Genomic DNA, 71,172 nt, shown 5'->3' with positions numbered 1-71,172 from the left:
TTTGAACACTGATCAAGCTGCTTCTGAAGTGAGAACTGTCTCTGGGCTTTTTACTCACAAAACCAACAGATTACCTTTTCCTTTAACAGTTTAAATCAGTTCGAGTTAGATTTTCTGGCACTTGCAACCAAATCCTAATTGATAGAATGTCTTGGAGATCATATGTCATCACATTCTACAAAAACTGAATTTAAGTAACTTATTTAAGATTTTAGCCTGTTGGTGGCAGCACATGAACTGAGGTTTCATCTATCATGTACCCCCTTGAACTCACTCTTCCATTCTCTCTCCTTATTTTGTTTTTAAATGAAGCTATACGGCCTATTTCAAACAAATGTTTTTACTCTAGTGACTTCATAAGCCCTAGAAATGCCAGCCCTAAGCAAAAATGCCAGCCGCAGGCAATGTTTATCTTTGCTTAGCCCCTTCCCCTTTTCTTTGATGTCCTCTCTCTCCCTTTGTAGGCATGGAAACAGAAGAGGACTGATATTACTGATACTTTTATATGAACTTACAAAATAGAACCTTTACCTTCTAAAAGAGAACAGTAAAAAGATCCCAGTGGAATAAATTTCTAATGCAGGAATCCCAAATATTGTAGCATGTGGTTAGAGGACATACTTTGGAGTTGCTGGACCTCCTTAGAATTCTCTGACGTGTCAGTAAGTACTCGGTTCAATACTTAGAAGATCATAAGTGAAAAGTTACTGGAGAATCCTGAAAAATGTCTCCTATGTAACATATATTGAGAGCAGTGGTTCTCAAACTTCACTGTTCATCAGAATTACCAGAAAACTTATTAAAACAGCCTGCTGAGACCCATTCCCAGAGCTACAGCTTCAGTGGGTCTGGGGTGGAGCCTGAGAATTTGCATTTCTAACAAGTTCTTAAGTGATGCTGACACTGTGAGTCTGGATGGCAGCACTTTTTGAAGATCACTTTCAGATTAAAAAAAACAACTCAGAGAGCTTTGTTGCCAGGCAGCGTAAACCCTCAACACTGCTTTGCCCTAGTCCTAGAAGTTAAGCCCACCACCCCCCATCACCACCAGCAGAGATGCCTGCTAGAGCTTGGAGTGCAGTTTCAGCGATGGTGGGAGGAGCCCCTGGTGTCCCACAGGAAAGCCCACTTGTAAATCAAATGTGGACTACGGCCAGGAGTCCATGAGTGCTAGAATCTGCTGATACTTGTTTGGTGGGAAAACATTAAAAAAAAAATGATTTCAAGGTTGTTTTTCTTTTTCCTTCTAATAATTCCTATTACTCCAGGAACTTACTCTACCTATGCTTCTGCCCCTACTCCATTCTGGGCAACAGCTAGAACTAGTATACTCTCATTGCACAAGGAAGAAATGATGTATGACAAGAAACAAGAGGTCTATTTCTTGGCTTTTTTGTTACCTAGGTACACATGTGCATGCAGCCAATGCAGTGACACAGGGCACTGCACCCAGAAAGGCCTGGCACTTGGGTATAATGCTCTGCTGTGGCTGTCTTTAAATTCTTAAAAGTTTTATCTTTAAATCTGTGATTTGTAAAGCAGAGTAGAGTACGATGGGACAATAGAGCGTGCACCAGAGGCTTGCAGTGCACTGTCTCTTGGGTTGGGTTCTCCACCACTTGCTCCCATCCCCTGGTACCACAGGCCGCACTTGGCCTCCCATACTTGGCATGGGCCTAGGCACAGTTGCAAGGGGTGAGGGTTTTCAAGGCCTAGTGCACACAACCCATAGTATCTGGGTTAGGATTCAAGGCAGCCTCTTTTGCCTTAGGCTGCAGGCTGAGGGTGTATAACTCAGTGGGGTCTCTCACTCCAAGGACTGAATGTGCACCTGTGTGAAGGTTGCACTCCCTTGGAGATCTCTGTGGGTTGGTGCTGTGGGCCTGTAGGAAGGAGAGATTGACTCCTCAACCCCTGGTCAGCTCTGCATTTTCATTTTGCATTGGGTCTGAAGAATGATGTAGCTGGCCTCACATACAAGCTTGAAATAGTTCCCAGTGCACTCTGCACCTCGGAATAGCAGAGATGTAACGAAGTGCCATAGACAGCCCCACAAGGTTTTCATTTTCTAGCATTATGTAGAAAGGGAAGACCCATCCTTTGCACCTCAAAACAGTAAAAAATTGAGCTGGGAGCAAGCTGAACTGGAGGAGCCGTGGGTCTGGGATGACTTAGCAGTGACCTGCACAGTCCAAAGGCCAGACAGGAATAGGCATACTTCAGGGGATGCCAGCGTGGAGAGACAGTGACCCAGGGGTGTGTGTGTGTGTGTGTGTGTGTGTGTGTGTGTGTGTGTGTGTGTAAATACCACATTGATACATTAAACTCCTGTCATCAGATGAAATGGAGGTTGAAGCAGAAAATAAGTTGGCTAACAGAAAAAAATATTAAATTTCTTGCATTCCTGAATTTGTGGATTGAGGTTGGTATCTGCTACATTTGCCTAAAAAATGGGAAAAAGAGTTTCAGAAGCATGGGGTTAAGAACATATAGGGAAAGGACTCCTCTCACAGGGCTGAGAGCTGGGAGAGACTGCTCTGGCCTGGCAAGGAACCACTGTTCCAAGGGTTTAAGAAGAGAATTCTGAAAGTCACCCACAAAACCTAAATTACCCAGGGGTCAAGAAACTTAAGGACTGAGGCTAATCAGAGGAAGCCAATCGAAGAAGCAACATCAAAGCATATTTCCTGTTAAAAAGTTGTTTAAATCATACACGAAAACATTTTGTTCTATTATGGATGCACGTCCCTTTTGTACTTTATTTAGGAGAATATTTTCCCTTAAGCAACTTAAATAAAATGGTTTGGGGGAAAAAAAATGTTGGTTGCTAGGGATCCCATCAGGATGCAGGGGAAGAACAATACTTGATAAAAGTTAGCAGGAACCGAGTCTCAAAAAGGCTGAAAAAATGAAGTGACTGAGAGACCTGATTTTTTCATTGGGAAAAATTGGGGGGCCATTTTTTCCTGTTTCTCTCTCTCTTCTAATTTTCTACGACAAACCTGTACACCTGTGCAGTTTTTACAAGGTGGACCACCTCTAAAATGAAAGAAAATTTGGGGACTCACAATACTTGTAGTGAAGATGCATTTATGATTCTAATCTGTCTTTCTCTACATTAGAGAGGAGAGAAGGTTAATAAAGAAAAAATTCCCCAACACAGGTAGTTTCATTCTCTTTCCCATTAGCTGAATGCAGATATAAATGAAAGAACAAACCTTCCCAGGGAGGAACCAGAAAGAAATGGAGGTAGGGAGGTCCTCCAAAGGGGCCCAGGTGTTTAGAGAACCAAAGTGCACCCACAAGAGCCTTCTTCAAATAGTTACCTCAGACTAAGTAACAGCTGATTGTGGGATGTACCACAGTAGGTTACTGGGTCTTCGGGATTATCCCACGCGAGTGGGGGCAGGGAGTAGATTTTGTGGTCAGACTAGTCCCATATCAATAAAAATTCTTGTAAAACCGAATACGTTCCAGGGTGTACTAAACAATACAAAGCTCAGATAAAACCCAAACTATTGTGTCCAAAGTGCGTGAATGGTTCCCTGGAGCTCCCTGGAACTGGATTTGACTTATAGAGGGTTTTAACTTGTCCCTTCAGTACCAAACCTGCCATAAGAGAGAACTCTTGATAGAAATGCAATTCATACCTGTGATAAACCAGGACAGAAAAAGCCACAGTACCCAGAGAGAATAAAAGGAAGCAGAGAAAAGCAGACTCAGAGAGAAATGGCATTCGATAGCTCAGCACTGATAGCTGACTTGTTCTTATGGAATCAGACAGAATAAAAAGGTCCTTCAGAAGGGAGTCAGGTCCCTGACCCATTCGAAAGAGTGCATATTACTTGCCTGGGTGCCCCATTCCACTGGTGTAGCCTCTGTGTTAAGAGAACTGGATCCTGGTTCTCAGAAGCTCGTGTTTCCTCTATGTCAGGGATCCTGTTCAGCACATGATGGGAATTTTGTCCTCATCAGCATCAGTTTTCGAAATTCCTCACATGGCTAGAAAACTAAAAGGGAAGCAGAGGCCCTTTGGGATGTTTTATATCATGAATCATCAGTCCCTTCTGGACTCTCCTGGGGATCCATCCACATAACAGAGGTCCCATTGACTCCTGTGGTCCCTGTCAAAGCCAAATTCAAGAATGGAAAAGATGAGCTGGAGTCGATTTCACGTTGGATTCTCAAGCTAAGTTCTGTCACAGGCAGGGGTCAGAGCAGTCTAGGATTAAAGAGGCAGAAATAAAATAGCCTGCTATTCAAATACTTGGGGGTTTCTAGTATTCTGATGGTAAATGAATCCAATAATTTATTTGCAGACTATTTAGAAGAGGAATGAACAACAGGCTTCGGCAGTGTTCTTTTTCAACATACAGTTCAGCCTGTTGAGGTGAAAACTAGACTGCAAATATGTGCAACTAAAGGAAGGGATTTGTTAGTTTCATTTTATTTTCATCCTAGCACTGGCAAGGGAGGAACAGAGTTTAAGAAAGTCCATTCAAGTCTATGCAATTCAAAGCATTTCCAGAGATATAGCAACTTTGGGTATTTAAAATTCTCATTTGATTTAAAAGAGTCAACAAGAAAAAAATTTTATTAACTTAGACTAGATCCTCTCTGTATAGTATCCCTCACTCTTTCAGGGAGAAAAGAGAGGAGAATTGAGCATGGCGTGGTTATCAGAAATTTGTTCTTTGAAAACATGACTATTGTAAATAAATCATACAACTTTGATTTGTTCACTCTTTCATTCATCCATTCACTTTGTTTAAGTTCCTTCCATGTACCAGGCACTGTGCTAGGCACAAAGTAAATAAACTGAAATAGGATAGATACAGGTTCCAAATAAGATGGAGTAAGTAACCTTGTTTCTCTCATTGACTGATGTTATAAAACCTGAAGAGGAAGGATAAACATGGAGGTAAATACATAGAGCCAGTATTTATCATGAAAAGTAAGTAGGCGTAGGTGGATTGGGGAAAAGACCCAAATTTAAGCATCATCAAACTGGTGGCGAGCCTACCACTTCTTTCCCCTCCATATTCCCTGGCCTGAACTCAAGGCAGCCAAAAACCTAGAAGTGAGCATTGACAAGAACAGAAAATGCTTCAGAAGAAGCCCTTTAGTTCTGACATGAGCAGTGAGAAAAGAGTCTCCGACAGCATTCAAAGAAAATGGGGAAAATTCCGCACTTTCCTTTTTCTTTCTTTTTCTTTTCCTTGATATGATGGCCCATGGGTACCAAAACTCTGAGGGAGAGGAAATTTCCTCTCTGATTGGAAGAACTGTGGTCCAAGAGAGTGGCACAAATGCCTGTTGTTTTTTCCCCTCTGTCTTCCTGCTACTTGGCCCTGTAACAAAGAATATGATTTTAATTTTGATGTTGGAGTGCTGACAGCTTTTAGACCTCACCACTCCCCCCTCTCTTTCTGCCCCACATCTGGGCAAAACTGATAAGAAAGCTCAGATACTCTTTTGTAACTTGCGGGAAGTTCAGCTCATAGAGCTGTGGCCCATATGTTGGAACTCTCACCCCCTAGCCATCACAGACACCAAGCCAGTCTCCTTTCCTCAACCCATTTTCAAACCAGCTTGGGAGCCCTCCATGCTCTCTCCAGAAAGTTTCCTCATGCAAGTAATAAAACTTTTCATAGCCTCTCGTTGCATGTGTGGCGTCATTCATCTTAATATCCAAACCAAACCAAAATTCTAGGTGGGTGGGGATCCATCCCATTTCAGCCCTAGACATGAGGGCACTTATGGGAAATGCACAACATGCAAATAGCAAAAAGGGATACTTCACGGAGCCGGAAATCACCGACGAGATCTCAGAGAGGAGGCAGCTGGGGTCATTGGTCGAATTATTTAAGAATTTAGGCTTATTCTAACTAAGCTGTGCATGCAGGAATCTGACCATAAAGAGAGTATCATAGACTTTGAGAAATGAATCATGGGAGAGATCACCGCCCATGTGTCAGACTGGCCACTAGGTGGCGTATATATCAGCTAGATCTGAATTGAACTGCAAAGGCTTTGAAAACAGAACTGGCATTGAAACCACAACCCACAGATAATTGGTCAGAATTTGCAGCCTGAAACCAACTGGATAGATTGCCTGCTAAAACAAAAATGTCAGCATTCCATTAGATTTAAGCAAGACCCAGAGTCTCAGAACATAATCTTAAAATGTCCAGAACACAATCCAAAATTATTCAGCATTGCAAGAACCAGAAAAATCTCAACTCTAATAAATATATACAATTGTTCAATTTTATTAACTGTACATAAGAAGTCAGACTTACTGTACATTAATTTAAAAAATTTAAATGATGTCCTTTGCTTGCAAGAAGTACACAATCAAGTATGAGAGACTGAATCATAAACAGATAATGACATAACCTTTAGTACCTATGATGTTAGAGATATGGATAAGATTTATGGGAACACAGAAGGATACTAACCCAATTTTGGGAGTGGAAAATGGAAATCAGGAAATTGAAACCGGCTTCCTAGAAGAACAGACGTTTTAGATAAGTCTGAAAGAATAGGTAGACAAGGAGGAGTTAGGTGAAGAAGTAGAAGAAGAAATTCACACTTAAGGGGAAGCAAGAACAAAGATGTTAGGCATAAACAGTTCGTTTTGTAAGGGAGGTAACTGCCAGGAGGGGAGTAGCAGAAAAAGGTGGCGGAATGCCCAGGCCATGAAAGACTTCAAATATCATCTGATATCACATTTAACCCTATAGGTCATCCTATCTGGAATCTGATCTTAGTTCTGTCAACATTAACACAATGTTCATAATGAGATCATGGCATCCCTTTGGGTTTTGATTTCTTGTGGCACAAACTATTGGTGTGTGCACTGATGCCTGTCTGGTCTCTTGTTTTTCAGCCTCCCTTGAAACTAGGTTGGCTATGTGATCAATTCTGCCTAATGAATGTGAGTGAAAGTGATTAATGAAACACTCAGGGGTTGGAAAGTCTAGAACATCCAGGTGCCTTTCCTGAATTCTCACCCCATTTCGCAATGACCTTAGAGGTCATGTGCTGAAAGGTCATGCAACGAGATGGAAGGGACTTAGATCACTGAGTCATCACTTGGAAGCAGTAGATCTTAGGTTGAGTAATACCAAGGAAGAGCCTTAGGCCAAGTCAAATTAAAAGACTGTATGAGTTTTGCCAATGGAGTTTTGATTACCCCATTGGTTTGTTTTATAAGACTGGAGGATAAGCACAGTGGAAATATTACAATATCAACTAGATCTTACAAACAAATTATAAAATTTATCCCATGAAATGAGTTCCCTGATCACTATGGAGCTCTTCAGGGATTCCTCAAGTGGGGAAGAGTATTTTCTAGGAGTATTTTACCTAAAGCTGAGGCTGTGGCTCTGTAGCATGGGAATGTTTCCACTCAAAGAGAAAACATACAAATCTTTACTAATACGAATTCTTATCCTTGAAAAGGGGACAACTGAAGGAAATCCATTTGCCAGACCTCAAAGGAACCTAAAGGCAGAGAGAAAGACCCCATAGAGGTATGCCTGGGCAAGCAGATCATAAAGCAAGCAGATCATAAAGACTCCCTTTTATTGAAGGTTTTCTGAGACTCTTCTGTCCGTATAAGGGGCCCTTTCTGGTCAGGTTAAGAAGAGAGTATAAAGGTTGAACCATAACAGAAAAATTAGAAATCCAGTATCTACAATATCTGACCAAATATAAGAATCCTGAGTTGTCTTTTAGTCTTGAGGATAAGAGATGTCAAAATGCACTGGATCCTATCAGGATCCAAGAGGAGATCTTTATCAGTAACTAAATGTCCCAGATATTTAACTTGAATTTTACTGGCTGAAGTTTCTCTTTAGATACGTTGTCCCTTTTTTGCTAGTTCTCAAAGGAGATGGAGGCTAGCTGCAAGGGATGTTTCTTCAGAAAGTGAGCAGAGGAGGAGGTCATCCACAAATTGTAAAAGGGTAGATAGTTAAAGAATTCTGTATTGGCAATACCTGCCTTTAAAATTTGGGAAAAGTAAGTCAGACTTAATATAGTGCTAAGGTGTTACTGTCCAAGTATACTGATGTCCTTCCTGTGTGAAATTGCATAAGAATTGGCTTTCAGGATCAATAGGGATGCTAAAGAAAGCACTACAAAGATCTGTAACCAACCAAAAAGAATTTACTTTCTGGTGGTATGACTGAAAGTAAGGTATGAGGGTTAGACATGACTGGGTGTTGAAGTATTACTCTGTTACTTATGGCTCTTAGATTTTGAACAAATTTCCATTCCCTCCCATGAGATTTTTTTAACAAGGAGGATAGGAGTATTACAAAGGCTCATTCAAGGAATAATGAGGCCTTGTTTGAGATATTCCTCAATGATAGATTTGATTCCTTCAATGGCTTCTGCATTTAAAGGGTATTGATGGATATTGGACAGCGGTTTATTTTTGTCAATTTGAGTTTTCATTGCTGGTGCAAAATAAGTGTGACTTATGTTGGTGGCATTTTTTTGACCAAAGTTAGAACGGAATCTAAAAGAGGGTTTGGATCAATTAAAGTGATTGAAAAAACTGGAATAGCTATGAACGAGTCCATGGATGAGTCCTCTTGAGGATCATTAGTTAAAAGTTCAAGATGAAAAAGAATATTTCCACCTTTTGCGAGAAGAAAATATGGACTGTGTGAGCTTTCAAGAAAGTCTTGTCCTAAGAGATGAAGAAGGTCAGAGGGAACCAAAAGAAATCAGTGGGTTCCTTGAATAGAACCAGATTGAAAAGGAATTAGAAGGGATTTAGAGACTGCCGAGGGTTGATTGGAAACTTCCACCATTTGTTTGGTTTTAGTACTCTGAGGAAGGAGAATGGTGAAGCTGGTGGGGTTAAGAACTGATAAGGTGGCTTAGGTATCTACCTGGGCCTTAGTTACCTCATTCCCAATATTTAGATCAATTTCTCTGAAAGAATTAGTTAGGAGCATGGGAAAATTCCCCTTTGATCCTTAGAGCAACCTTATTGCTGAGAAAACTTAGGTTGAAATCTTTGAGGAGGATTCACAAATTTTATGAGTTATTGGCCTTGTAATTGTCTTTGAAATTTTTTTCTTTTTTAAAATTAAGTTTATTAGGGTAACATTGGTTAATACAATTATATCATTTTCAGTTGTACATTATCATTTGACATCTGCATATTCTATTGTGTGTTTACCAAAGTCCAGTTTCCTTTAGCTACCATATATTTGATCCCCTTTACCCACTTCACCCTCCCCCTACCCTCCTATACTTGACCCCCTTTACCCCACCATTCTCCCCATCCTCACCCACCCCTTATCCTCAATAACCACTAGTCTATAGTCCATGACTATGAGTCTCTGTTTGTTTGTCTTGTTCATTTGTTGCTTTTAGGTTTATATTGTACGTATAAGTGATATCATGTGATTTTCAACTTTTTCTGTCTGGTTTATTTTGCTTAGCATGATTATCTTGAGGTCCATCCATGTTGTAGCAAATGGCAGTATTTTCTCTCTTCTTATGGCTGAGTAATAATGCATTGTATACATGTACCACAGCTTCTTTATCCAATCATCTATAGTAGGACACTTCAGTTGCTTCCATGTCCTGACCACTGTGAATAATGCTGCTATGAACATCGGTGTGCAAATATCTTTTTGGATATGGTTTTTTAAGTATTTGGGGTCTTTTGAGATTTAAACAATTTTTTTCCCAATGGCCATGCTTTTGAAATAATTGCAGACCCCTTTGAATGGTTGTTTGTCTTGGGGACCTTAAAAAGAAGGTTTAGTTATCAATTGCTGTAACTATAGGCTCAATTACTTGGGTTGCCTGAATTTGGCCATTTAGGTCTTGTGTAGCTTTCTTTTTGGTATCTTATTGAATAGCTTGGGTGAGCTGCTCAGCATAGCTCACGAAATCATGGGTTTGCATGGTGGCCCAAGTAAGTTGTAATTTTCACTCATTATTCAAGTTTGACTTGTAGACCTTCAACAAAGCTGAATTAAAAAGCATTGAGGTGTCATCACTGACTTCATCTATGCCAACATACTGTTTAAAAACTTTTTAAAATCTATCATATTAATAAAAAACAGTTAAGTCAGGTTTTTAAACACATTTTTGAATTGTCTTCCAAGCAATAACTCAAGGAAAAGCCTCAGGTATCTTTTCATGAAGCCATTTAGCCAATCTTGAGATTTTGTTCATGGCTTCCCATCCTCAAGAGAAAAAGTCTCTTATAGAGTTGTGGCTTCCTGCCTTGTTTAGTCATTCCCTGGCACGTTCTTCTCCTATGAGCATATGGATAAGTTGGTAGATGTCAGAAAATCCTGGCCCATATGTTGTACAGTGAGCCAAAATTATCTAGCAAATCCAATGGAATCTTCTTTGGGATTAGGGACATCTTTTGTAATGGCACAGAACTCAGCTTTAGGCCATGGGATATAAGAAATAAGGGGTTGTTGTCATGGGCCAGCCTCATCTGATGGTTTAACTTTAATTAGGGCAGTAAGAACAAGGGATTCTAATGGTGCCTCAGGTTCATCATTATAAAAAGGGAGTTAAATAAGTAAAGGGTAAAGAGTGGGAGGACAGATAGGAAGTATAGGAGCTGAAGGTGCAGCTAAAGAGACATCAGAACATTTAGAAGTCTCGAGTTTAGTAGGTCTCTGAAACAACTTAGAATTTGCTCTGGTTAACTCAGAACTTGTGTTTTGGAAGGAAGCAATTTGTGAATTGCTTATATATTTGAAGGCCTCAAAATGCCAATTAAAATATGCTTCTCATTTAGGTTGCTTGGTTTTGTAGCTTTTTCCAATTGACTGTGCAGATAGACTAACTTGAGAATTTCAAAAGAGCCCAAGTTGACCAGTTTAATTGTAAATCTTCTTAGGTAATCATGGTCCAGTGAGATAGAAATTTGCTGGATGAGGGCCTGTAATTTTTGTATGTAAATCTAGCAGCAGTTCCAGGGGGTGGCTGTTCAGCAGCCATTCCTTCGAAAGTAAACTTCTAATTTTCAAAAGAGTGATTACTCACCAGATGGGCATTTTAAATCTTATAGACAAAAAGCTGGCAGTAGAGAAAACCCAAACAGAGCCTAAACATCAACCAAGTTGGGAGCTTAGCATCTGAGAGGACTTACTACAATAATCTATAGAGTGCAATGGACTCTTGTAGGTACCTCACTCGAATCCATGAAGGTACTGGAGGAGGCGGCAAGTCACTCTGGATCCCACTTCTGACACCAAGTAATGTCAATTCATTTTTACCAAGAACTACAAGGCAAATAGAAGCTTCAAAGGAACTGTTGATACACGTGACACCAGATGAATCTCCAGAGCAATATGCTTTGTGAAAAAAGCTAATCCCCAAAGGTTACATACTGTATGATTCCACTTTTATAATATTCTTTAAATGACAAAATTATAGAAACAGAGAACAGATTAGTGATTGACAGAAGTTAATAAGGGGATTAGAGTAGGTGGGGGAGTGAATGTGATTATAAAAGACCAGCATGAGGAAGGGATCCCTGTGGTGATGGAAATATTCTGCATCTTGACTGTATCAATGTCCATATCCCAGTTGTGATATTGTATTACAGTTTTGGAAAATATTACCATGAGGAGAAACTGTGTAAAAGGTATAATGAATATCTTTGTATTATTTCCTAAGACATCATTTGAATCTATAATTATCTAAATATAATAAAATTAATTTTAAATACACTCCCTGTGTCTGAGTTTCAGCCCATACCAGGTAAATTATAATATCTATAGGTGGGATCCAAGCATTAGTAGTTTTTAAAGATGCCCAAGTGGTTCCAATGGGCAGCAAGTTTGGGAACCACTGAATTAGACATCTCAGAAGCCTCCAAAGAGATATTTAAGAAGAAGAAAGAAAAAATTTTTTCTTAAATCTCTGTCTATAAAGACATCTTTGCAAAAGAGAACTACACAAAAACATCCTATTACATTTTGGCCACAGGCCCAGTCAATGTGAAGGAGAGATCTTGGCCATTTCTTATTCATTTGGCAGGCTCCTAACCTTGAAGCTTCATTATTGAACCTAAACCTAAAAGCCAACATTCTTAACCACTTTATTAATTGGAATGATTTATCAAAAAAAATTTTTTAAAAGTCATTTCATAAATAAAACAATTCTTTCCTCTCCTTCTTCATTTCAATAATCTTTATTAAATCTAGCCTGAAAAGATGAGTTATACAAGTGCTGCTAGGTTTTCCCAAGCCTGCTCAAGTTATTAAAGGTGTGTTTTTCTGTTTTTAAAATCAACACTCCACTACACCTGACTTGAATTTCAGCTCCTTTAATATCCACTGCCCTTCTTTCCAAGAAATTTGTTAGAGATACTACTTAAACTTGCTATAACAATTAGCTTCAAACTGAACTGTAAGAAAGAAGGAGAGAAAAGGGACTGAATCTTCCCTCTCCTTAAATTTGGATGCAGTTTCACCTTTACAGTGAATCCCACTGCACTGTTGAGAGGATTTTTAAAATGTTCCTCAATTGCATGTTTTCAAGTATTACCATGACCAATTTTTCAGCCTACATCTTCTCTTGGAACTTCTTCTTTTAAATTAAAACCATTGTTTAAAATATGTTATCACAGCAACATTAACGTAATGAGAGGCAGTCTTATCAGACAAGATAACCTGCTTTTCCTCAAAGATGCTATTTTTATTGCATTAAGGGTAGTTTGCTCAAAGAAATCTGAGGAAATCACAGGGATTGACCCTGTATATCAAGTCCTCTTTCTCACCAAGCCAATTTTCTGTTTGATTTTTACACTCCGAGTATCACAAGTACAGTCAGTAGTGGTTCCATGGAGAATAATCGAATAGGAAAGATTCAGCTATCTTTAATATTTGTTTTGTTTCTTATTTCCAAGAAATCTATTTGGATAAGATGAAGTTAGACAAGTATACTAGTGAAGGTATGTAAATCCATTTTACCATAGAAAAAAAAAACATAATTCCTTTACTGTTAAGCAAAATAGAAGAGTGATGAGTCATTTCATTCAAAACAGAGGCTCTTCTGGATTTAAGTGTACACAGACACGTAGCTTGAAACTCAGTTAAGGACAACCAAAGAAAAACAAGCTGAGCACAAAGATTACCTCTCACCCCATGATGTAAAATTTCCATGCAGCAACATCTGGAGGTTGCACAGTCCAGATAATTTAAATAGGAGACTTGGAGGCAAGAAACTTTACTTAGCCCTGGCTCTCTGTGAACACAGTTTGTTGCTGAAGCAATTCACTCTGCTTCTAATTCACAACTCTCCAGCCTCAATCAAGTATCCCCATGTGGTTCTCACAAGGCATGAAGCCCTTTTCCCACCAAGAGCCTTTGCTCAGGCAGTCCTTGCTCTGCAATGTGGTCCCCCTGACTCCTTGCCTGCTGGCTCCCTCTCAGACTTCAGGTTTCCATTAAAATAATACCCCTTCCCGTCTTTCTCACTCCAGAGTTAATGTCTGCCTCGGCATCATGTTTATTTCTGAATCCTATTCCAGGGCTTGACATCTAACAGATACCTATTTGTGAAATTAATAAATGCTTCATCCAAAAAAAGATAGATATCACATCATTCCTTAGTGAATTTTAGTGACTAATAAAAATTGACTATGTTTTTTAGTTAAACACACACTCCCATACGATAATCAAACACAAAGAATGTAAAGATTAGCTGAAGCCATTTAGGATCAGAGGCTAATGCCAGTTACTCAGGTAGAATTTTAAGCAGGTGCCACACTGAGCATCCTGTGACCCAGACCTGACTACTCTGTTTCACAGCTGTTCCTGTCTCTGAAAATTTATATGCATCTGTTATCTGCCCCATTCATCCATTCAATGGGCACCTCTAATGCTTTATGTATCTTATCAACCTCTTAAAGGAAATTTTAAGCTCTTGAAGAGCAAGAACCATTCTTGTAATAATAATAGCAAATACCACCAAGTATTTCCTATGTGCCAGTCATATGTTATGTGCTTTCCTGTATATAATATACCCAATGGAGCCATGATTCAAACCCAGGTGGAATGACCTCAGAATCTGGCACACTCTTTTTATAAACCTGGATCTTACTCTTCTCAGCTGTTTGCATGGCCTTTGGCAAGTTGCCTCAGTTGCTTCCTCTGTAAAATGGGGATGACATAGTATCTACATCAGAGGGTTGTTGTGAAGATTAAAGAAACTTGACACCTGTAAATTGCTTAGAAGGTGGCTGGCACACAATGGGTACTCATTAAATGTTAGTTGTTGTTACTGTTTATGGGAAAGTCTCCAAACCTGGGAAACCCCTCAGTCCCAGTTTTAGCATGGAAAGTCCCATGTGTTTGGCAAAAGTTCAAAATAGGGCAAGCCTAGGACAGGAGGTTGGCTGTTGTCCTGTGGTCACTCTTCACTGCTCTGCCTCTTTCAGAGCCCATCTCAAAATTCCCCCTTATGTCCTGTAATTGACGCTTTCCCACAATGTCTCAGGAAACTTCCTTATCAACAGGTTGTAGTACAGCATTAACTTTTTCATATAAACAGCCTTCTACATAGACCATTGCCCTGTTTCCCCATTTACTGCTAAGTTTTTTAACCATCTCCATTTTCTAAGAGCAAACTATTTCGAGGTGCGAGAATAAGTGACAAGACTAAAACACATTGCCTACTTTGAATGAAACTAGAGCATCTAGTGCCCCCTGCTGCCTTTTCAGAGGAAGGGCAATCAAATGAGAATACCTTGATTCACTGACAGTGAATTTTTGCTTATCGAGGTCTTAAATAGAAATCGGTACGAATATTCTAAATTTGAAATTAGATTACGATTTGTCTTTTCTTAAATTCACCCCTTTGAATTTCAGTCGTTTGCTTTGCCTTTGCAAAAACTGACCTTTGCTTGATTATACTTTTCTCATTTATATTTGCTTCCCTAGAATTTGCTTTGGGCTGTCTTATTTGGAGATTTGGACAGGTTTTGTCTTATTTATGGCTCTTTTTCACTTCTGTAAAGCCCTGAGACCGGCGCTCGTGGGCGAGAGGCGGCGGCATCAACGGACGGAGAGGGACATACCCGCCTCTCCGCAGACTGGAGCAAGCAGTTACTTCGCGGGATCTCGGGGACCGTCGGCGGCGACCCGGCTCCGGGGCATTCCGAAAGGACAGAATCCCCCGAATTTAGAAAGCACGCCGTTGAGGCCAATGGGAGGCCGGCACACGGCTGAGAGTCAGGCGGACTCAGCCAATGAGCATGAGCTTTGGACGAGGGGGATCCGCCCCAACTTGGGTCTTACAAATTCGCCCTCCCCTGCTCCTGCGGAACCGAAATGGTGTGGGATGAGGCAGGTTAGGGAAGAGCGGGGCTCGGTGGCGTCCACCGCGGTGAGCACAGCGGCCGGGTCTGCCCAGTATGTCAGAAGCAGGTGAGGGCAAGCAGTCCACGGAGACGACGGGCGTCCCTGAGGGCGTACACGAGGCCGCCCTCGAAGGCGAGTCGCTGACCTGGACTGGGGGGATCAGGGGAGGGGGCCTTGACCGAGAGCCGGAAGGTCGCCAGGCAGACCAGAGGACCCGCGGCAGGAACGAGGAGGTTGCCAGGTAGGTGCAGTGGAGTCGTTGAGTGAACTTCAGCGCCGTCCCGGAGCCGCCTGGCCGAGCTGGCGGTGGCGGGGGGAGGAAGATGTGCGCTTGCTTGGACCTGGGTCGAGGCCAGTCGAAGACCCCAAGACCCCCAGCCTCTGCCTTCCCTCGTTCCATCCTTCATCCATCTGGGGATGGACCCACTGCCTGACCTAAGTCTCTACCCAAGGAAGGCCAGGTTCCTTGAGAGTGACCTTTGGGTTCAGGGGAAGACAGAAAGCACTTTGATAAGAGAGGGTTGTTTTGTTTATTTAAAAAACAAAACAAAACATTTCCAGTTGTGAATAGTGCCCAGAGCCTGGTGGATAAGGTTGCCAGTCTTTTCCCCCTCCCAACCTGTGGGTGCTGTGGGATTGTTTTGTTAGGATCCAAGTAGGGCTGAGATTTCAGTAAGGAGGTAGTGTAGATTTGTTAACGGCTTTCAAAGGTAGTCTTTAAAGACTAGAGTGGGTGGGTGGTTTTGGACTTTTGCTGTGGATGGCAGCTTTATTTGTAATCCTTCCAATGAAAGATTTGGGAGATCCAGTTCTTCCCTAACTCATGGGATTTCTTGTAAGATATTCCAAGCTCATGGTTTCCTTATAAGACTTCTTGTTGCCATGTGTCTCGTCCTACCATTTCAGAAAATTGTTTGTTGGTGGCTTGAGCTGGAATACCAGCAAAAAGAACCCAAAACACCATTTTACCAAATTTGGAGAGGTCGTTGACCATACTATAACAATGGATCCCAACATCAGAAGATTAAGAGAGTTGGGGTTTATCCTCTTTAAAGGTGCAGCCAGTGTGGAGAAGGTAAGCTGTGTACTCCATCAAGGGTCCTTTGGTACAGGATTTGATTTATGGGAACAGCATGATCACGATTAATTTGTCTGAGCTGCATGTGGCCAAGTGCACTGGGGGAAAGCAGAGTTTAGGGACTTGTTCCTGTAATATTTAAATGGGGAGTAAGAAGTGTATGGTTTGGGGTGTTCCAGGAAGAGGAAGTGGGTATTATGTGCCTGTTTTGGGCATTGCGCTAAATACTTCATGTGTGAGGATTAGAAAAGCATCCAAGATGCACTGAGATAGGTGTTATTTAAGTGTCATTTTACAGAGAAAGGAACTAAGGCTCACAGAAGATTCAGTAACTATAAGAGATCATACAGTAAGTAGGGGATAGGACAGTGAGGATTCCAACGCCAGCAGCCTGGTCAGCCTATGCTTAATCTCTGCTGCTTTGCTTCTGGAGGAAACAAGTTTTAGATTGGGACTGCCAGGACGGGAAGAAGGGCACACGGTATGGACAAAGGCTCTAAGGGAGTGAGGACTGATTTATGTGTGTAGGTAAACCAGCCCAATTTCAGATTTAGAGAAAATTGGGAAGTCAAACTCAGGTAGAGTATGTATTTGGAGGGGATGAAATATTTTGTGTACCTGCAATGGAGTCTTGTGGCTCAAAGAGAACAGCCTAGCTCTGGGTAATGCTGCTAGGAAATGTCAGTGAGAATTAGAGCCAGAGTCCACCTGACCCTTTTCTCAGAAGGAATTGTCCCAATTTTAGCACTTTAAAGTCACATACCCAGAAAACCTCACAGTCCCATGTTTAGTTCTGTTAAGTCCCTTGACCTGGGAAATTCCTTCGTTCTGGTTTTAGCACTGAAAGTCCTGCTTCCCAGGAAAACCTTCACTTCTGGTTTTACACTGAAACTCCCCAGACCCATTGGTCCTGAGCAAACTTGTATGATTAGTCAGCCTACTCTTCTGTTGGAACAGGTCCTAGACCAGAAGGAGCACAGGTTGGATGGCCATAGCATGAACCCCAAAAAGGCCATAGCTATGAAGAATGATCCTGTAAAAAAAATCTTTGTAGGGGGTCTGATCCCTGAAGCCACTGAGGAGAAAGATAAGGGAGTACTTTGGCAAGTTTGGGGAGGTGAGTGTCTCCCCAGGGTGTAGCTTATGCACCCCACGAGCCACCTGTGGCTGCTTTTTTCCTTCCTTCCTTGTTTCTGGCTGCAGTTCTTCTCAGCTGGGCATCTTTTCCTCCTCTTTGGCTCTGGGTGCCTCCCTTCTTGTGAATTCCCTTTAGGTCCGAGTAAGGGAAGCACCAGTCATGAGCTTTGCCTGTTTTTCCAGATTGAGGCCATTGAGTTTTCATTGGATCCAGAATCTAACAAAAGACAAGGTTCTGTTTTCATGACGTATACAGAAGAGGAACCTGTGAGAAATATCCTGGAGAAGTTCCACACCATCACTGGTAGCAAGGTAAGGAGTCTCTAGCTCCATGTGTCTATCTTCCTGGGTTAGTGGGGAACCTAGTATGGTAACCAGTGATCACAATATTAGCATTGAAAGTATCCAGGAAAATCCTTTCCTGAAATATGAAAAGTTCTGGTTTTTGGCAATGAGTATGGAAGTTTGGAAGAAAAGTACAAAGCCCATATAGTGGTCTAAAAAAGAGGGCCCAAAAGCCACACTGTCTTTAGTTTCAGATGAATGTGGCATAGATTATGCATCTTCTGTAGTTTCTGTTGCTTACTTTCCCCTTCACCATTGATGTTGGCAACCATAATTTGTGGTTGACAGTAATGGTTTGTCTGTTTATTGTTGTGTCACTCAGAGTGATGTGACTTAAGTGTATTGTAATTATATTAACAGATCATCTTTGATATTGCCTGTGAATTAACTGTTGTGCTCTATATTAGAATAGTGTTAGCTTAATTTTTTAACATCGTTAATATTTTGACCATGTTTTTTAAGAGGTCAGATAATGAAAACGAGAACGATTGTAATACCAATGCAAGCATGATCCCATCACCGAAAAAGAAGGCTAAACGACTGTGTTGTTTTAATGACAAATGGAAGGACACATACGACTGGATTAGGGAGGTAAATAATCAAAACAGAGCATTCTGCACAATATGCAGAAAAGAATTTGGTTTTGGGTGTGGTAGAGAAGGGGATGTGAAAGCACATATGGAGACTGTATCTCACAAGTCCAGGATGAGACAGGCAAGTGTCTCTAAACCAATCAAAAGTGTTTTCATGTCCCAAAAAGACACCAGTGTTCAGTCAAAAATAGCAGCTGCTGAATTAGCTTGGGCATACCACACAAACAAACATGTGTTATCATATCATTTTCTTGATTGTTATATGAAACTGAGTGAAGTTACATTTCCTGATTCAGAGGTTGCAACTAAAATATCCTGTGGGTGAACGAAAGGAGAAATTTTGGTAACAGATGTGTTGGCCCCTTACAACATAGAGCTGATTTTGTCATTTCTCATGTTTCTCATATTTTCTACAGTATATCAACAATCATGTTTTCTACAGTATATCAACTTCAAGTAGTGAGCTGAATCATGGCAACAAAAAATGTTTCCTCTAGCTCTTAGGTACTTTGACTTGAAAAATGGAATTTTGAATCATCTTCTTGATTTCTATGAGGATTTTAATGAAACTGCTGAAATCGTAAAACAAAAGATTGTTGATATTTTGTCCAAATACAAGCTAGACTTAGCTCACCTATCTGCATTTTCGTCAGGCAGTGCAAATGTAAATTTTGGAAAATTTCATTCAGTCTATAAACTTTTTAACAAAGAAAATGAAAGGATCTTACCTATTCAATGTCCTGCAGATCTTGTATACAACACTGCTAAAAAGGGTTGTGATTTTCTTAAATGTGATGTTGAGACTTTCATAATAAAAGTTTTTGGTCACTTTTCAGTTTCCTCAAAATGTGCAGAAGCACTTAATGAGATTTTCGACTTTATAGAAACACAAGGAGATAACCTCTTTAGACATGTGCCTACAAGATGGATGTCATTGCTCCCAGCCATAGAAAATATGCTAAAATGTTGGCCTGCTATAAAATCTTATTTTCAAAGTGTAGGACAAGAAGAATGTCCTTCTTTGATTTGGAAATATATTGAAGATGAGAATGGAGAAAAGGATTACAGTGAAATAGAAGTATATATGCTATTTCTCCAAAACTGTTTGATGATCTTTGAAGAAGCCATAAAGAGCCTAGAAAAAGATGAACTGACTGCACCTGAGCTGTTTGATACTATGTATAGTTTGAGACAGAAACTCATACTGCAGAAAAATGGTTCAGTTTTTGAAAATAAGCCTGCTTCAGAGCTAAAAAAAAAAAAAAAAGTCACCAGAAAAGGGCAGCCAAGTTACACAGGACTTTCTTAATTTCTTTACTAGAATCGTAACTTATTTGGAATGCTACTTTGATTTCACCAGTTCAAATTACCTCTGTGCTTTAAAACCATTTTCCCTGAGAAGGAAATGTTTAACTTACAATGACATCCGGTGTGCTTCAGAGTGTTTAAAAATGATTGATGTTTTAGATATGGATAGCCTATACGATGAATTTATAGATGCAAAGGACCTGATTGACAAATAGCTGGTCTATCAGAACAAGCCTGTGGATTCAAAGTGGGTTGACATTTTTGGAGAAATGAAAACTAATTCCTACGAATCTAAAAACTTACTATTACTAGTAAGTAAAATCCTAAGCATTCCATGCTCGAACACTTTTATTGAGAAGATATTTAACTTAATGTCATCACATTGGACCGATACTAGGAATCAGTGTAATGTGAGCTTAGAAGAGCAGAGCTGCAAATCAGAGTGAATTTTACATTTGACTGTGTTCAGTTTTACCACTACATAAAATAAAAGAATGATGTCCTAAAGGCTGCAAACATCTCAGAAAAGTATTATTGGAAAAGGAGACAGCAAGAATAAAAATATTCTACTATATCATGGGACAGAAAGAAATGTGTCATTAATTTTTATTAAATACAGGAAATATCTAGTCCTATTTTCATATTCTTCTTTTAAAGTCTTACATTATGTATCTTTATTTACATATTTGTATTCACAATATCCATAGCATATTAGTGCAGCAGTATATGTCTAATTTAGAATAAACATTATATATGTATAGGGATGCTTGTTCAAAATTTCTTTTACTGATGAACAGAAGCCTAAATGATAAGTCACCATATGGGATCTGGACGACAACAAGAATCGAGGACCCAAAGAAGGCTTTTTTGTTTGCCTGTTTAAAACTCAATAAATCTCCTGTGGCTTTGGTTTTTATGAATCCATCTCCCAAAGCCAGGGTGCCCCTGGAAGAACTGATAATAACTGAATTTCTGAACATTTGATGATGAGGACCAGGCCCAGGAACCACAGGGCACTCAATGAGTTGTAAACATCCTGTGAGTTCTTGCCTAAGTAGCCAGTCTTATCAGTCAGTCAGGCTCTCAATCTTGCTTTCCCTTTGTCTAATTCCACCTATAACAACTTATGAAAACCTGCATTACTATAGACTGGGAATTCTCCAAATCCAGAAGTACCTAAGAGTGAAAATCACAAGATCTGAGAACTTGAATAGGAAAAAGAAATTTCTGTTTACACTAACCTTTCAAATATAGCATTTATTTTCATTAGGAAAATAGGTAGCAAACCACAGCAGTATTAGTACCTGTGACTCCGTCATCACTAGAAATCATAGATATTCACATGTGACAGATACCTCTAATTATTGTTTATGTGCACCACTACTTAGAAATTAAGTAATTATTAAACCCACTCCTAGATCTTGTAATTTAATAAAGAGTATCTAACTATATCACAGATTTAAATGTTTAATATTTTGATAACTATTTTAATAAAATTGGCTTTCTTGGCAATCCTGTGTATTTCACCTGTGCATTTCTCCAGACTGTCAAAGGGGTTGATGAGACATTGGAATCTCTGCCGTGGATCATGAATAGAAAGTTTTACAAATAGGTAGAGGTGGGTAGGCTTTGCTGCACCCTCATATCATGCTCTAACCTTATCATTAGCTGAAGTAGGTGACAGCTAGTGGCATATGAGTTGAGAGGACAGTGGTTCCTTTGCTTAAAAACCTTACTGTTCCCTCATGTCCAAGAGTATGGAATTTCTACAATATACAAAGGAGTTCTAGGTAGGTGAAAATGCCTTATCAGGAATATCAAGAGGCCTTTTCTAGCTTCTAATACCTCAGTGACAAGGGTGGAAGGGATCTCAGCATCCAATTTGAGCATCTTATAAATCCTGGCACTGTGGTCCAGGGGAATTTATTTACCAGGGTTCACATCAGTTAAAGATACTGATGTGTTTCCAGTTTTATACTGAATAGGCAAAGTGTCCTGGAAGTCTGAAGAGAGGGAGCGGGGAGAGACTAGGGAAAGGATGGGAATAGAAGGGGTTGGAAGGGAGTGCTGGGAAAACTCAGAGCTAGACTTCAGGATACCATTTCCTCCAATCCACATTCCAGTGTCTGCCATCAGCTCTCCTCTGAATCTGCAGGAATCTTGTGTCCTTAGGACCAACATAGACTTCTCATAAGTAAGGCACAACGCTTCTCAGGAGCACTTTTAAGCATGTGGAATAGATTCAGCAAACAAACTTCATACAATTTAATATACTCGGGCTGTGTGTGTGTGCGTGCGTGTGTAAAGAAACTAATTATTCCCAGCCCCATAGCACCCCTGGAGCTGCTTGATTACTCCTAGATGATAACCTTCATATATCTGAAGGGTTATTATATAAGGAGGCGGCCCAGAAGGCTATACTGGCATGAGATAAGAAGTTGTTACTGGGAGGCATAATTCCACGTCAAGTTAAGGTTCTTTCTGAGAACTGATTATCCTGGGACTAGACAGATTTAAAGTACCTTGCAATTCTGGCATTCTATACCTTTCCCCTTCAGATAATTAAGCCCCACTAATCCTGGGCTTGGAATATAAAACCAGGATCCTGAGGATTTCCCCTTCACATCTAGATGATCCGGTAGATAGTGTGGTGTAATGAAGGGTACTCGGGCTTTGAAAACAGACAAACTTGGGCTCTAACCTTGCACCCCACAGAGACTTTATTTCCCTGCACTGAAAACGGGAACAGTCTGCTGGAGAGCATGCAAAAGACCTGGATTGCTGTAGATACAAATGTCCCTTGAATGATGGAGAGCGCTCCGCTGTTGAAAATCGTCCGCCCTCTAGGATTCCTGCTATACCCAGACCCGCTCCCTGCAAATTTTTGTTAGTTACTCTCAGTCAAGCAGGAGGCAGCAGACCCTAGCCCTCAGCTCAGGGCCAACACCGAAAGTGGGGCAGACAAAACAAGCCGGCAGATCCCGCGGCTGCCGGGGATCGTGCCGCTCCCGGGCTCCAGGCGGCCTGCGAACTGGACACCTCCCTCCGCGGGGCGGGCCCGGACTGCGCAACACTGAACCGAGGACGGAGGGATGTGGCGCATGCGCACAGCAGGGAAGGCGCCGCCCGGAACCTGCAGGCTCTGCGGACTGACTGCCAGAAGGTGCTCAATAGGGAATCGCTTCCGGTCTTCAGATACGAAGTTTTCCCGCAGCTGGCTGCCCACTTTTTTCTTTTCAATCGTGAGAAGGGCCCTGAGGTGCAGGTGAGTTTTATGTCTCCCAATCGAGAAATTCCTGCCCTGAATTTTCTTACAAAGCCTCACAAATAAGCAGACAACCGTACAGAGGACCTCGGAAGGTTTTTGCAAAAGATAGAGTCCACTGTACGAGGGATCGCTTCTCTAGTCCTCCCGGGAATTCCCCAAATTTCTTCTCTCACGGTTCTGAATCTCCCACTAGTCCTCCCTCCTACCTTCTTGGAGCTAGGGAGAGGTGAAGAGAGGGGTGGGGCTCTTGGGTCATAGCAAAAATGCTTGGCAAGGTCTTAACCTTCCTAGCACCACCCAGACTGCACTCGAACATGTGTCTTTGGAGCTGCAGGGAGTTCAGGCACAGATAATTGTTGATACTCGACAGGTGAAAATGCTTTTCATATAGTAGCTTTCGGAAAATCTCATAATGGGTTCCCCAAATTTTGGAGGATTAGGGTCAAGGCAGGGCCATGTCACCTGGTTTTGTACACGGTGCGATAAGTCATTCTGCTGCATTGCACCTAAGATGCTTTCTGTCTAAGCGCTAGGCATCTCTTTTGCACTGGGAGCAGTTGATGCGTCCCACATTGTCTCTCACCGTTCCCCACCCCCGTCTCATGTTAACACAGCCTCTGGCTTTTCTTGCGTGCTTCTGGGTAGGTCCAGTGGAAAAGGAGTAAGAGGGGTGATTGCTTTTTGTTGACTTTTCCTTCTGAGTACAGAAATTTCTTGCAAGGACTGGGAATAGATTGATTTTTGCCTCCTTAAAACAACAGTTCGCTAAGGAGATGAAGGGACTGGCTGTGTCCAGGCATTAGAGCTATATTGGGGGTAGGTCAATTACAGAGTGTCTTCAGAAAGAAATTGTTCCTCAGGATCACTCATTCATTCAGCAAGTATTTATTAAGCACCTGCCTTATGCATGGCAATGAGCTTGGTACTGTGAGAGGGGAAAAAAGATGAATTGAACGTGAATTTTGCCTTCAAGGAGCTTGATTGGCTGAGAGGAGAGATAAGCCCAACATAACTAACTCTTTGCCAGGTAGAAGGGAATAGGACTCCAAGAGAGCATCAGAGGAAGAGCTGGGGGGCTTGGAAGAGGGAGAAGAAACAGCCTTTCAAACCAGGTGGTTGGCTTAAGAAGAAAATTAGGTCCTCAATTTACTATCTCATGATGAGTGATCTCTCTTGTAAGCTTCAGATCTGTATATATGGGTGTTTTCTGACCATGTGTCAGGCATTTCAGACTAAATATGTATCAAACAGGTCTCATCATTCCTGGCCACCTCCTTTCTCCCGCCACACACCTACTTCTTTTTAGTGTTCCCTCTTTTAGGGAATAGCATCAAGGCTCCCCTGCTCCCTCCTCCTCTCCTAGTGGTCCAAACCAGAGACCTAAGCATGAGTCGTCTCTGATTTATCCCTTCCCCTCACTCCCCACATCCAGGCTTATCAATTCTACTTCCTGAACTTCTCTCAAATCTACCTCTTTCCACCCTCATTGCCATTTCTCCAGACCAGTCTACCATCATCTCTTGCTTAGTTTACTGCAACAGCCTCTTAGATTATCTCCCTGCCTTACTTCAAGGCATGTACCACTACTCAAGCCAGGAAGTGCTTGCTGCAATTTAAATCTGATTGTAAGGCTCCCTTGATTCATTTCTCACTACTCACTACTTGGGACAGAGACCAGGCCCCTTACATGGGTGGTCCTGCCCCATCTCTTTTCACAACCCCCTTACACTTCATTCCATTTTGAAAACATGTCACGCTTCGTCATGCCACTAGGCCTTTACACATATTCTCCCTCTGTCTACAACATACCCTTCCTTGCTACCCTCTTTACTTGTTTTATTCCTACTCTCCCTCACGGTCTCGGCTGGGAACCTGTTTCCTGTAGGAATCCTTTCTTAGGTTCCCAAGCCTCATTAGGTGTCCATGCCTCTCCTCTTAGGGCTCATTCATGTATCTGCCTCCTCTGCTGTGCTATACTGTAAGTCCTAGAAGACCAGAGCCATGTCCAAGGGCTTTTCATTGCTTTCTACTGCTTTGCACAAAGAAGATGCTCAATATATTGTTGTTAAATGGGATTCAGTATAAATACAAGTTGTAACATTATGGTTTTGTTTATTGAATGCCTGAATCTTAAATTCACCCCGTTTCATAACAAAGCCAGTGCCAGAACAAATGTCTAAAGTGAATCATTGGTTATATCAGTCAACTAATGTCCATGTTACCCCTTTTCTCTTCTTCAGTGTGAAGATGATGGGGAGACAAATACTGTAAAAATGTGAAAGAATTATAAGATGGAGTTGCTGAAGTTGAGGAATTTGGAGAAAGAAGAGCAGTTTGCTCCAGACCAGTTGGATGGTGCAGGCTCCAGTAGTTAAGGATGTTAGGAGGTAGTTAAGAAAGGGAAGAAAGTTCACACGGGGATAGGGTATAGAGGGTGATTGGGGTTTGTAGGTGGGAGAGAGAGGAGACATTCTAGGCATGAAGTGAAAAGGGAATACTGTGTTTTCTTCAGTGAAGAGATCTGGCTAACCATAGCAGAAATCTCACTTGGGAAGTGGAAGGAGGGTGTCCTAGTGTGTCCTTCAACCTAGGGTGTCCCTCTGAGTGTGCTTGAGAGTTATGAGCATGGGGGACAGTGGTAAAGATCTAGTGAAGATCTAGCTTCCCTTTTTTTTAGTAGACTGGAGAAATTAATTTCTTTAATTCTGTGTAATGCATATCACTTTTATATATATTTGTTCCCTCAAACTCTATTTTGTAAAATTTGTCCCTTCCCCTTTGCTTTAGCATTTCAGCCTTGCCAATGGACCTTGTTGGTTTTGGTTATGCAGCCCTTGTGACATTCGGAAGTATTTTGGGATATAAGCGAAGAGGTAAGCCTAAACCAGATTTTTTTTGAAAATGATTTGGTGTAGGGTTGGTGGTTGTACTAGGATTAACTGAGGGTCTGTGAGTAGGACAAGAAGCTAAAGATGTGTATTGCAGAAGGGATTTGTGGAAGGAAGAGGTTATGTAGGGCCAGGTCTAACAGCATTCCAACCTGAGAGTTATGGGTCTTCCTCCACTACAGAATTCTAATTTCACTTGTTATTATTAATTACATAATTGACTTAATCTTCTCAGGGCTACTCATTATTAAGTGAGGAAAATTTTTTGTTTACATAGTCATAGTGTCCAAAAACCGAATTATGTTGATGTTGTTTGTTACAAAGGAGAAATTGTTAAATACATAAATATCATATCTGAAATTGTCTCTCCATCTCCAAAAGAAGAAAAAAAGGCCCAGTTGATAAAGGGTTTTCATGGAGAACAATTGAAAGGTCAGGTTTCATATTTCACCTTGTTTTAAGGTGGAAGCATGTATAATCATGTCCAATATTTCTCTTTATTTTTATGAAATTTTAAAAATGAAGTATATTTCAAAGGATGTTATATTTGTGGCATCGGTGGACTTGAGCTTGAGTGAAAAAGCCAGGTCTATGTGATTATCAGAGTTACTTCCTTCTTTAGAGATTGCTAAGAAGTCCAAGGTCAGAAGCACAGTTCTTACCAGGGGCTGAGGGGCTGGTGGGGAAGACTAGGCTCTTCTATGATTCCTGAGAGCCTGTAATTTACCTTAGAGTTTCGCTTGTTGTTGTTATGTTCTCTCTAAATGTGTGTAACATTGAGGATACGTATATGTGGGAAAAAAAGTGGTGGCTCCAAAGTAGGACTTGTAAACAATGACTCAAAAGTAGATGTTTCATAATCTACTTTAAAGAGGACCCAATTTAAAATCCTAATAGGCTTGTTATTGAAAACTTTTTCATTGTCAAAGACGTGTCTAAATAACTTCTATTACAGAACAGGAAAGAACATCAGGACATTTTTGCATGTCTTTTAGAGGACTGGGAAGGAAGAGACAGAGAGAGTGTGTGTGTATGTGTGTGTGTGTGTGTGTGTGTGTCTGTGTGTGTGTGTCTGTGGTGTGAGCCGCTGAGGTGGGAAGGAGAGAAGGGGAGGGGATTACTTTATTATTCTAACCCTAATCTCTTCAAGAACAAATGAAATCACATTAAGTGTAAGGTCTTTGATTTCCAGGGCTTGTTGCCCAGCTGCACAATATAGTTTCTTGGCCTCTTGCAATAACCCCCCACTAAGTGATCCTGGAAGCACCTCGGGATATTAGGTGTTCATAAAGAAGCCCACTGTTGTAGCATAATGTGGGCTCAGAGCATAGGCCACAGAATTATGCATCCTAAATTCTCTTCTTGACACTACCTTACTAGCTTTGATGTTCATGTGAGTTGTTTAACTTCTGGACCCCAATTCCTTATTTGTAAATTAATCTGTTAGCATTAAGTAAAATAATCTATTTAACTATATCCTTATATGACTTCTACTTGATCGTGACTCATGACAGGGAGCATCCAGGCATGCATTTCTTCGGTATTTATCTAGTGCTACCTGCACTGTTTCAGGCCCCAGGAAAACAGCAGTGAACAAAAAGACATGGTGCCCACAGGTGGGGGCGGAGGGTAGGGGAGACTAACATTAAATACAGGAATATAAATATAAATATGTGATGACAAACAATGAGAGCTATAATAGGGACCTTCATTCAGAATGATGGGTCAGAGAAGGCATCTCTGAGGAATTAACACTTAAGGCAACATCTGTAGATGAGCTGCAGTTGACCAGGTGAACAGTGCAAGGAAGAGCAGTTGAGGCAAGGAAGAGCATATCTGGAAGCCATGAGGAACAGAGTTTGGCATATTCAGGAAACTGTAAGAAGACCAGGGCTCCCACAATAGAACAAACTTGGGATTTTCCTAAGTACAGTGAGAAGCACTGAAGGTTTTTAATTAGAGAAGTGGCCTGTCTAGATGTATGTTTTTAAAAGATGGTATTGCTGTGTTTGGAGAATGGATTTGGCAAGGAGTAGGACGGAGCAGTGAGGAATTTAATATTTCCAACGGTTAGTTCTAGCCTTTATGTATTTGACATGGATGATATTATTAACCCTGTTTTGCAACTGATAAAACTCAGAGAGGCCAAGTGACTTAGCCGAAGTCCTTCAGGCAATGAGTAAAGAATTAAGATTAGAACCTAAGGCATTTGCCTTCTCATTCAGTATGCTGCTCTATGTGTGCATGCATGTGTGTGTCCTGCACACGTGTGCGTGAGTGCACACGTGTGCGCTTGTATTGCTACAATCTGAATTCCTATGGACATTTTAAACGTCAAGTTACCTTGATCCTACTCCTAGGGATTCTAAACATATAGTTCTAAATAGAGTGAGTTCTATGAAGCGAGGATTGTATGCCTTATATAGTGTCACTAGTATGGAACCCACTGTACAGAAAGAGCTTGGTGTTTGTTACAGTGCCCTAAATCAATAGGTGGGCAGGGTTGGGGACTGGCTGGCTGTGTCAGTGCCCTGGTTCTTCCCATTTCTTAATATAGTCACCATTCATCCCCGAGTCCTGACATCTTGAAGCTGGAAGATTTGTTATTTAGGATAGAATCAGCGCTGGTTTTGCACAGCACTTCTCCCTCTACCTCTCTAAGCTATAAATACCTTTGCATCTTATTTTTATCATCACAGCCTCACAGTAAAAAGATGGAGGCAAAGAGAATAGAAAAAAAAGAGAGAGAGAAGTAGCAGGGCACATCAAGAAGTCAGTGGATTGCCCAAGGTCATGTAATCAATATCAAAACTGCTACTACAAGGCAAGCTTTCTTATTCCCTCAGATAATACCTAACCCCTGCACTGCTTTGCATTTGGGGTTCCTCTACCTTGCATTTAGGGTTCAGCATGAAACAGTTATTTTTTTGGAAGCTATCCATGACTAGGCCTATAATCAATTTGGCTTTATCCACTTACAGTGACCAAATAAAAATACATTCGAAGGTACATGTTCCTTTCATTTTGTGATTCTCTTTCTGAGCCCATACTTTTCTTTTTCCAGGTGGTGTTCCATCTTTGATTGCTGGCCTTTTTGTTGGATTTTTGGCTGGCTATGGAGCTTATCGTGTCTCCAATGACAAGCGAGATGTAAAACTGTCACTCTGTAAGTGAGGTGTTTTTCCCAGTTATGGAGAATCAAACCTTGGGGTAGTTTTTTGATGCCCTATATACTAGGTATACTAGGTATCCGAAAACATACATGGTTGGATGGGAAGTGGCCACATGCACGTGTCGAGACTAAACACACAGACCCGATCAAAAATAATGATATTGCTACCAGGCCTTCCAACTTAAAAGAATATTTCTGTAAAACTTGTTACTAGAAAAATGAGATAAAAATTAGAAAAAGCAAGAATTATACCCAGATTTTCTGCTCACTCTCCTAAATAAATGGATATTTAGCATAGTTTGTGTTGCTGGAAAAACATCTAAAAAGAGCCAGATTTGCATTATTTTATTTAATTCACAAAAAGCTTTTAGCTCCTGCTTTGTCTTAAGATTTAATCTAGAAAAGCAGAGTTGACTCTTTTTTAGTTTCTTCTCTTATTTGGCTTTGTAGGATAATGTCCACAGGAAAAATAGAGACCTGTGTGTGTTTAAAGCCCTCAAGATATTGGACTTTTTTTTTTTTTGTCTAGCTTGAAAGAGAAAAAGGCAGTGAAGGTTTGGAAAACTACTCGTAGGAAATTTTCTCTATTTAATTTGATTATTATTCCAAGTATATTGGTGGTGTATTGGAAAATACAAATGAAGAGAAATTGTGTAAGTTCTATATCTGAGGGAGAGAAAAAGATTTGGTGGGTTTCTGTTTTTTTTACTTAAGAGCTAGGGATATTTTTATTAATGAAATATGTCCGAAGATAAAGATATGTCAGCAAGACATAGATATATAGGGCTCTTTATTCATATACATTTAAATTTATTGTCAATCATTTGTTTTTTATGTTAGCAAATGATTTTTCTTCGAAAGCTGTTCTTAAATGATGACATCAGTGCCTTAATCTCTTATGCAAAACCTCTTCTCTCTTTATATTGTTTTAACTCATAAAATTCCGGTATGATGCTTCTGAATTTAATATTATTTCTTAGTCTGTAGTTATTTTGTCTCTAGGCATCAATTTTCCCAAAACGGAATGCTACAAAATAAAAAGTCAAACTTCTAAATAGTAAAACCGTATTATTTTATTAATCAGGTCTTACTTTTTAAAAAGATTCTTATTATTTTCCTCACATTCAGTTAATTAAACATTTATCGAGTGTCTCCTGTGGGTCCAGATATACTGCCCAGTGTTCCTGAGGAAATTTGAATAAGACACAGTCCTAGTCTTCAAGGAGTATTCTATAAATAGAAATTTATGATCGAAAGACTTTCTTTTGAAGATATTTCAGGAATAGATTCTAACATGCTTGTCTACACAAACTTTTTTGATGAGCTAGTTTATAAAGTGTTTTAATAGAGTACTTTTCTTTTTACAAAAGTGATTTGGGATCATTTCATGAACTATATAAATGTCTAACCAATGTACCATATACTTGAAACTAATAATAAAATAAAATGCTAAAAAAAAATAGCAACTCAGTACTTACACATAATAGTTGTTATATTAGAAAGCTGAAATGATATTTGTTTTTTTCACAAACAAGTGTTGACAACATGTTTGAAACTCTGGTTCATGCATTGGTTTATGTTTTAGTTACAGCTTTCTTTCTGGCCACCATAATGGGTGTGAGGTTTAAGAGATCCAAGAAAATAATGCCAGCTGGGCTGGTTGCAGGTTTAAGGTAAGAAAAACTATTTTGATCGATATTTTTTCTGACATTTTGAAGTGCCAACATTTTGGAAAAGTCAGTTTTAATTTGAAATGTCAGAGTAATTTTACAACAAGCGTGACTGTAAAGCCTTCAGCTATCATTCAGTCAGTGTTTAGTATTGATGTGCACATGGACATTTTTATTGACTACATTTAGTGTTGCCATGGTCACATGTGCATACTTAGCTTTTTCAGACTGAATGAAGAACTAAAGCCTCATTTTCCCTCAAGATTCACATTTCTGAGGCAGTAAATGTATTCATTTAAATCTGATACTCAGTCTCTCTTAGCTGAACAGAGCGACAGTCTGCTGCAGTTATTTTGAGTTTTTAAGGGAGAAAACAGTATTTTTTTAAAAAGGTAAATAGCCTCAAGTTTTTCTTAATTTGATTCCAGTAATGCTATCCATGAGATTAAGCATATAACCAAAAAAAATTGATAGATAATATTTTTAATTCTTCCTGGAAGCTACCTTATGTGTTAAAAGCCATAAATGTATTCATTTTCTTTGATATACATTTTCACTTTTTGGAATTTTCCAAAGAAATAATGAGATGTATACAAGTCTTTGTGTTTATTGCAACTTTCTCATGGTAAATGTGATAAATTGAAAAATTATAAACAACCTAAAAAATTCACCAGTAACAAAATGTTTCAATAAACATTTTGTCCCCTTAATGGAATATCGAACAGGCTTACACATCATGTTTTCAAAAACTGTTTAGTGGCATTGGAAAATCTTAATAACATAAAAAGAGATTTTTTAAAAAGGATAAATAAAACAACCATATATAGTGTGATCTCAATTAAAAATGTTTGTGTATATTAAAACAAGATAGGAAGAGAAATACCTCAAACCATTAGTGTTTATCTCTGTGTGGTAGTGTAATGAGTAATTTTCTTCTTTCTTCCATTCTGTAGAATTTTCTAGTGTGGCTCTGTATTGTATTTATGATTTGGGAAGGAAAAATATGATTATAAAGACTGCTTTCCAGTTAGAGGCCTGCCTAAAAATGATACTTGGTGATGGAAAGAATCAGAAGTAGGGTTTACACATTAGGAAGACAAGACCCTAAACAATGGAAAGTAGCTGAGATTGTAATAATAACCCCCCCAAAATTGCTCTTTCATTATTTTTTTCATGTTGCTTTACCTCACTAGCTTTTGAAAATTTTGTGTTTCTTTAAAACCTTTCATAAATCTTCATCCTAGATTTTAAGAACAGAGAGTTCTGATTTTTCTCCTTTATTCAGTGAACATTTTAAGTGGCTAATTCAGTCAACATTTTAAGTGACTAATTCAGTCATGTCTGGGAAGTTCAAATACAGAGATAATGTGATCACTCCTGCTCCAAGGAGTAGAAGTAAGAGAGAACCCTGGAAGCCAGAGTTTAGTCACACCACAAATGAAGGGAGCACACAGCCCTTTCTGTCTCAGGCCATGTAAGAATGACGCCCCCACCCCTTGCCTTTCTTTTACTTTAATCCAGCCTCATGATGATTCTAAGACTTGTCTTACTGCTGCTCTGAGAATCTGGAGGAACTGAAAATGAAATTCATGTCATTCTACACTAACGGGCAGAGCATAGTCTGAACTCAAAAGATAAATTTCAATATGGATTGTTAAAGTCTTACCTCTAATATGAACACTGGCGTGAGGTGTTGGTTTGATTGTTTTTTTTTAACAGAAACTTTGTTTTCTAATTGTCAGGAGTTTTTTCATTAAAGATATTTAATAAATTGTGATATGCTCTTTAATTTGCTGTGTTTAGTTTTATGTATGTAGTATTTTTCAACAATTGCAAATGCTTGTCGAAGTAAGTTTAAATTATACTACAGCTTATCAGATAATGCCCTAAGTGGACTTCACAGAATGCTAATTTATCTGTCACTTGTATTATACTAGAAATTATATTTTTTCCATTTTGTATTGTTGCCAACATTATATTTTTCTTTAACAAATTCCATTCTCAGCACGCTTTGTATACTAAAAGAATGTATTCAGTATTCAAATAAAGGACGTTGTTTTAAAACTGTTTCTTCCATTTTAGTGTCTTCTCTATATACTCAAATCATCTTTGACATTTAAATGTTCAATAATTAATGAAAAGATTGGAAAAGAGGGTCATTTAAGCCAGAACTCTTCTGCAGGAGCAGATATTCATTCACAATCTCTCTTTTTCTCTGAAACTGCAATAGTTCTGAAACAAAAATGGTTTCATTTCAAATCACCTCTTCATTTTTAGGTATAGCGATGATTCTTAGTGTCGTTGGCACTTAACTTCTAGGCCCCAAATTAGACATCAGGAGACCCAAGCCCCAGACCCGTTCTTCTGCTCTTTGGGAATCATTTCCTTTCACTGGGATTCAGTTTCTCATCCTTAAGAAATTCCTTAAGGAGGAATTTAGACTAAATGATCAACAAGACCCCTAAATGATCAACAAGCTCTAAACTTCTGCAATTTGAAACAAATGTGGAATTTCACAATTAAGTGCCATTCAGCCTGGAAGCATTTAGAACATGTTTTCTTCACAAAAGATGTATGTGCATGGAGCATATGTGCTTGTACTGCAAGCATTATTTCAAGACAGATTAGCATAAAAATATTAATTTATAAAACACAATAGAGGGGATTATTCCCACTATGACAGGGCTGCTTTTGGTTTTGAAATAATTTGGTAAGTTAAAGTAGGAAGCTCTCTACATATATTTAAATGATTCTGTTAATATGTTTTGATCCACCTTTACCTTCTCAGTGAGTTACACCCAGCAAATAGTAGTCGCAATTAAAGTTATTAACTGGTCCCTGTTCTTTGTATGTCATTAAATTATAATTCATTTATTTTACAAGTTTTACAAATTATACCAACATAATTATCCACTAAACTCCAGAAAGATAATTTACCATACACTGTGACTAGTTTTCAGGTATTTTGGTAAAGAAGCAGATGAGTTTTTTTTCTGTAATTCAAGTTATGGTTTCTAATAGCTATTATAGTGTGACACTACACCTCCCCAAACACTGTATCATCTGGGCAAAATCTTATGGAAGAAAGTCAGACATTGCATTCCTGTTTTCATCTAACATAAAATCTAGATGTCTTGATAGTACTCAAAGGAGTGTGTCATCTGCCACTCCTTTTCCATCCCCTACTCTCCCGCAAACTTCCTTTGGCTTGGGGTACACGAAGATACTGTGCACTTTCCCACTTCAAGGTTTGGAAGATCCTGGAAGATGCTGGTTCTTCAGTCTGGAAACTTCTTACCCATCTTTTGCACACCTGGTTTCTTCTCACTTTTTATGTCTCATCTTAAATGTCACCTCCCAGAGTGGCTTTCCTTCACCATCCATATAAAGCTCTTGTTGGTAAAAAGGTGCAAACTTTCAGCTATGAGTAAGGTCTGAAGACTAAAGTATAACATGGTGACTACAGGTGATAATATTGTAATATATAATTGAAACTTGCTAAGAGAGTAGAACTTAAGTGTTCTCACACACACAAAAAAGCATTAAATATGTGAGGTGGCGAATATGTTAATTAACTTGACAGGCAATCCTTTCACAATGTATACATATATCAAACATCTCATTGTACACTTTAAATATCTTACAATTGTATTTGTCAATTATACCTCCATAAAGCTGAGAAAAATAAAAAATAAAATAGAGCTCTCCCTTTTCTTCCCCCCTTCAATTACTCTGTATAATAGTTCCTATTTAATTTCTTCATATCCCTATCATAGTATGGAATTGTGATTTTTTTAAAAATTTGTGTTCTGTCTCCTCCCACTAAAGTGTAAATTCATTGAGGTTGAAGGCCTTTCTCCATCTCGTTCAGTACAGTATCTCTACCTAGGGCAATATTTTATGTTAGGACTGAAAAAATATTTCCTGAATCAATAAATAAATGTGATTCAAGACACCTGGCCTTTAGGCTGACCAGCCATGTGACTGTAGACAAATCCTAACCTCTATGGACCCCGTTATTCATCTAAAAGAATGAGGAAGATGAGATGTATTGAGATTAAGGTGACTGCCAAGTTTTGATGCTTGATTCTTCTTTCTTCATTTTCTCACAATGATACTGGAATGACCAGTATTTAGGGCAACCTCAGAAAAAGTATGGATAGGTCCCGAGGTAGAACGACAGGGTCAGATGGTATATTAACAGAATTTTAATCAGATTCGGTGCATCCCCATCACATGTGCGAGGCCCAGCCTTCACCTACATGCCTTACAGACAACTGCCTATGTAGGAGATGCTTCTCCACGACTACTGACTACTACTACCCTCTTCCACATCCCCCCCCCCCCCCGCGTTAGGGTGAGGAAACTAACAGAATGGAAAGAAACATCATATCTGGAAGGACCCTTTGCTGGAATGGCCATTGTTTGCTGAGTTAATCATTGGGGGGTTGTGATGGAGAAGACACTGACAGACTGGCAGAGAGTTTTGGGGAGAACATGTCAAGCAAGAAGAAAAGGAGTATAGAGACTGTGCCATGCCATTCTTGAGGCTCCTCCACGTTGCCTTGTCAAATGCTGCAGTCTCTGCGCAATATCAGACTCTGCAACCTTTTCATAGCATTCTTCACAAGCCTGAGCTTTGGAGGAGGGAGGGCTGTCACTGATCGCTTATTTATTTTGTGAAAATTCTGACCTTTTGAAATGAAGCAAATTGGATGGGATGAGTGTGACAGCATGTTGCCAAGAAAAGCATATAAATCACTAAACTAAGAAAAGAGCACCTCAGGATTATATGAGACGAGTTTGGTGGAAGATGGAAAAGGATGTTAGGCTTGGATTTACAACAAAGATGTCAAAAAAGATAGAACTGAGAAAACACATTTGAACTAACAGGAAGTAGAACCAGACTTTAGACTACTGGAGTATTGGAAGTGACAGGAAGAGGGAAAGAAAAAGCAAAAGAGAAAACCATCCAGAGATAAAGGACTGTTTTGATTTGTTTTGGAGTATTTGGAGTATTTGATTTGTTTTGGAGTATTTGGTTGTTGTTGTTTTTTTAAGGGGTGGGAATATAGGTGGCTAATGGGGCTAGGATAGGAGAGACCTAAGCCTGTTTGTAATTAGAAGGCAAATGCCACAGGAGAGAGAGGCAGGCAAGGCAGCATGGCAAGCAGAGGAATTGTCCAGAATGACTATCTATGGAATAGATTTGTGGGGTTTTATTTGCCACCATTAGTTTAATTGCCATATTTTGGCAGTATAATTGACATAATAAAGTGCACATAATTTAAATGTGCAATTAGATAAGTTTTGACATCCATATACCCCGTGAAAGCATCATCACGATTAATGTAGTGAACATTGCATGTCCTCATGACCTGTTGGAATCTCTCCCTCCTGCACCTCCCCAGACCACTGATCTGCTTCTTATCACTATAAATTAGTTCTAGAATTTTATATAAATAGAACCATACAGTAAGTGCTCTTTTTGTCTGGTTTCTTCCATTCAGCATAATTATTTTGAGATTCTTCTATGTTGTTAGGTGTATTTATTTTTGTTATTGCAAAATAGTTGTACTAGTTTCCTGTGGCCATTGTAACAGTTACCACAAAGCGGGTAGCTTAAACAACAGAAATTTATTTTCTCCCAGTTCTGGAGGCCTGATGCCTAAAATCAAGGTTATCAGGAAAGAAATCTAACTTCGGGTGGTAAACACACAATGTAATATATATATATATGTCTTACTGTTAAATAATACACCAGAAACTTACTAGATTTTGTTAACCAATGTCACCAGAAAAAAGAAATGTCAATTAGGTACCTATTTGTAAAAAATTAACCATTGCCAACTTATGTAAATATTAAAATGAAACTAAGCATTTCATTCCATTAAAACAAATTATGTTGAATTAAATGTCATCTTCCAATCCCTTTTGTAACATTTTTATATATAAACATATATGTATATGTATTTACATATATATGTATATATAAAAAACATTACATAATCGAAGACAAATGTGAACTTCAAGTGGCTGAATAAAATGAAAAACGAAGACGTTTCTAACCAATAGAGATAATTTGTTAATATGGATCAGTATAGACATTTTAAAAGAAAACACATTATTAGTCCCATTTTTTGTATCTGTCACTATATTTTCACTCTTCTTATTTTCTCTGTATTTTCTGACTTTTTAATGATCAATGCGTTTGGCCATGTAGAAAATTATTTTAAATATATTTTGCATAAAGCTTAATGTAACACAATTTTAAAAATCATCATTTTGTTATCACTATTTTTATAATATGCATTGTGCTGAACAATGAGTTTTTCTTACAGATAGGTAAATATGAGTAAACTAGGATTATTTAAGCAATTTAAAAAAAACAAATCAAATCAAATCAAGGCATCAGCAACATCGGTTCCTTCCAGAGGCTCTGAGGGAGAATCTGCTCCATGCCTCTGTCCTGACTTCTGATGGCAACCAGCAGTCCTTGATGTTCCCTGGCTTCTGGATGCATCACTCTAATTCATATCTTAGAAATGGACAATGAAAAAGGACACCGAAAAGAGGGACTGAGGGAGTAAGAAAGAAGTGGAATGAACTGGAAGGTGTGAGGAAAAGTGTGGAGAACTTTCCTCCTCAGCCTTTCATTCAGCAGTTTTTTAGTTATTCTTTTAACAGTTAACTCCAACATGGATTTAAGAGCTGAGAGAAAAAATTTCTCAGTGCTAGCAAAGGGATTGCTCTCATCGAAAGAGGTCTGACTCTGATGCATTGGCTGAGCACTAGATGGCGCACTTTCTGGAGCAGTGGAACCTCCCTGGTGACCAACAACTTAAGTGGCTGTAGGAGCCTCTGTCACTTAAGTGCACAGCCTCAGCCATTCTTAGGTAACTTCCCATAGTTGTAAATGAAACCGAGCCCAACCTACTTACCCATCCCTTTCTTTTCTAGATCTCAGATAAAACCTACTGCCCCAGTCTTCTTGTCCTTTTTTGCAGCAAAACTTTTCAAAAGGGTGGTCAGCAGCTGCTGTCTCTACTTCTCACTTCACATATTCTCATCCCACTCTAGTCAGGCTCTGTCCCAGCACAACACTGTAACTGATCTAATCAAGGTCGGCAGTGGCCTTCATGTTACCAAATTCAGTGTTCACACGGACCAGTGGAACAGAATTGAGAGGCCAGAAATAAACTCATATTTATATGGGCAAATAATTTTTGACAAAAACGCCAAAAACATACAGTGGAGAAAGGAAAGCCTCTTCAATAAGTGATACTGGGAAAACTGGAAAGCCACCTGCAAAAGCATAGATAGACCATTGTCTATCACCACACACCAAAATTAACTCAAAATGGATTAAGGACCTGATTTAAGACCTGAAACAATAAAATACATTAAAAAAAAATAAAACATAGGAACTAAGCTCAAGGACCTTGGACTTGGACTTAAAGAGGATTTTATGAATTTGACCTCAAAAGCAAGGAAAGTAAGAGCAAAAATAAGTGAATGGGATCACATCAAACTAAAAAGCTCTGCTCAGCAAAAGAAACCGTCAACAAAGTAAAGGGACAACCATCCAAATGGGAAAATATATTTGCAAGCAATACCTCTGATAAGGGCCTAATATCCAAAATATACAAAGAACTCATATGACTCAATAACAACAAAAAACCAAACAATCCAATCAAGAAATGGGCAGAGGACCTGAACAGACACTTCTCCCTAGAAGACATACAAATGGCCAACAAATATTTGAAAAGATGCTCAACATCGCTAGCTATTAGGGAAATGCAAATCAAAACCACAATGAGATACCATCTCACACCTGTTAGAATGGCTGTAATCAATAGGACAAGTAATAACAAATGCTGGAGAGGATGTGGAGAAATAGGAACCCTCATACACTGCTGGTGGGACTGCAAATTGGTACAGCCACTATGGAAAACAGTATGGAGGTTCCTCAAGAAACCAAGAATTAATTTACCATATGATCCAGCAATCCCTCTACTGGGTATTTACCCCCCAAAACTTGAAAACCCATATCCGAAAAGATATTTGCACACCTATGTTCATAGCAGTATTATTTACAGTAGCCAGGACATGGAAGCAACCAAAGTATCCTACAATAGATGATTGGCTAAAGAAGCTGTGGTACATGTATACAATGGAATATTACTCAGCCGTAAGAAGAGATGAAATACTGCCATTTGCAACAACATGGATGGACCGCGAGATAATCATGCTAAGCAAAATAAGCCAGACTGAAAAAGTTGAAAATCACATGGTATCACTTATATGTGGGATATAAATCTATAAGCAACAAATGAACAGGACAGAGACTCATGGACATGGACAATGGACTAGTGGTTACCAGAGGGTAGGGAGTGGGAGAGGAAGGAAAAGGTAGACAGAGTAATGGGGGTCAAATATAAATTGGGAGGGTGAAGTGAGTAAAGAGGATCAAATATATGGTAGCTGAAGGAAACTGGGCTTTGGGTGGTCATCACACAATAGAATATATAGATGTCAATTTATAAAGTACACCTGAAAATTATATAATTGTATTAACCAATGTTACCCCAATAAACTTAATTAAAAAAAGGTAACATCTTACAGTTCCACACTTATGAAGGCAGAATGACTCTACTGGCGTCCCCTTGAACACAGACAGAACAATGCTGTGACTGACATCAGGACCTGATGCAATGATCAACTCCCTCCTACCCTAGCCTGGACCAATCAATAGAGCCCATGACCCCAACTTCCTTAGCTACCACGACTAATGAGTTTTCTCTATATAACCTATACCCTAGAGGCCATCAGGGAGCCAGGTCTTTGAAAGCTAGCTCACCTGCATCTCCGGGTTTGGCGTCATTTCCTGAAATAAACCTCTACTTTCTCTGCTGCAAAATAAATAAATAAATAAAAATAAAAAATAAAATAAAATAATTTAAAAAATCAGTGTTCACTCTTCATCATGCTCCTTGATGCCGCACTTTCCTCTTTTTTTTTAAAAAAAAATATTTAAGTTAGTTCCAAGTATACAGTACATTGGTTAGACATCTATATAGTTCATAAAACAATCCCCCCAATCGTTCCCTCCCCTGGCCCTCCACCTAGCTATCATATTAATGCTAATTGATGCTATACTTTTCTGGTTCTCCCACTACTTTGCTAACAGGCACCTCTTCCTCAGATTTCTTGGCTGGCTTTCACTCCACTTCCCTTCTCTTTAACTGCTCTCCCATCCTGGGTGATCTTCTCAATCCATTACTGTCACCGGAAGAGTGACTTCCAATGCTAGGTCATAAAAGACATTCTGTTTCTGTCTTGCTCTTCTTTGGATTGCTTGCTCTAGGGGAAGTTAGCTGATCTGTCATGAGGACACTCGAGCAGCTCTATGCAGAAGCAGACATGACACGGAACAGACGCCTGTTGCCCACAGCCAGAGAAGAACCGAGGCCTTTGACAACAGCTATGTGAGTGACTCATCTTGAAAGTGGATCCCTGATCCAGTCAAGCTTTCAGATGAGTGCAGCCCCTACTGATGGCTTGACTGCAACTTCCTGGGAGATCCCAACCCAAAACAACCAAACTAAGTTTTTCCCAGACTCTTGACTCTCAGGAATTATGTTAGACAATAAATGTTTGTTGCTTGAAGTCGCTAAACTTTGGGGTGATTTGTTATGCAGCAATAGATAACTGATACATCCATGCCTACTTCTCTGACTTCATTTTTCTCATCATGCTCTCATTATATCTGCCTACCTATTTGCCCTTGAAATATATCAGATTTGACTATGGCCCTTGACCTCATTGGTCCCTCTGGATAAATTCCTGTTACCCTGGGTCTTCTCGTGCCTGGCTCCTTCCTGTCATTCAGGACTTAGTCTGTTTTGCCCACTCATTCTAAGTTAACCACTTTCCCATCATCACCCTAAAGAGTCTCCATCACACTACTCTATTTTATTTTCCTCAAAGCATTCATAGCTAACCATCGTTAATTATTTCATTGATTTATTTATTCATTATCTGAGCAGGAAAATGCTTTCATATGTACCATGGCAACCTCTGTGCCTAGAAAAATGTAGGGGAAAAATTGGTACTCAGTAAACATTTCTTGCTAAAACAATGAATAAAATCATTTTAACATTATTTATTGGAACCACAATCCTTAAGAAGATTTCATCAATTTAGAGGTCAGAGTCTAAATTTTTTTTCTACCGCATATGTTTACCTGACCTGTTGACCTAGCATATCACACCTATGTTGACCTAGAATGTCACAACTATGTTTCAAAGGAAAACTATATTTAAACATAGCTATGAGTGCAGAGGGGAGGTCAACAAAGGTTGTGGGGAGAAAGGTAGGTAATGAGATGGATCAAAGTTTACAGAGCTTATAGTTGCGCTGACTCATAGCTGCCTTAGTCCAAGCAGCTCAGGTTGGCAGAATGTTTCTAAAAATATTCTTCAAGAAGATTTTGGAAAATTGACAAGTTACCATATATAATGGCTCAAATCTTGACCCAATTTCCCCAATACAGTCAGAGAAATTAATATCTACTTTCACTTCAAATATATATACATACATATATATGCATGTATGTATATCTATTGTATATATATGTGTGTATATATATATATATATTGTGTGTGTGTGTGTGTATAAAATCTTTCCATAAAAATGGTGGATGGTGTAAAGATCAAACACCAAATGTAAACTATTTTATAAGAAACATTTTCATGTTTTTGTATCACAGATTACCCAAGATCGATATTCAAAATATTTCACATCTGGTATAATATAAGTTAAGATATAAATCAGTATATATACCAAAAATGTTTCCAATTATTTTCTAACCAAATTATGTATAGCATAAAAATGCATAACGCTGTAGTACAAACCAGTCACAATCATTGTAATCATTACCAGTCATTTACGATTTTTATAAACAGTCCATGTGTCCTGGGGCTGTTTGGATTGGCCTTAGGTGCCTTCCTCTGTGAAGGCCATCGACTCCTGTTGTGGTGGCCCTTTCCTGCCTCTATGATTCTTGGCGCATTCCTTGGTCTCTCTACTGCTTTCTGCCCTTGTCCCATGGGAAGGTAGAGGCCTCTTATGTACCATGGCCAACTCCAGAGTGGTTCACTGTCTTTTGTGGTATCTTAACCTTACCCCAAGGTTTGTAAATAGACATTTCATTAAACTCTCCTCAGGTACACTTTTTGAGTTAAGATGATATCTTCTTCTTATTATTATTCACAGCACCAGTGATGATAAGATAAATCTTACCAAGTTTACTTCAAGATAATAAAAAGGATTATAAAATATGTGTTATAAGCTGAGGAAGGCTGGGTGCGATGAAGTTGAGAACCTCTGCTCCAAAGCAAGGGTAATCGAAGATATTGTTGGAGGTGTGTATAAAAAAAGCCTCTCCTCGTAAATCTCTTGAGGGGTCTAGAGCTGCATAAAGTAGGTAAATGTGCAAAGGGAACTGGAAGTCTCCTGGGAGGGCAGGTTGGGACATCTTGGTTGGGCTCAGTTGGCCTAACGCTGAGTAGACATAAAGTAGATGAGCCATGTGTCCTGTGTCTCTGTCTGCCGCATCCCACTCAACTGTGGGGAAGTTCACACTGTGAAAATGGGTAGTCAAGACTAGGGCCCTGGGCTCAACCCCATGAATCCTAGATTTCCTGACAGAGCCCAAGTTATGAGCTCAGTATGTGGCTGAAGCTAGAAATCACTCAATCCCAGCCTCTTCTGCACAGAGACATGCCAGGGGGGAAATGTGTATCTCGATCTATAGTTTGAGAACACATTCCTGAGTGACAGTAGGGAGGGAGACTTTCTCTTTCTTCTCTCTGCAACTATAGAGGATGAGGCTGCTGCTACTTGGGTGGGCACAGGGTGGCCAGTGTTTCGACTGAACCTCTTCAGATCAAGAAGTCTATGGGACTAAAGGCACTCCGCATGGCAGGCAGGGCGACAAACAACAGGTATAGCAGCAGAGGACTGGCGGCATTTTCTGTTGGTGTCAGGTCTACTTGCCTCCTTGACTGGAGTAAGCCCCTGATGATTTGATTTAACATGGAAAAGAGACTCCGAGGGTGGGGGAAGAATGTTCTTGCTCTTCTGTGATGGATGCTTGAGTGACTTAAAATAAATATTTAAAAGATATGATATTATTATATATGTACATCAGGCTGGCGCGTGACTGTACTTCAATGGTTCCCTATTTTTCTTAAGACAAAATCCAAATTTTTTGCCATGGCCTTCGAAGACCTTAGGCCTCTGGGCCTTGCACCCGGATCTCACCTCATCGTCTCCCCTCCCCCCTGAGTAATGTTCTACTAGATCTAAGTCAAATACACCATGCTCAGTCTCTCTCTTTCTCTAGGTCATTGACCCTTCTGACCTTCTGTCTGAATTTCATCCCTGCTGCCCAACTGAAGTTTTACCCACTCACTTCACTAACAAGTTGTTTATCATTTAGATCTCATGTCAGATATGACTCCCTTCCTTGAGAAACCGTGACTGACCCACAGATTCTGGCAAGGATATCTGTATCACGTTCAGCAGTGTCACACCCCTAGCATGGTGTTGTACATTAAATTGTGTCCTCTAAAAAAGATACGTTAGAGTTCTAACCCTGGGTACCTGCGAATGTGACTTCATCTGGAAACAGGGTCTTTGCATATGGAATCAAGTAAAGATGAGGTCACGCTAAATTAGGGTGCACCCAAATCTCATTCCTGCGTATCTTTATAAGAAGAAGGAAATCTGGATAGAGAGAGACACACACAGGAAGGGTGCCATTTGGCAACAGAGGCATAGACTGGAATTACGCATCAGCAAGCCAAGAACTGCAAAGGATTGCCCACAACCATCAGAAACTAGGAAGAGGCAAGGAAAGATCCTTCTCAAATTCCTTCAGAGAAAGACCATCACCCTGCTCACACTTTAATTTCGCACTAAGAGCCTTCAGAACTGCAAGAGAATAAATTTTCATTGTTTTAAGCCACTATATTTGTGATATGGTGTTACAGCAATCCTAGGAAATTGATATACAAAGCATTGGATTGGAATTACCTATTCTTTTGTTTCTCTCACTAGAGTGAACCCCATGAGGACAGACTATATCTCACTTATTCGTCATTATTTACCTAGATCCTAGAACACTGAATATCATATATTAGACATAAAATAAATATTAGTTCCATAACTGAACAGGAAAAAACACTTTACCTGAAGGAAAATGGTCTAAAAAAACAGAGAAAAAAGTTTTTATGTTGTGGGTCAGAAAGGCATCAGAATACAAAAGGAAAAGATTCTTTTTGTGTAACTGAGTGTCAAATTAATATTTCTACTTAACTCTTTTTGACAAGGTGTATGATAGCTGTTACGTGAAAGTTTTTCAAATAGATCAAAGAGTCCACAAAACTTTTTCTCCCTTTATTTATTTTTAAGTCAAAGAGACAACTTAGGACTATATCATGATTTCACATTTGACCAAAACAAAATAGATTGCTTTGAAAGTAAATCTGCATAGTCGATTTATAATTAAATTAGCACTTACAGTTTGGAAATGCTTCTTAGTCTCACAACTGGCAGGATTTAAATCTAGGAAGACCAATTCATTGCTGAAAAACGTCAAAAGATTGGTCCTTGTGCTGGCTGTTCATTACTGCTCTATTTAATATCGAAAATCTTTTTGATTTCTTCTAGTGTTTTCGCATCCAGGGGAGGCTTCCTCTGGCTGCCAGGCTGCAGGAACTTCTTCACAGTAGGGAGGTTGCTGATTCTGGTTTTCAGGGCCTGCGACGCACAAGACACAGTCTCAGAGTGGAGACAAAACACACACACCATCGTTAGCACAAGCCAGGGATCTGAGACCTTCCTAGACCAGGACCAACAGAATCCCCTCCATCAGTACCAGCGTGAGGCTGGGAAACAGATGCCCAGTGAGACAGAAAAGAAGAGGAAGAAAATATAGCTCAGTAGCACTTTCCCTAGAGATGCCTTTGTTTAAAACTTTACTTGGTTCACAGTCTTCGCTACTTTCTTCCCATTCGGAAACCCTGTAGGTTCATCGCTCTCGTGCAGCACAAGGAAGAGGAATATGTCTGTCAGATCCCAACCCAGATAAAGTCTCCAAACCAGAAAATGAAGATATGGGAGAATTAGCCTGGAACTGAAGACAGAAAATATAAAAGCCAAACCAGGATGACAGTCAAAACCAACCTGCCCTGTGAGAGAGGCACAGAGCAAGAGGGGGCTGTGCGGAGAGAAACACAGTGTCTGAGAGAAGGAGCAAGAACTGAGGGAAGGAAGTTAGGGGAAGGAGAGCTTCCTGGAAGGACTCAGGTGATAACGAGAAGGACACACCTGGGAGAAAGGCCATCCCAGAGAAAAGGACAGAAATTGTAATGGAACAGGGGCTGAGGAAAGAGATGCCGAGTCCTGTGTCCTTCTCTTTGTAAAAGACAAACTATTCTTCATGGGGCAGCATCACCTCCAACTTCCTTGGGAAAACAAGATTCTTTTCATGCCTTGCACCAGGGCCTAGGATCAAATTTTGGAGACCCCAGGGCAGCGAAGGCCTGGACAGTGATGGGGAGCATCACATCACCAGGCCAAGATTCCCAATATTAGACTTCAAGGTGAAAATGTGCCCTGCCCCTCCTGAGGACAATGAAAGGAATCACCTTCAGCAGAGGGAAGTTGGCCAGAAGGCTGGGGTCAATCTCTTCCACATAGTAGAAAAGTTCAACCAGGTAAATGTCAGCCCTGCTCAACTTGTTGCCAACCAGGTAGTCTTGTCCGTGGCTCTTCAACACCTGGTGAATTTGAGGGATCAGATTAGGAACACAAGCACGCTCGGGCTGGGTCCCCCTGCCCCTGCCCAGCTCTCTCCAGCCCGACTTTCCCATCTCTACTGCGTCACTGGGCGGTGTGGAGCATTGGACCACATTCACCGCCCCTGATTCAGTGAGACAGACAGAAGTGGGTCTCTGCTGTCCTTTCCTCACTTCTGAGCTGAAGCCCAGGCTACCATATCCTTTTCCCATCCCCACACCACTGGGGCTCCCTTACATGCGTCTTCTGCTGGCCCGGGTCTCAGCACCAGCTGCACCGTGTTTCTGCTACGTGCCCTGAAGTCCCAGCAGCTCTGAGAATTCAGGACACGACTCTCCATGCTGCTGCAGTGCAATCGTGCATCCTTCCCCACCTCCCTGCCCCGTCTCTCTCTCATTTGGGCAAAGGCTCCATCTTCATGACATCCTCCTTCAATCCTGAGCAGACTATTTCAGAGTCTACATTTCTCTTCTGTCTGTTCTCTTCATTTCCTGGTCTAGCTCTCTGGGACCTGAAATAAATCTGTGTCAACTTGAACTCACCATCTCCTTTACAAAATCAGCTCTGACTCCTAACTTGCACTATGTTAAGATCTGCATGCTGAAGTGTCTAGGGGTGAACTGCACTGATGATTGACACTCATTTTGTAATACATTAGAAGGTAATATGTTTGACTGCTAGAGAGAGGGATCGAGAGAGAGAAATCTATATAATGCAAACAATGAAAGGCGAATTTTATGTCCTCCTGGTGGATGCATATGTGTTCATTGTATATTTATTTCAACTTTTTTGAGTGTATGAAATTTTTCATAATAAAATGTTGAAGAAATATGTAGTACTTATTAAAATATTCCAGCAATATGGAAATCGCAAAGTATAAAGAGAAAAAACACACATAGCACCACCAACTAATGATAATAACATTTTGGCAAATATCCTCTCAGATTATGTTTACATATAGAAGGTTAGGTAATTTTTGACAAAGAATATAATAACATCGACACCTATTTTGTAAAATACATTTTTTTAATTTATGTTATCATGGGGCCCTTTGATTTCAAAGTATAAGTATATCGAACTGAGACGAAAGAGTTTGTCATTATGTGAAGTTTCCCTAAACTGTCAGCACTACAAGGACCAGGAAGGTGTATTTTTTGGATTACATTAAATTCTTCACTCATTAATATGGATGGACACACAAGCAATGAATTAATATTTGTAGAATAAATAAAAAAAAGAATGCTTTATAATTCTTTGTAAAGATGAAGGTGTCAGCACTAAACCTTTTATTTATATGGAAGACTCCTGTATCTCTTACAATCATTATTTTGGTTTATAATTTTTATTTAGCATGCTTTCAGGTAGTTTTGATCTTGATATGTTCTCCTACCTTCAAAGAGAAACATTAACTAAGATATGCATTATGTACAGTGATAGAACTTTATTGCCTTAGTTTGGCACTACTTTCCTTAAAAGTCTGAGAGCCATGTCCATAAAACACGTAGACTCTTTGTTACTTAACATGTTTTCATCTGTCTCTTCCTCTCCAACCTGCTGCCACATCTCTGTTTAGATACATCTCACCCATCCCCGAAACACTACCATAATCTCTGGATGGGCAGCTGGCCTCCGGTCTCCCCCCACATGTCGCCAGAATATTTGCCGATGAATTGCTTTCATCGTATTCCCCGTGGATGAAAAGCACCTGCTCCATGTTCTGTAGGACCTACTCCAATTGCTAGTGTGCCTCTCAGCCTTCCACAGCTCACACTCTCTGACCACGAATTCCATCCAATGGAGAATTCTAATTGGGGCCTAGTAAACTGAAACTTTGCTGAAAGGTTGTAACTTGAGTATAACAGGTACATAGCCTCCTGACTGCTGATTTTTTAAAAGCCTAGAGAGTCAGGGTGCTACATTAGTACTCAGGAGTGCTCACGGGAAGGGAAGAGCAAAGCCTCAAGAACGCCCAGGAACGATTTTTCTTTGTGCGCTAATCTCAGTGCCCCCAAATGCTGAATAGCCCACTTACTTTTTCAAAGGCAGGGAAATAACGGGTGGTTACTTTCTCTTTGATCAAGGCGGTCTTGGCATCTATCTCGTTGGGCGGGCATAGTATCAAAGTCAGGATCATTTCATTCAAATCTGCCATGCCTTCTGTATACATATCAATCCTGAAAGACAAAAACGACCAAATCGTTGAACATCTCCTGCCTTAGATGTTATAGTTTAAAAATGTGAAAGAATGGGGTTCTTTTGTATCCTTCCTTTCCTCAGCCTTATCCTCGTAAAGGCCTGAGCACACGGAGTCATGATCCACCAGCCTCCTGGCTTCACAGTTCCTCAGGGTTTGGAAACCTCTGTCATTCTCTGTGCAATATCCGTGAGCTGCATCCTCTTCTACAATCCCACTTGCTTAACTCCACACCAAGTGGAACTCTCATCCTCATAGCTGTCTGCTGTACTGGACCTCAGTCTATACTTCGACGGCCCAGGTTGCTGCCAGCCGTTATCCCCCCGACACAGCCCTGCCCATTCATGGAAGGTTCTGTATGGTTCCTCAAAATTGTTGATGAAAGAACAGAAAAAGTATCGTACAGGGCTCTCTCCTTTATGTCTTTCCCATAGAGGTTGTATTTGGCGGCGATGTAGTTGAGAATGGCTCTGGACTGTACCAGCTTCATCCCATCAATTTCGACCATGGGCACTTGCTGGAATATCAAACCGCTATCTTTTGAAAGAAGAAAACAAAAAGTAGAGTGAAATGTCTTATGCAGCACACTATTAGGATTAAAAAATATTTGTTAAAATGACTGGAAATATACAATGAAACTAAAATGACTTGGTGACACTTTGGTAGAATGGCATTTGGTTTTTAGCTTTTTATAGTTCTTCCTTTTCCTATCAGTCTGCCTTTTACTTTTTGACCTATTATTTCATTTATCTTTTTATATCCCATCAGATACATGTAGGTCTCTTGTAATTTTGTGCCAACTTGCCTCATGGATAATACATAAGAAGTTGGGGAGAGTCTACAACAGGGCTGCCAGCCACCTGGCATTTAAATGGGAAGTTCCCAAAGGAACTTTCACAGTATTCCTGGCATACAAGCAAGTTTAGATGGAGATTTTTACATAGGGATCCCTTTCCCTGATCTTCACCATCTGCAATATTGCTAGTATATCATCTTGCAGTAAAGTAAGAGATAATTCAAGGCAACTGCTGGGCCTATTTCTGTTCTTGTTGCTCTGATGCATGTGTTTGAGTGTCCTTGGTAGGCAGGCTGTGGGGGTCCTGAAATGATATAGCTCACTCATGATGCAGAAAGTCAGGAGAGAGCAGGAGGTAGCATTCCGGGAGACCAGGGACGGTTCTCTTAGCAAGTACTCAGAGAGGTCAAGCCCATCCTAGCTCTGAGCAAGTTATAGATCTGCTCAGGGAGCCCCACCCCTTACAATGAACTTCATTCCTCCCTTTCCAGCCCCCACCTTCCCAACACACACACACACACACACACACACACACACACACACACACACTGCCTGGTGTCAAAACTCAACTGTGATGTCTACTAGATTAGTGGAACTTAAATATTTGGTCTTACCTTTTTTTAACTTTTCAAAGTCTTCTCGAGTTTCTATAAATTTCTCTTCAAACTGGAAAGCAGAAACAGTAAGGGAGTTCTTGTTATTTCATTCCATGGCATTATGGTACTTTTAATTTTGAGTGATCCTCTGATATATAATATGGAGGAGGTAAGATTTCTGACTTTCGCACACTACATACAAGAGTGTGATCATGGCCTTTTGGAAATTTGGATTAGAGCCTTCAAGGAAAGAACATGGGCTGTAGCCCATAACCACTCATATCTGGAGGTTCAGTTCATCCCACCTGCTTTCATATCTGACAATGATTAGATCACGATTTGGGAGGGGGTGTTATTGAAGGGAATGGACTGGAAAGTTCTTCTAGTTGTGGAGTTTTAGTATCTCATGAAAGCCCTCTCTCCACATGAGACAGAACAGGGCATTGTGTGTCCCCCAGCAAGGGGTATGCCATGAGGCCCATGACCATCTGAGATGCTGCCACCAGGGACCTCTGCTGTCATTGACATCGCTGCATTTCATTTTCCATTTTAAACTGGGTGCTTTATGGTAAAAGTTTTGGAATTTCGGGTTTCTAACTTGCTCAGTGGAATAGTCTGTTGTGTGGATTTACATGATTCCATAGGGTGAGACCATATAGACAGTGAATTGTGTGAGCAGCAGCAATTTATGAAACTCCCAGTTCAAGCCAAAGATAAGGGATGCTAGGTGGTCATCACGGGAGGGTAGCAAAGGTAGGATGGTTTTGGCTCATGTGCGGGAGGCCGATGGGATCGTGGGGATCGGCCTTTGGGCACAGAGAACCCAGAAGTTCTGTCCGAGAGCCTGACCAAGAGTCGACTAAGATGGCGTAATGGAAGCCCGGGATGCTCTCGGCATCGCCCCCTACTCACTCTCTCGTACTGAATCCATCTGACCTTCAAAACTGAAGTCTGGACTACAGTGGAAACTTTGAGTTATTGGTTTATAGAGAAAAAAACAACCTGGCATGGCATGATTTGTATTTTTTGTGTTCTTGTTGCTTCACGAAATTAAGAAAGGGCTGGGCTAAAGTCCCCATACCTTCATGTAGCAATCAAGAAAGTGTAACCCAAGCCTTAGGTAGGCATGTTATCATGAGGCTGAGAGGAGCGAACTAGAAGCTCCTGTCACATGACGCCACCTCACCTGAAACCCTCCCTTACCGCTCTAACCTGAGGGACCAGATCTCCTGAGTTTATCTATGACTCCCTCCCCTGAAAACTCTCACAGAGTTGCTGGGTTCTTGTTATCTGGACTGAGAAGTGTTTTTCTCATGGACACCTCTGGAGGGCAGCACTCAGCAGAGTCCCATGGATATCGACCATGGGGAATATAGTATTTCGACACTGTAAATGCTGGGGGGTCCTAGATACTCCCACCCTTCCTTTTATTCACCCTTTTACTTGTCTGCATCCTCACTAGAATGTTAACTTTCTCAGGGCAAGGACCTTGTCTGTCTAGTTCATTTGTGTATCCTCAAGACCCAGAACAGAACCTGGCCCTAAAATCATTGCTGAGTGGGTGCATTAAATCTTTAACAGGCAGTTTCTTCCAATCTGTCCCTCCCCATATTTCTGATTTATGTTCAACTTTAATTACATTTATTTTCTAATTTTTATATTTTGTCTTTTTATTATGGAAATTTCTAGCATGCATAAAAATAAGCAGAAAGTGGTCATCTTTACACTCATCACCCAACTTCATTAATTATCAGCTCTAGCTAATCTTGTGTCATCTATACACCCACCTACTCTTGCACTCATAATAATTTGAAGCAAATTCTAGATATCATATATTTCATCTTTAAATACTTCAATCTTTACCTCTAAAACATAAGAACTTTTTAAAATAACCACAATACATGATCACACCTAAAAAGTCAATAATAATTCTTTAATATTATCTAATAATCAGTGTTTATGTTTCTAATATTGCATAAATGTTACAAATGATATTATATGGTTCATTCAAATTCAAATAAGGCTCATACATTGTGATTAGTTTCTTCAAGTGATTTTAAATGTTTATGTTCTTTGATGAGAAGAATTTTAATAATATTTTACGTCTCTTAATAACTGATAGTTTTCATCTCTTAATAACTGATAGTTTTTGTTTTATCTCTTAATAACTGATAGTTTTTGTTTTAATGCGAAACTCTTGACTGGTCATTAGTAAGAAATGTTTCTTAGATTAGTGAGAAAATACTTAGATACAGTCAATTTTAGATCCAACTTAAGATGACAGAGCTCAGAACTGACCTCTACTCCTGCAGCAGCCAAGAGCCACCGGATGGACTCCATTCGTCCTCGTGCATTTAAGTAGTGAAGCTTGGGTTTCCACGCCATGATGTAGTCTCCTGGTTTCTCTAAACCTACAGAAAGGAAGAAACCACAAAAGCAAAAATGTACATATGACATGTGATCGAACAGCACCTAAATGCTCAAGTCTACCTTCTTGCGACAGAGTTGGAAGAGTTCCTAGCAGGCATTCCCTGGCTTAAATTCTTACCCATCAGCAGCTAACCCTGGAAAATTGCTTCAAACCACTAAAAAAGAGCAGGGTTGGAACTCACCCAGGTGCAAGTTTCTTCATGAAATTAAGAAAGGCCTGGGCTAAAATCCCTATGCATTCATGAAACAATCAAGAAAGTATACTCCCAGGCTTAGGTAAACACGTTATTATGGATCTGAAGAGAGCGAAAATGTTTTCGATATCCATGTTGTTGCTGTGAGATGCAGTAGTCTAAGCTTTAGAAAGTAAAGAATGTTTTGGAAACATACTTCATAAACTCACCTGTCTTGTAAATGGAGATTCTGTTTATTGTACTTACTTATCATGGGAAATGGAGAGGCTATGACTCAGCAGAATGAAAAGGAGGATGAAATCTGTACTAATATGTGAAATGTGTTTGTTATGGACTGGAATTCACAGAGCTTAGTGACTCAAACCCTCACGCGAAGCTCCCTTACCCATTCACTGAGGATCTAGTTACAAAGGGAAATACTTTTTATCATATATAATATTTCCTCATAACACTCCTCCTTATAAGCCACTTTTTTCACCTTCCAAATAGGAGGTACTCGATGTCCTGATTGAGAGCGGGGCAAAGGTTGCCACGAAACTTTGCCTCATCAACAGAGAATGAGAACTAGTGAGATTCAACAATTTGCCAGAGGTCACACACATTTGTTCTGATTTACACTCAAAATCTAACAAGTGTGTCTACCCCCTACAATGACCCTGGGAAAGAGCTTCTAACATCCTGTTTTAAAGATGAGAAAACTGAAGTTCAAAGAGACAAAGTACCTCTTCTATGCTCTTATGTTTTGCAAGTGTTAGATTTCAGGTCTGGGCCCTTTTCACTCCACCATGTAACACTTTGGCATGCTCTGTGCTTCTCTCTGAGAACTTAGTTTATTTTTCCCATTTGGAATCCATTAGCCAACTAATGGTTAAAGGGGAGGGATAGAGGGAAACACTGAGTTCACAGTTCCTTTCTGTTAGCTGATATTTAGGAGCTTGATAAGAAAAATTAATAAAAGCACGCTTTGCTTTACGCTGACATTCTTAAAAACTGTGAGTAACTTGAGAACTAGCACAGCTAGATTTTAGAAAGTAAGCTTATATTCCTTGAAAGGAATATATCCCATGATAATTCCAGTAGTAAACCAGAAGAGTGATGTCTCTGGGGCTGGTCCCATTACGGCGTTTCTTAGCAGAGAGTTGGGAGACAGATACAAACCCAACTCCTTTGCTTATGAGGCACGTAAACTTGGTCAGGTTGTTTAATCTCTGCATCCCAATTTTCTCTTCTAAACTTAAAGATAGGTGTATGTACTTTTGAGAGCTATTGAGAACGTTAACTGAGGTGATGTTTAAAACCCATAATGAGAATCAGCAATTGCAAGTCTCCTCCCGTTCCCAGTTCCTGGGAGATGGGTGAGTCTCTGAACACATCGAGTAGCACGTGTGTCTTCTTTCTTCTGTCTTTCTGTCAGTCTATCTGTCTTTCTGTCTACGTATCTATCATCTATCTCTTGACTCGGCACGAATAAAACTTTACATATGTATAGACTTTTTTTTACATAAATCATATAACAGCTCTTTTGACTTAGCGTGGGTGGCAAGAGTAGTTATATTCAGCTTGGTTCACCTGGATTGCAGAGGTTTTCCGTGAAGGTTCAGCAAGGTCAGGCACATCATTAAACACAGCCTTTTGAAGTCTCAAGACTACAGCAGTTCCTGGCTCTGCTCTGACCTTGCACTCCATGAGCCTTTCTCTTCAGCAACACTCCCCTACATACACACACCATTTGCTCCTTGACCCTTGCACTCTGGAATCTTCCCTTTCCAAGAGTCCTTTACCATGCAAATGAGAGATCCTCTGTTTCTGTCTCCTGCGATTCACTGCACTAGTGCAGTCTCATGTCAACACCGATGGAAGTGATCACTTCTCTCAACATCATGCTCCTTACCGTGAAATGCAAACATTTCACAGCTCCCTCTTCGACACCTTGTTTCTGGTTTACATGTAATATATTTCCTTCTATTAAAACTTTTCCGTCCAAGCTTCTCAACTAATACTCCTTGAGCAGTTTCATGTACTACGAAATGATAGCTGGCTGGGAACAGGATACAAGACTAATTTGGTCTCTGCTCTAAAGGGGTTTCGATCTAGTCAAAAAGACCGGTTTGTAGACAACTGACAGTGCACAAAGAGCCCAGCAGTGACTTTGTGTTAATTGGTTCCAACCCAAGAATTATGATTCTCTTAGTCAGCATTTGAGCAAGATGAGAAGGCTGGCAAGCCGAGAAGCTGAACAGGCAGTGTTGGCTCTTACATTCTGATTTGAATGACTTTTACATTCTAGCTAGGTGAATTTCTGTTCTTTTTAAAAACTAATTATATGTTCCCATGATCTAGTTTTCCCACCAAGACTTTCTGAGTTTGGGAGTTTTGAGAAGTTGTATAATCCAGTGGTTGTACCCCCCACCCCAGAAGACATTTGGTAATGTCTGGAGACATTTTTGATTGTCCAAGTAGGCGGAGGGTGCTACATCTGTTGGTAGAGACCAGAGATTCCTCTGACAAGGAGTGGGGCTATGCCTTCGATGTGCATCTGAATGCTATTTATCTGCCCTTAGTCATGCTGCATGTTATCCAGCTTTTTTCATCAACCATGGTATCCTAACAGACACAATTTTTTAAATATTTAGTTGGAAATACCTTATGGTTGATTGCAGTTGGCTATTAGATCTATGCAATCTTTCCAGGACAAAGTCGTTTTGAAAAATGCAGTAAATCTTCTCTATCTATTTGCATCTCTTATTCAACTCTAGACTGTAAATAGCACTAAAGTGGAACTTTACCTCACTCTGTGTTCTTTCTACAAGTGCAGACTGGAATGAAGAGAAAAAGTGAGAATATTAACCTCGACTGCATTAACAGTATTGATAAAGTGATGATTTCTTGTAAAACTTGTAAATGAACGATCACTGTAAATATCTTAAAGGTGTAAAGTTTGCAAATTTAGAGAAATACGTATGTTAACAGTACTGTCAAATACATTCCTTCAAAATGCATTAGATGTATATTTCTACAACATAACAGAAACTTTTTAACCAACAAAAAAGAACAATGAACAGGACAGCTCCCTACAACAAAGAATTACCCTGCCCAAAATGCCAATAGTACCAAGTAGAGAAATCTGCTCCAGCATTTACTAGACTTGCCTACCATGAGTTGGTTGAACCCTAGAGAGAGAGCAGGACTTGCCAGGTAGCTAATCGCAGCAAAGACTGAGTACAATCTAGTTCTGCTGACAGTCAGACTAATCTCATCCTGTTATAATAAATTTTTATTTTGAATTTTCACAACCTTACAGTATCACCATGCAACCTTACAGTATAACTGTTGTGTGTTGGCTACTTCAACAGAGAAAGTGACTTTAGTATAATCATCTATATGCTCTCCCTCTTGCACTGGTCATACTCTCAGATTGTCTAAAATGATATCATTCTTTTTTCTCCCATATTATTATTTTTTTCTCATATCTAAATGCTTATGCCCTAGTTTTCTAAAGTCTTCATTTTTACCTTTCTGTAAAGATGTATTCAATGGCCATTGAATAAACAACTCTTGAACTGTCCCTTAAGCACACCAAGAAGGCACTATGTGAGTATAAAGCAGACATTTTCTTGTGCTAAGGATACATTTTAAAATATTTTTTGGTGCCTTAGATGTGAGGCTTTGAGGCAATGTATAAAGGCTTATAAAATCAGTACTTACCTTTTTAAAGTCTGTCTCCCACTTGGCTCAGCAACTGAGTGGCAACCTCTTATGTGCGTATCGGCTGTTTTTACAGTGGAATAACTCCTGCTCTCTGAAAGGAGTGGCTTCCAGATAGAGAAAAGCCACTCCCCCAAAGATCAGAGTTCATGGATACCATGCTAGATTAGAAGGAAAATGAAAAGTCATCCTATCATGAAATAACTGGTTAATGTGTTCCTTTTCAAGGTCGATAAATAAAAGATTAAACAAAAAATTTTAGATTGTTGAACTCTCTCTACCAGTCAGTGAGATACGGCTTTTGAAAAAACTGTGAGGTTTTCATGAATTGGATGCAAAGATTAAAGCAGATGAGAAACCTGTACTGTGAGCAGAGCAGGGAGCTGATATTCAGTAAAAGGCAAGCTGATCTCTGGAATACCTTTTAGGACACACTTATGCTAAAAAATTGTTTATCGTTTATCTGAAATTCATATTTAATTGGGTGTCCTGTATTTCCACTAATAAATTTGGCAACTCAATCAGTATACTTCCTCCTCTCTGCCACATTCAAATCAGCCTTCCTAGCCTTTGGGCCTTAGCATGTGCTATTTGTTCTGTCTGGAATACTCTCCTTTAAGCTACTACTATATTTCCCCTATTATGTCTTTCCTTTCCTTACATTATTTTGACATTATATCCTTAATATCAGTTTCCCCACAGTCTGTGATATCCTGGGGGTAAGACCTTCATCTTGTTTTCGGTCACAGCTCCTACGATTGGCACATAGTAGGAGCTCAATAAATAACATAGTTTTTAAAAATTATTAAGCGGAAAATTTCTGGCAAATACAAATATAGAAAGAAGAATAGTAGAAAGTAAAGAAAACCCCCATGTACTTATCCCTGTGTTTCAGCGATCGCCAACCATCTTTTTTCATCTACACCCTAACATGGGTGGTATGGTGGCCTCCTAAAAATATAGGTCAACATCCAAAACCCTGGAACCCGTTAACGTGACCATATTTGGAAAAAGGGTCTTTGCAGAGATAAGTAAGCAAAGGAACTTGACATCATCCAGGATTATCCGGGTGGGCCCTAAAGCCAATGAGAAGTGTCTTTACATCAGAAGAGAAGACACAGACAAGCAGAGGGTGAGGTGATATGAAGATGGAGGCAGAGGGTGGAGTGATGTGACCATGAGCCAAGGAAAGCAAGGAATGTAAAAAGCCACCAAAAGCTGGAAGAGGCAAGAAAGAGTTCTCCCCTAGAGCTTCTGGAAGAAGTACAGCCCAGCCAACTCCTTGACTTTGAACTGGCCTTCAAAAGTGTGAGAGAAGACGCCCTGTTGTTTTAAGCCACTCAGTTTGTAGTAATTTGATATAGCAACCGCCAGAAACTAATATATGCTTCCACCTATGGCTCTCACAATCATGGGATTATTTGGAAGAAAATCCTAGATAACCTATCACTACAGCTATCAAAAAGTTAGCATAGTAATTTTTAACAGGTAAAGACTTTTTTGAAAAATAAATAGTAATATTCTCCAATCATACTAAAATTTAGAATTCCTTAATTTCATCACATACTCAGCATTCTAACTTCACCCATTGTCTCATGAAAGTTTCTTTGGGTTTTTTGCATCAGAATCCAAGCAAGGTCCATGCATTGCATTTGAGTAATGAATAAATATATTTTGTAGACATGGGTGAATTAATACAAATGCCAGGCAGATGAAAGTGTGTGTGGAATTCGGAAGAATTCCCGACCCCAGACTCGAACACATAAGTCATCACTAAGTTCATGGAGTTGTATATGGTGTTATTACCGTTTGTGATGAGGCAGTGGGGATGCAGCAGGACCACACCAGCACACCGAGAACTCACAGGATAGTGGAGGAGGCACAGTGGCTTTGAGCTTTACTAGTGGTTTACAGGGCTCTCTGGGAGGCACAGAAGAGAGTCCGACTCTCCCTGGGACGCAAGGAGGTGAGGAGCTGAGAGTGGCCAGGTGGGAAGGAACAGGCAGGCCTAGTCAATGTGCCCAAGAGGAAGGCAGGCGGCCCCAGGGGTGTGATTGGGCTGGAGCTCTGGACTGAGGAGGGCTGTGAGGAGGCATGCTGCAGGCATGTGAGTCGCTAAAGGAGTTAAAGAAGGTAGTGATACTTGGATTTGCACTTTAGGAAAACCACTCTGGTTGACAATAGAGAACAAACTAGAGCAAAGTGCAGCTGCAGTTAGGAAGACCCACTGGGAAGTTACTGGGGTGGTGGAGGCGAAGAATCATGAGGCCTGACCTCAGGCAGTGGAAGAGGATGGGATAAGAGAGACATGCATGGCAATTGGGACTTAAGCTGCCAAGGCTTGTGCCTCATTCAATGGAAAGGCAAAGAGAGACAGTCAAAAATGAGTCCTGAGTCTATAGCCACACCACCCTGAGGAAGCCCAATCCCGTCTGATCTCGGAAGCTAAGCAGGGTTGGGCCTGGTTGGTACTTGGATGGGAGACCACCTAGGAAGACTAGGTGCTGTAGGAGTAAAAAATAAAATAAAATAAAAAAGGGATTGTAAGCTGACAAGGTCCTTGCAATCTGTGAGGTCAACAAAGGGTTGCCTTGCCTGAAAATGAAAAAAGAAAGAAAAGAAGAAAGGAAGAAAGAGAATGAGTCCTAGTGGCTGTTTGGACACCCATTCTGCCCAGGTTGCCCTGCTCCAGGGGAGGAATGGAGAGAAGGAAGAAGAGGAACCTGAGAAAGAGGAGACACCAAGTTCGGTTTCTGAGAAGCTGCCTTGGAGGGAACTGAGGAACCAGAAGGTGGAGATGAGCTGTGGAGATGAGCTGTGGCCTGTCAGAGGCAAAAACCTGGAGATTCTGCGCTGATCTGGAATGAGGTAACCTGGTCAGGAAGAAGGAGAAACAGGGCCAAAGCTGTGTGCCCAGCTCTGAGCTGGTTTCTCTCAGTTCAGCCCCCTGAGAGAGGAAGCACTGAGGGTCTCCTGGAAGGAGAAGGGAAGATACTGCAATACGCTTCTATCTCACTCATGAGATGAGGCAAGTTCCCGTCAACTTGGCCAACTCTGGTCACTGAAGCCAGTCCCAGGGAAGGCAGCACACATCCTTGTTTCTTACGACATCATCCCTGCCCACTTCTCCCCAAGGCAGGCAAAGGGCCGGCACTCCCTTATGGCCAGCCTGAAGAATTTGATGAAATTGGCAACCAAACTCCAGGGGCCAGTGTCCAGGAAGAGTTCTCTACCCACACCTTTCTCTTGGGCACGTGACCCGGTTACATCTGCCTTCTGGATACGTTCACCTGGCTGCCCCTTGGGCAACTCAAACTGACCAAATCCCAAGCAGAAATCAGGTTTCGAATCTCAGATTGATGCTGCTGATCCATACTGTTGCCCAGGCTAGAAGACTGCCATCATCCTTGAGTCCACTCTCACCCTACGAATCTTCTATTTCCTTTCCACTCTCTCACCAATCTAGCTGCTTCTCTCTGCATAGTGGTCACACAGACCAGGGCTGGGTCAGAGCCTGGTTTTGTATCGGTGAGGTAGTTTACAAGCCCAGCCTTTAAAGCCAGGCTGTCTCTGGCACTTGATACTGTGTAGCTTGAGGTGAGCTACTTCCTTTTTTTGTGCTTTAGTTTCCCCACCTATAAAGTAGGACGATGATATCTACCTCATAAGTATGTTGTGAGGGTTGAATGTAAAGTGCTTAGGTCAAGGCCGGGAAGTAAGAAAACACTGTACGTACGTCTTGATCATTACATTTTTGCCCTTATCACAGGGCTTCCTAAATGTCACCTTTTTTACTCCATTCCATCGTAGGTTATATGTGGGAAAATATGAAAGTACGTACATTTTGATGATTAATAATGGTTATCTTTGGGTTGTGGAATTAGGGGTTGTGTGTGTGAGCGTGTGTGTGCACATTTTGTCTTTTTCACAAGTTAAGCCTATACTGTTTGAAATTTAGAAAAAGGTAATGCAATATTTTAGATAGGCAATCAATAAAAAGAATTAGAATACTCAATTATTTTTACACTATGATTATGGTTATGAGGGTTTATATGTACACAGGCAAAGATAGAAAGGAACACAACAAGAAAAATAATGTGCATTGGATTTGCAAGATTGTGGGTTAATAAGCTTTCTTTTAAAACATATCGAAATTTTAGCATAGTATCATTTCTTAATAAATTAGATTAATTAAAATCAGGAGAACAGACATAAAACAAAATAGAACTTCCTCTATAAAACAGAAGGAGGGAGAGATAAAAAGAAGAAAGGATGCAAGACTTACTTTAACTTGACACAGATTTGCATAGCCTAACAGTGCCCAGCATTAAGCGATAAGGGCACAGCATTGCTTTATATCTCACTGTTTAGTGCTTAGAAGAAGCTACATTAGCATGGCCTTGCCTGGCATAGGCTTTAACTTTGCTTTACCTTGTATTAGCTTTGTATCTACTTGTACCACATCAATTACTGTACCTGTACATGAAGTATGCGGGCCTTTGAGTTTAGGCTCAAAACCCAGGCTCAACCACTTATTAAGTATGTGAACTTGGAGATTTCCTTAACATCTCTGAGCCTAATTCTTCATTAGTAATTTGAAGATAGTAATACTTACCTCACTAGGTTACTGTAAGGTTAAAATGAGATGATACGGGTAAGACAGTTGACATATAATTACTGGAAATGGTCCTTATCATTATATCATCATCACCATCATCATCATTATCATCATCATCATATGGGTGCAGTTTGTATGGACAGAGAATCATATATAAACTAAATTTTCTGAACACCCAGGGTCTCACTCTCTCAGTCTCTCTTACTCTCTGTCTCTTAGAGGAGACCATACTCTGTCTATTGAGCATTATTCTTTTTCTAATAAAACTTTCCTTGTGTCTCTAACTCTGGCATGGCATGCACTTGAATTTTTTTCTGTGCTCAGTCAAGAACCCTCTCTCTCAGCACGAGACTTCAGCTTCCAATGCAAGGGGATTCACCCTGTCCTGCACCAGTGCCATCATCATCCTCACTCTCCAGATGAGAAATCTGGGGCTTAGAAAGTTTAAACAGTTTTCCCAAGGCCAGAGCTAGAAAAGATATTGGGAATTTGAGCCTGCTCTTGAATATATTAATATTTCTCCCTATTTTAGTAAAAGAAGATAAGAGATAGGCTCTAAATGGTCATCCATGGGCCACATCTCTCCCAGTCTTTCATTTGACTTCCCAATATTTTTAAAGCATTGAAGCCAACACTGAAAATGGAGACATTTCAAATAAACATCCAGATAGCTAGCTCCTTTAGTAAAACTTCAAGAAAACTAGGGAAATTGGGAATGACAAACTTTCTGAGTGAAGGCACTTCTAACCCCTGGCCCGCTTCATTCATTGGCCCATATGCCAATACTCTAGGTGTTTGGCTTTGCAATCCGGGATCTACCAGGGAGTTCTTAGAGTTCATTTATTATCATTTAATTATCCCTACACTTTTCCTTTATAAGCAGAGTAATCGATTTTTTTTTTCAGTCTCAGTTTTCTATGAACCCACCCTCCTTTATTTTAAAATGAATTAGACATCCACCTCATTATTCTATGTAGTCACACCTCATTTCTAACCAGCAGCAAAGTCAGTTCTTACCTGTAGGATCAGGGAAGCAAATCTAAGTTCCAGCCCGAGGTAGGCCATCACATCTCCTCTCCTGCAAATCCTTCAGAACAAGAATCACCAGGGGAGCCCATAAAAGCACAGATTCCGGAGCCCCTTTAAAGAAAGATTTTGAATTAGTCCTTCGAGGTGGAGCCCAAGAAGTTGCACTTTTATCCAGTCATTCCACTTTTCGGTATGTACTCAAAAGAATAGAAAACAGAATCTTGGAAGAGATACTGGTATACCCATGCTCATAGCAGCATTTATTCACAATAGCCAAAAGGTGGGAGCAAGTCAAGTGTTTGTCTATAGATAAATGGACAAAGTGGGTACATACATACAATGGAATATTATTCCGGAAGGAAAGAAACCCTAACACAAACTGCAGGATATTATGCCAATTTAAATAAGCCAGTCACAAAAAGAACAAGTACTGTATAATTTGACTACTTATATGAGGTACCAGGATCAGTCGAACTCATACAGATAGAAACTTCAAGGTGATTGCTGGGGGCCAGGGAAGAGGAAGGAACAGGTTGTTTTTAAATGGGGACAGAGTTTCAGTTGGGGAAAAATGGAAAGAGTTCTGGAGGTGGATGGTGGTGATGGTTGCATGACAATGTAAATGTGTCTAAACTCACTGCACTATGTACTGTAAAACTGTGAAAACTGTAAATTTTATGTTATGTGTATTTTACTACTATTAATAGTGATATTATTATTATTATTATATTTTACTACTATTAACAGTGATATTATCATTATTATTATTAATAATAATAATGAAGAATTTGCATCCTAACAAGCTTCCTGGGCACGCTGCTCTGTGGAATAGCCCTACTTTAAAGGATTCCACGAACCATAAAAACATTGGCGTTGTAGCCAAATTAGCTCTTAGGGATCCCAGTTTCCCTCTTGTCAACGAAGCGGGAAGTGGCCTTAGAATCACAGTGGTGCATGTTCCTGGGAATGTAGGAAGAAGTTGAGAGACCCAGGTTTTACTCCTGACTTTAACTCTTGGTAAAATGGGTTCTCAATTGCGCAGACCTCTTAACCTTCCTGAGTCTTCGTTTTCATGTTCATGAAGTGATAGTTTGGACTAGGTGATTCCTAAGTTTCCTTTGGGCTAGGTGAGCGTATAATTTGAATCTGAAAGTGATTCCAGGAGAAGACTAAGGTGGACTGATGGAACAACTATGTAGTATGACACAGTCCAGACCTTTCCCATTTAAGGAGGAAACAAATTCTTTTCTCTGGGAAAATTAGGTTCATTTGGGAAGGTTCTGAAAATTTGAGATCAATGTTTAGCAGGCCTGAAAACTGAAAGTGGTCACTGGAACCACTGATTCCAGTGTTTGGCAGTTTCTAGAAATGTAGAGAAGGAAAGATGCAAAATGACCGTGAAGGCTTTAAAATTACCATGAGGGAGACGTCTCTTAAGCAAACAATAGCCTGGTTTGATCACTTCTGCCTCAGTTTTAAAATCCAACTTGTGTTCTCATATTACAACAGGAACTAAAAATTCCAAGTTCATGTCAATAAACTGTTCTAAAGAGAACATTTATTTCAACATATCCTTCTTTCGCTTCAAGGTTCTACTTTGAAAACAAACCATATGAAACTCTTCAATAATCAAATTGACATCTCTGTGACAGCCTATACCCAGAGGCCTTTAAGTTGAGACCAACTAGCTGATCTCTCCCATATCAGAACTGAAACACTGTGGAGAAGAGCTCTGTTCGTCCTGAGAACAAAATGCTCGGAACTGTACAGAGAGTAAAAGAGACCTACCAGCATAAAAGAAATGAGCTGATAAAGACTAAGAATACAAACACATGGATAAAAATATCTGTGCTAACAAAAATAGAGCAAGCTGAAAACCCAAAAACCAAAACCAAAATCTTTATTGAGGAAAAATAAGCAGATGTAATTTTTGAATACAAGCTTCTCTTTCTTATTACTTTGAAATATTGTTTCCTTAACTGGAACCCAATCTCCGAGCTACACGTGCAACATTAATGGCTGATTAACTTGCTGCTAATTAGATTTTAAAGTCTAATTAAACTTTAGAAGCATGAAAGAAGATGACAACAGTGACTCCACCTTGTTGCCATAATCCTTGGCAAACAACCGACGTAGCCCGGATGTTCTTTTTTTCCTCCCTTTTTCCATTTTAAAGGCCTCTGCACCTAATCCCTGGATGGGACACTTTTCTGCTTTTGCTGCCAGAATCTGTGTTCTCAAATTGCAATTCAAGACCCTGAATAAATGCTTTTCTTGCCTTGCAGCCTTGCCTCTTTCTCTTGGACAACAGAAGCAACATACTTCATAAAACTGGCAGTTCTTTAACTTTTTGATTATTCAGCTATTAACAGATTTGCATACAACTTATATTATGAACCTAAAGATTAAACATATACATCAATTTCAGCTTCTTTTTCCCATTTAAAAAAAAAATACTACAGAAAAATTCAATGTCTTTTCTCACTGAGTTACCAATAGGTAAAAATCTTTTGAATAGAATGTGCCTTCTTGCCTCTGCTGACCTGCAGTAGTGTCAGCAGTAGTGGTTAAAAGGAGCAAACAAAGCAGGTGGAAATCAAGGGGGGGGAAATTTAGATGCATGGAATTTATAGTATCCCAAACATGTTTTAGTTAGAAATGCAATTTAGACCACCAAAATGAAAATTCACTGATTAATGATGGTTAGACACTGTTTCCTTTCAAACAAAATGTTGCTACGGCTACAAAAATAACAACCATATAATTACCGCATTTTGCTTAGAAGCATCTTGAGTAAAGGATCTCATTTTAAATTTGCAACTCAGGAACTGCCTGAGTCAGAGCAGAATTCGTGGAAGAACAGTAACTGGTGTTGTGTGAGGATGGCGCTGATTTGTATCATGTACACTGTTCATATCCAGTTCTCTGGAGTTAATATTGGAAAGGGTTATGAACCCAAAGACAACCAGACCAGGCCTGCCAGGGCTGCCCAAGGACCCAGTTATCAAATGATCACCAAGGGCAGCCAAGGATGTTGGGCAAGCAAATGTGTTCTGTGCCACGTGATATCTTTGTGGCTTTGAAAGTACAAATTCCCTTAGAAAAGGAGACAGAGGTTCAGAAAGATAAAACTTGCTTAGTCATCCAGCTGGCCAGATCCCAGAGTTTATGTTGTTTTCATTGCATGCCTCTCACTTGCAGTGCAAGAGAGAAAGCAAATCATGACATAGGGTTTGAAGAGAGCATGAACCAAAGCCAGCACCACTGGAAGCAAGTGAGGTTATCTTAAACATAAAGCAGGAAGAGGGGCAGTGGACAGGGCAGCCCCCTCTGGGGTAGGGTTACCAGATAAAATACAGGACATATGCAACATTAGGGACATACTTATACTAGAAAACTGTACATTGCTTAAGTGCAAATTTAACTGGTGTTTTATCTTTGCTTTTTGCTTAATCTAGTAACCCTACTCCTGAATGCCTTTTGTGTCTGATTTGTTTGGGTTGGAGCCAGAGCCTTGAGGTTGCCCTTAAAGTAAATGTTTAATGATGTCCATGATATAAACAGTAAGTTGAGGGTGAAAAGAGAGGCATTCTCACACCTGGGGAGCATGGTGTACTGAGTGGGGAGACAAGACTGCATTTGTTCGGAAAGATGAGTAATAATACAAGTTCATGTCAAAAACCTCAACCAACATACAGGTCACATGGGATCTTGTTAAAATGCAGATTCTGATTCAGCAGTTTTAAAGCAGGACCTGGGACTGCATTTCTAACACGCTCCCAGGGGCTGCTAACGCTGCTGTTCTGGGGCCACACTTGGAGACACGAGGACTGTCCCTCCTCATGGGTTGGGTGGACGTGTCTCTGGGCGTGTCATCTAATTCAATGAACTCCAGCATCTCTTCCAATCCCATGACTCTTCTGTCTGCTTGTTTCACACTTGACAGGATGCTTTATCATAAAGCCAATCTCTATGATGTCTTCTGGGAATAACAAATGCAACTAAATTACGGTTTTAAATTTGACAACAAAGTCTTGAAAGGAAAAACAATTGAATTAAAAAAATAATGGAATTTAAAACAACTGTCCCTTTGCAATTGTAAACAGGGGTGGAGAAGAGCAAGCATTTAGATTACTGGGAAATAGCAGTTACTTCTAGGTAATTACATCCCTGTGAATAAGTGATCTCAGTTAAAGTAGAACTTGGGAGTTCTCCACACACACCCTCTCACTGTACTGGTTTCCTTGTTATATACAGTCTAACAGCGATGTAATTTCTCCCCATCCCTTGACCCTCCTCTGCTATTGAAATAGACAGCAGGTACTCCAGGGCCAGGCGGATCTGCATGCAAACTTCCTTTCAACCACTTACTTGGTCTATGGTCTTGGAAAGTTGCTGAACTTCTCTGGGACTTACATTATAAGGTGGCTGTGAAGCTTAAGTAAGACGTAAAAACTGCCTAGCACAAAGCTAGACACAGAGCAGGCACTCAGACACAGTAGCTATGATGATTATTGTATCATCATAAATGGAAGAGGCTGTGGAAAGAGAATTTAAAAGCACTGAAGAGTGAAAATAAAAAGCGTGGGTGAGAAAGGTAAGTCAATTGCCTCCACATCTCCTGGAATGGCTACTGTCTCGGTAGTTAGAAGTCTGGCCAGAAAGCCAACCTGAGAGTGCCAGACAGGTCTTGGGGCATGCGTCCAGGAAGAATGGCCACTTAGATCCTCAACCTGAGGACTCCCTCAGTAATCCATCACCACTTCCAGGAAAGTGAAAGCAGATCACCCCTCTGGACCCTCCCTGATCCCTGGCCTGGTGGACTGGCTTGCTAGGATGTTCTCACCCAGCAGCTGTACCGAGCGAGGCGGAGTCTGCAGGACCGTATTCCTTAATGCTATGTGAGGCCATGCTGGCAAACAAGATGGAATAAGCTATCCCCAACCAGTGTCTGGATCTTGTTAAAGTCTTGCATTTTACAATTATTTGCTCTTAACTCTGGAAGAGGAAGGTGAACTGAGTAGGCCTGACCTCTCTCCATAGTCCTAGTTCTGTCTCTGGAAATCTAGGTCCTCTGGCTTCTCAGAGCCTTGCTTTATTCACCTGTACAAACTCAAATGACTTATGTTTCTTGGAAGGTGGTTGAAAAAAATTATCATATAACTGGCATAGAGCACCTAGAAGAGAGCAATCGCTATGCTGTGTTATTTCAACATGAAGGACCTTTGATCCCTGATATAGCTACACCTATTTCCTGAAACTTGAAATTCCTTTTTAGAAGGGACAAACTTTTTTTTTTTCTTTAACCACAATTAGATATGAGGTACAAAGTACAAATTGTGCAGAGAGAGGTTACGTAAATCTGAGAATAACAGTGAAGGGAAAGAGTGTTGTGGTTAGAGAAGCCAGAAAGAATGGATCCCAGTTAGCTTCTCAGACGAAGATGGCAGTATCTTGTAGGGTCATCCAGCCCAGGGGCTCTGTGTCAGCTCTACCGGTCCTGAAGCACATTGTGTAAAGTGTCTCTGGAGGTAGCAAGACAGGAGGGAACTTACTTCCATGAAAAGCACACCAGCCAGCCTTAAGAGGGAGTGACATTCTGCCACATGCTGCCACATGGATGAACCTGGAAACATGATGGTAAGTGAAATAAACCAGCCACAAAATGACAAATATTATATAATTCCACTTATACAAGGTAACTAGAATAGGCAAATTCATGGAGACAAAAAAATACAATAGTGTTACTAAGGGCTAGGGGGAGGAGAAATGAGGAGTTATTTAATGGGTTCGATTTGGGACGATGAAAAAATTCTGGAGATAAATAATGGTGATTACTGTACAACAATGTAAATGTGCTTAATGGCACGGAAATGTACACTTAAAATGGTTAAAAGGGTAATTTTTTTGTTATGCGTATTTTACCACAAGAAAATGCACACACAAGAGGCATATATACAACCCAAAGTTATGTTATTTTACAAGAAGAAAATAATTTCCAGGAGGATCAGAATGCTCCTGATAGTTGGTCAACACATCCTCAACCCTGGAGAAAACCTGTAGAAGAAGCTGTGATGAACACAGAATCCAAGTTAGAACAGTGGAGTGATGTCGAGAGCTGGCTTGACTCATGAAACTATAAACTCAGGGTCCCCCATCAGCACTCCTTAGGGCAATTTCCCAATCTTTCACAAACTGGTAGAGAGAAGAAATGGTAATATTTGCAAGCTCTGGGGGTAAACCACTGGGTGGCAGCTCCAGCTGCTCCAAGGGGTGAGATAATCAATACCTTGGCCCCACCTCCAACCCATCCAGGACACCCAGGTTGGGAAACTCTGTGCCAGGGGACCCAGAATATTCATGGTCAAGTGCTGAAACAGTCTACAAATTCCTACCCTTTGCACACTGCTGTATAAAACTGTTAATTAAATTACAGCTTACTTTTGCGTTAAATCACTTTTTCTTGAGATTATACCTCAAAGTCCTTAACTGATTTAGGGGCTTCTGAGATTTCCTTGGCAGGACCTTGAAAATCTGTTTTTGGTTAGCGAAGTCTGTGATGCTTTATTTCATTCACTATTGAGAGGGAGTGACAGGCTTAGGTAGGACAGCTCCTCACACAGGGCAATTCTTCCCACAGGAAGAGAAGGCTACAAGATGTTTACAATTTTATCATGGCATCGTGGGTTCAAGCCAGTTTTATTTCGGAGACATAAAATAGACTGTGACAGAAAGCAGATCAGTGCTTGCCTAGGTCTGAGGTGGGAACAGTGACAGACTGAAAAAAGGAAAACTTTTGGGGGCGATGGGAGCAGTCTAAGACTGGAGTGAAGTGATGTTTGCACAACCGTACGCACTTACTAAAAATCATCGAACGTCTCATAATATGTGAATAATACCTTAATAATGCTTGTTATTGAAAAACAGAAACGTAGCATTTGTAAAAACAAACAAACAAAAAACCATTGAGCTCTGCTCATAAGATTTGTCCCTTTACTATATGTGTGTTTTATTTCACTAAAAAGTTTTAGCTGAAAAAAATGCATCAAATTCCAACGGTGTTATAATCTAAAAGAAAAATAGTACTACCCTTGTAAGGTTTTGGGAAAGGCTCAATAAATACTGGATGGAAATGGATTTGTGGGGGAAAAATATATATAAATACTAACTAAGCATTGTAAATGGTTGCTGAGGGCTATAAATGAAAACGCCATGTCTAAATTGCCAACCCCCTTAAGTAAACAGTAAAGACTGTTTCCTAGCTATCTTCAATCTGCCAAACTGAACACTATTGCCAAATATATTTAAAAGACCATGGGTCTTGATTTCTGGATCTGAGTTCTGGTTCAGCCACTCACTGGCTATGGTCTTAGACAAATTTGTCTCCTCTCCCTGGGTCTAGTTTTTCCCATCCCTAAAACCAAGATATAATTTCTGCTAGCAGCGCAGCACAAATGGGGCTTGGCCCATGGGGTCAGGGGCTTGCTGAGCCTCACTTTCCCTATCTGTAATCTGGGGAGATAATAAATCTGTATGGTTCTGTGTGTCCAGCACCTCTCCCTTCTCCTGGTAATAACAGCCCCACTGCTTTGAGAAACCTCTTCTGCCTCATCCATGTGGTTCCACTGTGGCTGCAGCAATCCCTCAGTGCTAGCCCCAGGGGTACCTGGACCAGGATAAGCCAACCTGAGGCTGACACCGAATGAGATATGGGCAATCCTGATAGTCTGAAAGTCCCGGAATTCACACTTATTCTTTCAAACATACACGCTAATAAACCCCCTTCTTTGTTTAAAAGCAACAATTACAACTCCCTCCCCCACCACACCCATACACAAAATCGGGGCCAAAACCAAAAACAAACCTCCTTTCTCCTAATTTTGCTCAGAGCTGGTGATCCAGTGGATTAAACCATCTCTGAATTTGTCTTAACTTCTCTCCCTCTAGCTCTTTATGGAGAAGATCCTGCAGCAATCATATGTTTTAACGTCCAGGTTGGAGTCTAAAGAGAGGATTAATTAGCACCATCAAGTTTGGAGGGGTCATTATGGAGCCATTGCCCAGGTTGTAATTCTTTGTACGCTGAGGTCCAACCCCCCATACCCCCAAAAAGAAAAAAAGGCTTTAACTGAAACGGGAGATTCATAGTCACAAGAAAAGAAATTCTCACTTGCTAGAGTGCTAAACTCCTGAAATGGGGGAACAAGGCTGGAACAGCATCTCCATCCCAGCGTCTTCTGGAAGAGAAGACCAAACACCTACAAGCCACCTCTCTGCATTTCTATGGATATGTTGAGCTAGCCAACTTCACTCATCCTTCTCTTTCTGTTCAAATCTAAGGTTCCCTGGTGACATAGAAGTTGGGCCTTGAATGTTGCTGAGCTCTATTGGGGTCGGTTTCTGAAGCTCCCTTGGGCACCCAGAGTTACCTCGACTAGTCAGGCAGTGGGCCCAAAGAGAACCCCTACAGGGGACATTAAAGTGGTAAAGACTTACAAGAAAGATACCAAGTCGTACTTATGGAGTTGTGGGACAATGAAACAGGCTCTGGTGTTGGCTGGCTGTGCCTTGGGGTGTGCTGCGGGAGCATTCTAGGTTGAGGTCAAGCCTAGGGCTTATTTAGGGACCTGGGCAAGCAGTGAGAACCTAGGAAGTGGTTGTTTTTTAAAACAGTCTGAGGAGGTGGATTTTATTTTTCACTGTATAAGCCTTCTAAACTGTTTGAATTATTTACCAAGACCAAGTGATTATAACAAAAAGAAATTGGCTTACAATTTCGAATCATTAAAAATAATTTATTATTCTTTTTCTACTTAATTTCTATCAGGTCAAATTCTTGGCGTTGGTGGCGGTCAGAGGAAAGAGTCATCCGACGAAGGGGGCAAGGTTTTTTCTGAGGAAGTTTTTTTTTTTTTTTTTAGGCGAAGCAACCCTCAGTTGACCTCACAGATTGCATGGACCTTGTCGCTTACAATCCCTTATTATTATTATTATTTTTTTTTTATGCCTACAGCACATGGTCTTCCTAGGTGGTCTCCTATCCAAGTACTAACCAGGCCCGACCCTGCTTAGCTTCCGAGATCAGATGGGATCGGGCTTGTTCAGGGTGGCATGGCCGGAGACTGAGAAGCGGTTTTTTCCCCCTCTGTCATTGGCATCACATGTTAGTTGGCCATAGCTCCGTCAGGGTGGGGAATGAGATGAGGCGATTAGCTAAGTGGAATCCATAGGCTGGGCTTTGACCACACTAGGAACAAGAGCTCGGGCCCCATGTGGGCTGGGGCACAGGGTGCTGAATGGCCCAGGTTATAATAACTCGAGTAATCTATCATCTGAGGAGGGGAGGAGGAATGGATGGGGCTGGGTGTGGTGTAGTAAGGTCATGCCTCGTGGTGGCCCTGAAGAAATGGCATAAAGGCCGGTGAGATATTAAGTCATTTCATAAGTAAGAACGTGTACATGGATACACACTCAGACACTGATCCAGGGTGCAGCCTGGGCGAGACATCCAGCAACAGTTTAGAGCTGGTAGAATTGTGTGCCATAAGCTATTGGCAGGAGCCCTGCTCCAGAGCAGGGACCACCCACCAGGAGCCACAGCTGTGCCTGCAATGTCACCCTGAATACTCGTCCCATCACGAAGTCAGCCCCTCCATCTACAACCAAGTATAGCCCTTATGTGGGGTGGAGCTCCAAATTACACAACTTGGGAACACAATAGTTATCCTTAAAGTACGTCAGGTGAGGGAATCTTTGGGTCAATTTGTATAAATATTCATCAGTTATATCTTACTCTCAGTGTTACTTGGAATTGTTTCACCAAAGCAAAACCCAGTCTTGGTGGCTATGTTAGGGGAATAGTGGTGTCTAATTGTCCAATTTTTTTCAAGGTCTTAGAATGGTGTTGCCAGGACA

At 40.3% G+C, this 71,172-nt stretch overlaps 3 protein-coding genes, 1 long non-coding RNA gene and 2 pseudogenes across 7 annotated transcripts; 4 read left to right on the top strand and 2 right to left on the bottom strand.

Annotated features, from left to right (window-relative positions):
• Positions 1 to 15,280: 15,280 nt before the first annotated feature.
• Positions 15,281 to 21,341, top strand: LOC120594782 (heterogeneous nuclear ribonucleoprotein A/B-like). Its single transcript, XM_039852869.1, is given in 7 exon segments — positions 15,281 to 15,609; positions 16,275 to 16,443; positions 17,404 to 17,516; positions 17,518 to 17,563; positions 17,767 to 17,895; positions 18,391 to 18,519; positions 18,938 to 21,341. Coding segments are annotated over 7 exon segments (855 nt in total). The 5' UTR covers positions 15,281 to 15,421; the 3' UTR covers positions 19,019 to 21,341.
• A 1,574-nt stretch (positions 21,342 to 22,915) lies between these two features.
• TMEM14A (transmembrane protein 14A) lies at positions 22,916 to 32,894 on the top strand. Of its 2 annotated transcripts, XM_039852871.1 has the most exons (6): positions 22,939 to 23,094; positions 25,338 to 25,484; positions 25,885 to 25,970; positions 29,050 to 29,151; positions 30,743 to 30,830; positions 32,349 to 32,894. In XM_039852871.1, exons 2-6 carry the CDS (start codon positions 25,450 to 25,452, stop codon positions 32,386 to 32,388), a joined length of 351 nt encoding a protein of 116 aa, XP_039708805.1. In that variant the 5' UTR covers positions 22,939 to 23,094; positions 25,338 to 25,449; the 3' UTR covers positions 32,389 to 32,894. The 2 variants fall into 2 exon arrangements, with proteins under 2 accessions (XP_039708804.1, XP_039708805.1); XM_039852870.1 differs by lacking the exon at positions 25,338 to 25,484 and having other exon boundaries at positions 22,916 to 23,094.
• An 11,376-nt stretch (positions 32,895 to 44,270) lies between these two features.
• LOC120594865 (glutathione S-transferase A3-like) lies at positions 44,271 to 55,760 on the bottom strand. Of its 2 annotated transcripts, XM_039853040.1 has the most exons (7): positions 55,611 to 55,760; positions 51,580 to 51,692; positions 49,300 to 49,351; positions 48,294 to 48,426; positions 47,728 to 47,869; positions 45,545 to 45,676; positions 44,271 to 44,654 (listed from the first exon to the last, which is right to left on the bottom strand). In XM_039853040.1, exons 2-7 carry the CDS (start codon positions 51,664 to 51,666, stop codon positions 44,529 to 44,531), a joined length of 672 nt encoding a protein of 223 aa, XP_039708974.1. In that variant the 5' UTR covers positions 51,667 to 51,692; positions 55,611 to 55,760; the 3' UTR covers positions 44,271 to 44,528. The 2 variants fall into 2 exon arrangements, with proteins under 2 accessions (XP_039708974.1, XP_039708975.1); XM_039853041.1 differs by lacking the exon at positions 49,300 to 49,351 and having other exon boundaries at positions 55,611 to 55,750.
• A 2,244-nt stretch (positions 55,761 to 58,004) lies between these two features.
• On the top strand, positions 58,005 to 58,123 carry LOC120595086 (uncharacterized; annotated as a pseudogene).
• An 8,435-nt stretch (positions 58,124 to 66,558) lies between these two features.
• On the top strand, positions 66,559 to 70,135 carry LOC120594942 (uncharacterized). 2 transcript variants are annotated; one of them, XR_005650742.1, is made up of 3 exons: positions 66,559 to 66,897; positions 69,205 to 69,852; positions 70,085 to 70,135. It is a non-coding gene; the product is annotated as an uncharacterized LOC120594942 (long non-coding RNA). The 2 variants fall into 2 exon arrangements; XR_005650743.1 differs by lacking the exon at positions 70,085 to 70,135 and having other exon boundaries at positions 66,563 to 66,897; positions 69,205 to 69,321; positions 69,598 to 70,078.
• A 126-nt stretch (positions 70,136 to 70,261) lies between these two features.
• LOC120595250 (uncharacterized) lies at positions 70,262 to 70,380 on the bottom strand (annotated as a pseudogene).
• Between the last annotated feature and the right edge of the window lie 792 nt (positions 70,381 to 71,172).

This window comes from Pteropus medius, unplaced genomic scaffold (genome assembly GCF_902729225.1).
Source record: "Pteropus medius unplaced genomic scaffold, Ma_sr-lr_union100, whole genome shotgun sequence".
In the NCBI taxonomy this organism is placed as follows: domain Eukaryota; kingdom Metazoa; phylum Chordata; class Mammalia; order Chiroptera; family Pteropodidae; genus Pteropus; species Pteropus medius.
This window is presented reverse-complemented; position numbering and strand designations above follow the sequence as displayed.

Coding starts and splice junctions, on each gene's coding strand:
- TMEM14A (XM_039852870.1), top strand. CDS start 22,922: ATGTGGCGCATGCGCACAGCAGGGAAGGCGCCGCCCGGAACCTGCAGG. Junction 23,095..25,884: donor AGAAGGGCCCTGAGGTGCAG/GTGAGTTTTATG, acceptor CCTTTGCTTTAG/CATTTCAGCCTTGCCAATGG. Junction 25,971..29,049: donor TTTGGGATATAAGCGAAGAG/GTAAGCCTAAAC, acceptor TTCTTTTTCCAG/GTGGTGTTCCATCTTTGATT.
- LOC120594865 (XM_039853040.1), bottom strand. CDS start 51,666: ATGGCGTGGAAACCCAAGCTTCACTACTTAAATGCACGAGGACGAATG. Junction 48,427..49,299: donor CTTTGAAAAGTTAAAAAAAG/GTAAGACCAAAT, acceptor TTCTTTCAAAAG/ATAGCGGTTTGATATTCCAG. Junction 45,677..47,727: donor ATTTCCCTGCCTTTGAAAAA/GTAAGTGGGCTA, acceptor CAAATTCACCAG/GTGTTGAAGAGCCACGGACA.